Source organism: Ammodytes marinus (assembly GCF_949987685.1).
Source record: "Ammodytes marinus genome assembly, chromosome: 10".
Classification (NCBI taxonomy): domain Eukaryota; kingdom Metazoa; phylum Chordata; class Actinopteri; order Uranoscopiformes; family Ammodytidae; genus Ammodytes; species Ammodytes marinus.
Genome location: NC_137214.1, coordinates 21,900,277 through 21,961,224, shown reverse-complemented (window position 1 = coordinate 21,961,224; position 60,948 = coordinate 21,900,277). Strand labels below are relative to the sequence as shown.

The following is a 60,948-nucleotide window of genomic DNA, read 5'->3' as shown; positions in this document are numbered from 1 at the left end:
GTTTGTGCTAGCTAGAAAGTTAACTAATTTCCTTGTTCTTCATACAGTATCTCATACAGTATGTATGACAGTAGTAAACATGTGCCGCACTATAGCCTGCCCTATACCAGTCTTCTGGATACAATCTTACTGTGGCGTGAAATCAAAATTAGTTCCTTTAAAATGTAGTTGTTGACTTTTCTTTTTTCTTTTTTACTTGTTTCATACTAATTTTTTTGTTTAGATGGACATTTTTGCAGTACCTAACATGTGTTCTTACTTTGACAGGACTATCATTGGTTTTCTTGTCTGCCAGAGTCTGGATGTGACCCATCATGGTAGAAAGATGGTATGATTTTACTAAGTGCTTAAACTAGATATTGTGTATCCTAACTCTGGATGAACACTGTCAGGACATAAACAGTGGTAAATGGTTTGAACTGTGACACTTCAAAGTTTGGCTCTGATGAAGAGGACATTTATATGCGGAGGTCGAAAAGATTATGTATAAATTGTGAATAAACTTTGAAGTTCAGTTGAGTGTTATTTCACTGTTATTCTTTTTTATTTTTCATTTTAGTGCCTTTCTTAGAGCGCTAAATAGGTTATGTCACCATTGAAACGGCAGTGCAAATAGCAAGAATGATGAAATGAGAATGATATATAAATAAGGCTATATAAATTATAGTTATATATTAAAATAGTGTCCTTTGATAGTAACAAATGACATGTAACATGAGACATCTGTTCATAGTGCCTTTAACACCAGACTGCACATTCTTATGTGGTGCTGCCACTGCTGGCCAGAACCCACTCGGTTGCGTTACTGGTCAGCTATTTTCAATAGGAGATGATTATCTTCTTCCATAAGCTCCTTTCTGAGGTTTTTCTCCAGCACCAAGCAGTATGTGAATAAACAACAGCCGGAACATTTTAAATAGGCTTGTATAAGAGACACTTGAGAAGGAGTCAAAAACAGAAGCAGTGGTTCAGAGAAAACCTTGTATTGTGTTTACTTGCATATCAGAAGCCGTGTTGGAATCTATGGTTGGAATGGTGTTTTTCCAAACTTGAGTACAAGTTGTACATTACTGTATGTACTCTCCATATTTAGCTCGATGGGTAGAGCCACACACCAACATTACCAGCAGGAGCTTCGATGGTGTAATAGTGTGCATTTAAAGGGGCCAAGGAGAAAAATTAAATACAACAATACTGTCATAAGGGAAGTTCATTAGTTAAGGGCCAGCAAAGAAAATGCTAAATACCCATGCTATGTCATACATGTTTTAGTGTAACTGCTTCATATGTTTTTATTTATTAACACAACTTTTAAATGTTTCTTGTCCGTTGTTTGTCTTTCATTTTATTTTGTAATGTGGCTATTTACTAGTTTATCTTCACAGTGATAAATAAAAGCTGTATTAAATTGAATATAATACACAGAAGTAGACAGCATATGCATTTATAAGGGCAGTTACATCAGGCAAAGTGTGCTAGTCAATATGGTGCAATCAAGGCAACAGAAATACTTAGGGGGTGGAGAAGAGAATACTTAAATAAGATACAGTTATTTGTGTTTAGCAAAAGAAGGGAGTGCATTGTAAGAATTGTAATATCAAAAAAGACACAACACTTAATTTTAAATTAGTGACACAATTACTGATGGAATAAGCATGAGACCCTCTTTTAAAAACGGGATACAATGAGAAATTCATTATTGGGTGTTCAAATGTAATGTATTATGCATGAACCCTATTATTCTATTTACTTAATCAAATCGCTTCTAGATGTGTTGACTACTTGTCCTGCATTATTCACAATAGAACCCTTGTGATGTCCAGATGGGTCTGAAAAATAAAGTCACTTAAGAAATATCCTACCCGCCCAACAATGTCTAGCCTCGACCACCACGCTCACCCCTGTGGTCATACAGACATGTCTTGGTCTTTCTTAAATGGCATAGCAATCACTTACCAGGCTCCACACTAAACTTAGTCAGCCCTGTGTTAGTGACTTCCACTCACGTTTTCTTTGTGGTTTTGCTGTCTAATTGTGTTTGGAGGGAAATGATAGGTTTCCTGCACGCTTGTGAACTCCAGCTGCCTTTTTTAACAAGCAAGAACTTGAGGGCTTCAGGAGGCTCTATCCATGATGAGTATACTCTAAGACACGCCACATTTTTGAGAAATTGCGATATAGTCAAAAAACATTGAAGACTTATTGAAAACTATGATCTATAGACTATTATATTAACCCTCTGGTAATAAAAATGCATCAGACTGTTTGTTTGAATTGTTCTACAAGATGCAATTTACATTATTTTGTTTTTGTTTTGTAGATAATATTTTAATATTTTTTGCCAAGCACTTTGTACTCGTTTTATTAGATAACTCCTGGATAGAAGTGAGCATCACTGACTCAACATCACATGTGGGCCTTGGTTTCTGCTCTCCTCCTCCTTCTTTTCAAGTTTCCTGTACGAGTTTCCTCTTTGCGTGCTTGGCCAATAAATAGCAGGAGGGACCCTCAGCTCCAGCAGTGGCACTCTCCTCCTCTTACACTCAGCATCTTCTCTCAGACACAATGTGGACCCAGGCCAGCACACTGCTGCTGCTGCTCCCCTGCTGCCTCTGGTCAGCCGAGGCTCAGAGCATCTGGGATGATCCCATCACGTTCAAAACCAAGGACCAGGACCTGTGCACCATGACCATCACCGGCCACGGGGAATACACCAGGCTGAGGCTGTCCTGCCAGAGCAACAAGCGCTCCTACTGGTGCGAATACATGGGCAGACCTCAGACCTGCGGCGGCTACAACAAAAACCCTCGTCACTACTTTGTCCAGATGATGTGGGGCCTCAGAAAGCTCAAGAATGCCTGCCAGGCACCGAGGCAGATCAAACCTCACATGTGCAGGAAGGCAACCGATGACTCCCAAATGGTCTTCTCATCTGCTTCCTTCTTGCGGCCACGTCCAGAGGCTCCTCCTGGGGCGGGAGCAAGAGCAGCGGCAAGACCTGCAAGACCTCAACCTCGTCCTGAAGCTACAAGGCCTGATTCAACAAGTCAAGCTTCTACCGAAAACCTTCAAGTCCAGCCGAGAGTGAAGACCACACAAAGAACTAGTCCACAACAACCGACGGCCCCTCCTGGTGAGAGCAATGCTAAGAGGATGGCTCGGCAGCACTGCTGGAGGTCACTTCAAGGCATCTGCTCCTACGTCATTGGTTTGTTTAGGCATTAACGAGGAAGGTGAGCAAGGGGCAACTTCATTAAAAATGTTGACTCATCTAAGAGAACTGTGGTGGAAAGAGAGATTATGTGTATTTAAATCAAATTTGCCTCCAGCATTAATTTGCAAAATTCAAAGATTTACTTTTTTCTTTAACCTTCTTTTCTCTCAAAATATTTGCCTACTGATGCACATAATTTAAACCCATATATGCATTCTTCCTTCTGTTATATTCCCAGATTTTATTTCTGATGAAGAAACTGATTAAAGCGGTCTTCGGAGGGAAATCCCAGAGCAGAAGTTTGTTTCTTCTGTGGCAGAAGAACTGTAGCACTCTCATTAGGTGAAGGGACAGTACTGCTGTGATGTTCAAAGCAGGATCTCTTATCGAACCTTCCATGCTTCATCTTTCCAAATGTCACAGCTGGAAGAACTGTACTCTCCAGTGTCAAATGTGTAAGAACAAATGTTTTGCATTCACCCAGGTTCACCCAGCAGGCTATGAAACACATGTATGAAAGTAATGCTTTAACTTGTGAGAATGTTTTTGAAGCTACATTATCAATATTTGTGACCAGGACAGGAGAGATTGACTTGCATAATGTACTTGTATGTTACCTTGAGTATCACGTTGTTAGGAAAGAACAAGGTTTGTATTTTGGCCTGAAAAAAGACAATGTATTTGACAAAAAAATTAATAAATGTGAAAATGATTTTATTAAAGAAATAAACTTTCTTCTCAGTTATTCTGTGTTGATGAGCTTGGTTTTGTTGCTCCTTCTCAATGAGGAAAAAACAACAACATAAACGTTGCAAACAAGTTTAATGTTTTGAGTTCTGTTAGTTTTGATATCAAGGAAGCAGCTATTTTGAAAACAACAGCTACGCAATATTATTATTATTATTAAGTCTTGTAAAATCATTAACATCATCATACATAGCGGGAATACCTGCTATACAGAGTTATATCTTTAGATGTCGCTGTTGCTTAAGTTACTGTCAACACAACATCAAGTTCAATCAATGTGATTTTCTCCTGCAGGGAGGGGCATCTTTGGCACATGAACACATAGTCCAGCAAAGGTCTTAAAAGACTCAAGAGTTATTTGGATTTGTTTGAATGCAAATAAGTCACAAGTTGTAAAGCAGGGACTTTTTTTAGTCAGGCTAGTCTTTTTACTATCTACAAGTTTCATATCTTTGCCCTTTTTTTACAAGATTTGTTAGAAAAAATAAAAAATTACTTCACAACCAGAAATTTGACCCAACATAACTCTCAAAAATTAACCTGTCACTGGCTGACTCGTGTACAAACTTATAAACCCTCCAATCATGTGTGTGTGTGTGTGTGTGCGCGCGCGTGTGTGTGGAGGGGAGTGGAGGAGAGGAGAGGGCTGATTCTGCCGCAGCATGCCGTTCATGTAGGTAAACGTGACTGAGCTCTCAGGTGTCAGGACTAAACCGAGGTTTACTCTGAAAACTGCAGGTAAGTAAACTTATAATCTTTGCATCTGTTATGATCTATGTATCAGGGTTTGTAGTATGTGTGTTTGTGTGATGTGGCTGCTACTTACTTCAGTACTTTCTTTTTTATTACCTCAATAGTCCTACAGTAAATTAAAAGGTCATATACTATGTTGCATATCTCATTCTGTTTGGTTTAATTCTCCTAAACCCCAATTTATATGTGAGTTTTTATGAAGCTTTGTATTTTATTTGAAACCTTGTATAGGTTATATTAATTTGAATGAATCCTTTTTGCAGGGTGTGTTCTGTTGGTTTAATGGCTCTCCTCACCAATGTGGCCATCCTGCTGGTCCTGGCTTGTATTTCCCATCAGCTGATGTTGAGCAGCTGTCAGAAGAGCCCTGGACGGAGGGGACGAGGGGTGGATAGAGGGCAACACAAGGAAAGGCCTGGGCAGAAGGCGGGCCGTCAATCTAAATCTCCCCCTGCACAGCCCATTAAGGGCAAAATGGTCACCAAGGATAAGTCACGGTGCACCTGGGCTGCAACCGGTGAGGACCTCTTCATTCTCAGTGTCAACTGCAAGAAGGCGGACAGGAGCTTCAGCTGTGAGTACGTCGCCCGACCTACTGTTTGCCCCCAGTACGCTTCCGGCGCTAAACTTTACTGGAAGCAAGTGGCACGGGCCCTGAAGAAGCAGAAGAATATATGCCAGGACAGTAGTGCGTTGGTCAGAGCTGGTATGTGCAGAGGAGCTGCCAGAGACGCTCATTTCAGGCTCCGTAACACTGATGAGCCTTCCACCCCAAGGCCTGAACCCAGACCTGTCAAATCCTGTCAATCTAAGAACATGAAGCTGGCACAGGAGAACTGCAACAGCTCCTGGTCCAGTTTCTGCACATTCTTCTTCACTATGGTACAGGATTATGATTGCTGAAATAGGAAGATTGTGAGGAACTAAAATAAATGTGCCTCTCTATGCAGTAATGGTAATATTTGATTTAGTGTTGATTGGTGTTCTATACGTGCTAGCTGCTTAGTAAAAATGTGTTCATGTAGATTGCTCACCTTTAAGGTATTTCTCCAAATTGTAAACAGGGTTTCAACTCCTCAATAAATACTTTTTTCTAACTATTTGTAATGTATGTGTATGTGTTAATTAATGTTCTATCAATAATTTTGATAATTGCCCCTTATTTTCATAAGTAGGTAATGCATAATTATGTAGTAGTTACAAAAACAAAAAAACCTTTGTAGTAGGTAATGCATAACTATGTAATAGTTACTGAAAAAATAACCTATGTATTAGGTAATGCACAACTATGTAGTAGTTACTAACATTTTGTGTACCTTATTGTAAAGTGTTACCAAAACCGCAGTTTGACATCAGTTCATAACAATTCGCTATTCGCTCACAACATAACGTTTCTTTTATCAGTTTTTCATGTGTGACATTCTGTAAAAGGGCAACATTGTTACTAGTGACTGGGAATTTTGCCTATGCATCACTTCTTTACAAGAATAAATGCCTTTTTGTGTTCCAGAATGTACATGTGTTGTTATATTTGTCTTCTTCCTGTCTGGGGTTAATAAGGCACATTGTTGACGATGGTTGAATTTGGCTTCATCTGCTGTAACATAATGCCCCAGCTAAAATGCATCAAGTTCAGACTCTCAGCAGGTTGCATTCTGGGCAATGTAGGAAATCTCCTAATGGCTGATTAGGCAGACTAAGTAATGTAGCGGTACAAGATAGAGCACAGTAACAAAATAACTGCAGGAATGCAGAGGATACAGACGTTCATAGGGAGGAGTTTCCCTTCAAGGAAGATTTTTTGAATACCAGCCGTTCAAAGCACATGTCTTTGATTTGTCTGGGCAGCTTGCGAAATGTGATGCTAATTAAGAGAACGGTAGAAACAATTCCATAAATGCCTCTACGTTAACACAGACACATTTCAGAGAGTACCAAAATGACCCCCAGCTGTTCTGTGCTGCCATATCCTGCTTCCTCAGAATAGCAACTGTGTCCAGTGAAAAGACACTGAATGAATTTAGCCGTATATCCCAGAGGTATAGGGGTCACCCATGCATTGCGATAATGCAGCACACTTTGGATAAAAGCACCTAGCAAAGAATGAATGTGTCGTTAGTGTATGTTTGCTGCACTCACTGTGATTCATTCTTCTAATGGAAGCAAAGGGCTTCAGTTCCTCAAAGCAGCTCAATTAAATGCACAATCCACAGGAACATGAAAGTAATGACGCAAGTGCAGCAATTTGGGGTCATGAAGAAACAGAGACTATTAAATCCAAAGGAATTCTGGTTTTAGTTATTTGGTTTAATGGCTGTACTTTTCAGTGGAAGCTGCATGATTCACCACCTCTATTATATTTTGTCAGCAATGCACAGCTTTCCAATATATGTACATGTTAAATCTAATCTAAATAATTCTAAACCTTAAAAAAGAAAACTAATCTCTTCAAACGTTCCTAATATTGTGTGTTTTTAAATCAGTTTTGACAGCCAAGTTAAAGTACTATAACACAGTTGACCTTTCCTGTTTCCCAAGAGCTGAGGACCAACACTGTGGTCACCATGTCACCTGTGAGCCATCGCAACCATGTTGTTTTTTTCAATGGAAGAATGTTAAAGGATTGCATGATTGATTCAGATGCCTTTGTGAAATGTTTCTGGCCTCCTTGGCTGTCCATACTCCCCTGAATTCCAAACCTTACTGTAATGTAAACAATTTAAACCTACTTCATGTATTGGCCCTGAACCAGAACATTGAACCTGAGTTGTGATATGTAGAATAAGACATAATTCCTCTGGACAGTTAAAAAAAATTGTCATATTTTCCATTGTGCAGATAATTAGGCCTGGATCTGTCGGTCAGTGACTCAGTTAGGTAAAATAGCAGTCGACTGAGAAGCTGCCATTGTTGAAAAGAGTATTTGTGATAAAAACGTTTTTAGCAAAGCAGCGTCGCTGTTGGCTATTTCTTCAGGGTTTAACTCAAATAAAAACGCTTTATATCTCTTTGTAACCTATTTAATGCCTGAGCCAAAACATCCCTCCTTAGTGGACTGTGGGTTGTGTGGACTTACAGGTGGCCTGACTGCCTCTGCCTTGTGATTGGCTGAGAGACGTGGGCCTTGGTCAAACTGAAAGTAGGGAGAACACACCCTGGCACTACTGACTCTAAGGAGATTTGGCACAGCGTGTATGTGTGTGTATGTGTGAGTGTGTGTGTGTGTGTGTGTGTGTGTATGTGTGTGTAACCAGGCTTACATGCTTAAATGAAAGCCTTTGTGTGTGTGAATAAGCATTTACTTCATAAAGAGCTTTAAGTTTTGAGGAGCCAAGATTACAAAGAACTGAAGGGAATTAATGAAACACCACAATATTACATTGTTAGCCTGAAATGAGACTGATGTCAGGTAACCAATAAATCACCACCTACCAGGAGTCGGACTGCAACATAAACTGGCTTTAACTGACAAAAATCCTTAAGTCACTTTTACAACCAAACAAGGTGCACAACCTAATTAGAGAACACATTTCCATTTAATTTCTGATAAAGAGGTTATATAAGCATACTAAATGTGGACAAACATTTTACTGCTTAACCATTATTATTTTATTCAAGGCTGAAATGTGACAGTGGGGGGAGGTTACAGCACTGCTTTCTGTAATGCATGTAATTAATGAGTTAGAACTCAAAGCTGCTTGCCACATCATTCAATGCAGTCATTCTTTCAGATTAAAAACTGAGGACATATATGATGTTTGTATTACTGCACAGCTGAGATCCTATGAGTGCTGTTTGTTTTGCATGTATTTTAGTTTTGTTTATTTTATTTTCTATTTTGTTAAATTAAGGTATTATTGTTAATTCAGGAGGTTTTGTAAAAAACTTTATAAACTGACTTTGGTCCTATAACTTCCTCAATTAAGAATTACTATGAAATGTGTCCAATCAGGCATCAGCATTGAAACTAGAAAGCCTTTACTCGGTTTACCTCATTACATTTCCTGGACTGCTATAACAGCCAACAGCAGATAGTGCTACACTTCATTAAGCATCTGGATGAACACACATAAATGAAAACTTTCCAATTCTTCCCCCAAATAATTCATGTTAGTTGTTTTTCCTTTTTAGTTTGACTGTCATTGGAAGTTACTGTGTACATTGAGTGTATCGTTCCTCAACATTTACTGCTTAAAATATGTATAATGTGTGTCCCTTTTTACTGCATTGTACTTTTGGTTGAAGACTTGATTACATGATACAATTTTTGTCTATGTAGTGCTTTTATATTGGTATTTAAATTCCCCCTGTGTCTCTGTTTTGGTAAGGAAATGTTAATGGGATACACTGGATTTGTTTACAACGTTGCTGAACAGATAGCAATGAGTGCTGTACTGTCTACATACACACTCTGTGTAAATATGTACAATTATTTTTTTTTGTTGCAAAATATCAAGCCAAACAGGGGACAGGTGACAGGTGACACTACCTGTCAACTGACATGGTGACCACAGTGTTGGTCCTGAACAAAATAATACCTTGAAGGAATGACTAAGTACCAAGCGAAGGTAACATACATTTTGCGATTCATTTTGCAGGGAACAAAACCTGCGTGAAGAGCATGAGCCTCTAAGGAAAAGCATGTCAATACACGAAAATATTTTACAAATTGAACCCTTCAGGTGGTTTTTGAATACGTAACACAGTGTCTGGCAGACACATTTTATGAAAATAAGGACAGGGTTAAAAACCACAGGCAAGTCTATATATAATACAGTCAATACAATTCTCATACAAACATACAAACCTATGTCTTAAGAGAATGTAAGGATGAATTTGTGAAACAAAACTCAGATTTACATGTACAACTTTGAAAGAGTAGCAGGTAAATAAATGTGCTGTTTCTTAGTGGTGTTCTCACTTGAAGAACACCCTGTCTTGACATCTCCTGTAAAACTCATGAGAAACCGACGCAGTGTTGGCATCTCACAGTTATCACAGAGATCCAAAATTCAGATAATAGATGGGTATTTTAATGTAACCGATGCCAGCGACAGTTTGATGGGCTCATATTACTGAGCCCATCAAACCCCATTGTGAGGACAAGCACTTCGTCACACATCCAGCACCTTATTTTAAATTTGAGTTAAGATTGATCTGTTCCCAAGACATAAAATATGTATGATAATATGGGCTGAATCAAAGGGACATGAGCATGAAATAATCACTAAGGCAATAAGACCTCGAGTGGAAGATACATATTACCGAAGTCCAACAGTGAGGGGGAAAAGGGCTTTACTTTTAAAATTCAAGGCTGCAGGTGCTGAAGAACAAATAGTTAAATTAATATATTATGAGGTGGTAAGTTATAATACCCTTAGTATTACACATAGGCCTATTAATGCATTATTGCAGAGGTTTTTCATTTTGGGTACTTTTAGAAAGTTTTTGAAATAGCCCAACTTGCACCGTCATTGAATTACAAGACACTCAGATAAATGATGTTCAAAGTCAAATATTTCAATGCAAAAAGTTAGGTGGTATATACATTTCTTTAAGGCACTGTGAAAGTAAACAGTGTAAAAGTGCAAAGAAAACAGTCTGCTGATTTCAGGCTTTGCTGCCACCCTGTGGTACAACTCCAACAAAGTCAAGTTATTTGATCTAAGCATCACATTTGTATTTGTTTGACATCTGTAGGGTAGAACCAACAGATGTCTGTATATGAGTCAAATGTCTAATAGTGACCCATTACTTATTGATCGCTGACAGCTGCATTGCAAACTAAGTACGTATCGGCCGTTCATATGTAAATAATGAGAATGAGAGCTGTCAACGAGTAGTGTTTAATAATTCAGAGCCAGTATTGTATTTTCTAAGTTGCATTCAAAACATGCAGTGTCCACTGAAAACAACAGCTACCATGGCAAGTATCGTTGACAAAATATAAAGTGTTTAAAAAATTACTTAATATGGACCTACCAAAACTCATTCTGTGTAAATAATGTCCAATATTAGATAAAAACTGAATAACTTTTAAGCAAATGCACTCTAACTGATGTTCATGCAGATTATATCATCATAAGTCAAAGTGACAAGGGCGTAATTCACACTAATTAATTCATTCGCAAGCTAAAGTCAGAAAGAATCAACAACTCTGGATCAATAACCTCATTTCATGTGAAGCTCGCAGCAAAGTGGACCTTCACCATTAATTCGCTGCTGCTGCTACACTCATCATGAAGCAGCATTAATCATTGCCACCGCAGAGGTAGAATAGAGCCTTCTGGTAGTCTCCCGTTGTGTCCTCCTACAAGGGCAACAAACACATTATTATTTTATCGTATAAAAAATTCAGAAGGTTACTGTTTACTCTCTAAATCGGTGCAGAATTGATTCATCAGAAGTTCCTTCCACTTAATTTGAGCTTTAAATGGAAAGCATATACTCAGTTTCCTTAAATGTAGATACGTGTCTTTATTTCAAAATGCCTTGTTTATCGTTACCATCGTTTTGTTCTTTTCAATGATGCTTGTGTGTAACAATGTCACTTTTCGTGCATGTGAGTGATTGTTACTCTATCGGTTGGATGGTATGCCCCTTTCTTCTCCCCATGTCAGATTGTCCTTGAGCAAGACACTGAACAACGCTAAACTGAACCCTAAATTGTTTGTACTGTTGTTGACAAGTTTCTGTTGAATGAATGTGAAGTTGACTTTATGAGAGTGTATCAATGTTCCCAGGGCTCAGTGGGATATTATGTTGGGGGAAAAAGTAGGCTTACCTTTGATAAATCCACCAAAATACCACAAAAAAAAATTGTGAACACATTTCACATTTATGCTAATGCAACCAACAATAGGCTAAACATACAACTTAAAATGAAAACAGCATCTTCCCAGGAGTAAAAGCACAAGTGAAAATAATAACATGGCTCTGGCTCATTTCCTGTCACGGAAGTGAAATAGCCTACCTACATGGGATGCAGCCATTATTAATGTCATTAGTTACACACCGGTTATTGAAAAGTCAATATTCCAGCTATGAGAAAGTGGGGCACATACAAGAAATTTCATAAAATGTAAAATGAAAGCGAGTCAATGCGAAAAATACCAATTTGAAATATATATACCGTTTAAAAAGGCAGCCATTTTAAATAATAATTGCTACACTGAAATATAGATAAACTGAGAATATATTGGTTAATTTCTATATTTTACTGCATTTATTCAAAGGTTATTTCCTAATTATATATTCAATATTAATCATTTAGTAGTTCCAATGGATGATGGCAATAACTCCGCCTGAACATCTGGCCCAAGGAGAATACATTAATTCACTTCGGCTGGTGTGAAAGGAAAGGAAGCAGTCTCATTACACCGAAGAAGATATTTCAAATAAATCTCCACTCCATCACTGCAATGACGTGATTGGTGCGTAAGCTGCATAGTACACGCAGCTGGTGCTTTGAAGCATGCAGAGGGGATAGCTGAGGATGGAAGTAGGTTAGGGAATAGGTAAGGCTATTTAGGGAGTTTCATAAAAAGCTGTGAAATAAACAGAAACATTGCAAAAGGTGGTGAAATCAGGCTTTGTGTTTGAGCAGTACCTGGATAGTGGTGTAAAGAGATGCTCCATACATCTTTTTGAAGCTGTCTCTGATATCCAACATGTCTGTCTCACTCCTAGTTACCATTATCCTCATCAGGGTGTCGTCATCAGTTCCAGCACGCTAAACATGGAAAAAAATTAAACAGCTTGGGTTAACTGTCTATAAAATGACATGTTCATCCAGTGTATATCCACTTTAGTAAGGGAGGTTGTTACTTGTAAATGAGTACTTAAAAAAACACATTTGTTTTTTGGAGTTATAATGCCTAAAACACTTCAATTTTAAATTATGTATAATTTATTTTCATTCTGTGCCTATTCTTGACTTCATGCGGTTCAGATTAAGTTTTGTGGATGTATTTTTTAGAGTCACCTTCATGTCTGCACTGTCAGGAAGCATGTTTATTTGCTTTTTGCCCATTGCTCAATGAGAACATTGATTCATTTGGATCCCTTTGGACAGTGCCAGGGTAGCTGTTTCCCCCTGTTTCCAGTCTCCATGCTGAGCTAAGCTAAGCTAACTTTCACCTGGATTTAGTTTAATTCTGTATACATATCTGTACACATGGAAACGGTATCAATCATCTTATTCTCAGCCATAAAGAATAAAAGTTTCTAAACATGTTGAACCTTCAAAATTCATAACCAAACAAACAATAAAGTAACTTTGACATAAATTAATGTAGATATGATGCTTATCGTGATGAAGTCAGGTAATAGTTTTTAATAATTTGTAGAGAAAATAATATATATAATTGTGGTTTTAATTGGCCAAGGAGGCGTTTGGCTCTCTATTGTTTTTTTCCATTGTGGAATAATACCCTACAAAAACACTCTTTACCACAAGTGAAAAAAACATGTGAGGAAATAAAGAACTCCAGCGCAATACTGTTGTGCAGCGATACCTACCCTCATAGATTTATACAAGGCTTCAGCAAAAAAGACTGGGACACTCCTGGCACATTGCACTGTGAACAAAAAAAATAAGAAACAAGAGGCCCTGAAGCGGTAAATTGTATTGACATTGTTTTCTTCCTCTGTATTTCATTCTAACATGTATGCCAGAAACAAAAGCCCAGAGTTTATGATCAGTGAAATGCCATAGTGTTAAATCCAAGGTCTTACCAACAGCTAGCAATAAGTTCTCCAAATTCCCAGTGGTTTCTCCTTTAATGCTGTCCTCTATATCAGTGCCACACATCTTCTTGTAGGCGTCAAATACTGTAGGAAATGAAAGAAAATAGGGTGCATTTTAGTGTTGTCGTATCCATGCCATTCGACTATGTTTTAAACCAAGCATTGGATTTAGATGCAGGGACAATAAATCAAAGGACACTGATGAAACAGTTTAGTTTATCTTATTTTATGGTATTTTATTCTACTTAATTAACTGAATTTTAATTTGCGTGACTCTTTTTAACGTTGGTGCTGAATTTCTTTCTCACCTGTATTATCCTGTGTTTTAGTTTTGTGTTGTTTTTGAAAATGTTTGTGTTGTTTTAAAAAGCCTCTCTTACACATTTTAAGCCTTCAACCCTAACACTTCTTCTTAAACACTGGTGCTTTGTTGTGCTCTTTATATTATACAGGTATTTATTTTATTTTTTTCAAACTGGGATTCCAGGATGCACTACTATTCCCTGAGATGTTTTTACTGTTATATTTCTCAACCACAATGACACCACATGGTTTAAGTTACCTTAGTAACAATTGTTCAAACAGTAATTGACCGTCTAAATGCTATTTTTTAGGTGAAATAATCAAGTAGAATGTGAATGGATAGTGATGGTACATTGTTTGCAACCTTTGATGTTGCTCTTTTCAGCTGGCAGAAACAGCGTCCCACAGACTGCTCACCTTTCATAAGATGCTCTGCGCTCCTGTTGCCAAGAATTGTGATGAATTTCTCTTCGTCTGTGCCAAACTTGCCCTCGCCAGCAGCGTACAAGTCCTGTAGAGGCAGACACACACTTTTACTTCTCATTTCATTTATTTTTCACACACACAGCAACCTTGGGCAGACGTGATTTATCGGAACACAGAGAAAGAGCAGTGGAATTACATCGTTGATTTAGGACCTTGTACTGTGGAAAAAAATAACAAAAATAGTTCTGTTTTTCTAAACTTGTTGCTCTTGCTATTAAAACGACGTTCTGGCTTCCATGCTCCTTTCCTTTGCACTGTTACGGTATGTACTGTATATCTCATGTCGTGGTCAGATCAATAAGAATTAAATAAATAAAAAATAAATAAATACAATTTAAATTTTATGATCAATTATACATCATTTATGTATATGTAAGTTGATTACATCATTTGACTTAATGTTGATGCGATGGACATTCAGATTGAAGTAGATTAAATGAATGTTTATCATTTATGGATTGCAATTTACAGTTCGATGTAAATAAGTTGGAATGTTTATAGGATTTTATTTTTAAAGTTTGTACAGTATCCTTTAATTCATTTATCGTATCGACTAGTATTCAGCCTTGGCCTTTAGCTTTACTGCACAAATATGATCACATATTTAACATGTTGACATTTGAAAGAGCATACTCGAATTAAGAAACTTGTGATCTGTAGCGTAGGATTTCAAAACTCCCATGCCTGGCAAAAATCCTAGAATCAGTTATTAATAATCAGTTGAAAACCTTTTTATCCAGTGCTTCCATTCTGAGCCCATTTCAATCTGGTTTTAGGGCAGGTCACAGTACTGTATCTGCTGTCACTTTGGTCTTAGACAACATTGTTACAGCTATCGACAAAAAAAGCACTGTGCAGCACTTTTTGTTGATCTGTCAAAAGCCTTTGATACTTTAGATCACCATTTGCTTTTACAGAGGCTGCATGATATTGGTTTTGATTATTCTACATGTAGCTGGTTTAGGGACTATCTCTCTAATAGACAGCAGTCAGTAAAACTGGGAAGCCACCAAACTGAGTTTTTAACAGTTACAAATGGTGTTCCGCAGGGCTCAATTTTAGGTCCAGTCCTATTCACAATTTACATCAATAACATTGTTTCATCGCTACAAAACTGTCAAGCCCATTTGTATGCTGACGACACTGTACTGTAATGCATTTCTGATTCGGTCCATCAATCTGTTCAGAACCTTCAGAGCTCTTTTAACACCCTGCAGGACTGTCTAGTGGACCTCAGGCTTGTTCTTAATACAGACAAAACAAAATATATGTGTTTCTCCAGAGCAAGAACTATACATTTTAATGATCTTAATATTCATACAAATAATGGATCTCAAATTGAAAGAGTCACTGAATATAAATATCTCGGCATCTGGATAGATGAAAAAGTATCTTTTAAATTTCACATAAAAAATCTTGTCTGTCGTCTGCGACAAAAGATTGGGTATTTTTATAGGAACAAAGCCACCTTCCCGTTGTTCAGTAGGAAAAGGATTATTGAGGCAGTTTTTATGTCTGTCCTTGATTACGGTGATGTGGTTTATAGGCATGCATCTCAATCATGTCTTAAACTCCTAAACTCCGTTTTTCACTCTGCCTTAAGGTTCATTACAGGAGATGCTTATGACACTCACCATTGTCTTTTATATGAAAAGGTTGGGTGGTCCTCTCTAAAAGAGAGACGTGATGCACATTGGCATATTTTTATATATAAAGCCCTGACCGGAAAGCTGCCACTCTATTTGACAACAATGCTGCATATTTCAGATGGGCTTTATCAAACCCGCTCAACTGAAATGCTCATGTTATATGTTCCATACGCCCGGTCTGACCTTGGTAAAACTGCTTTTAGCCACAGTGCCCCTGACTCCTGGAACAGCCTACAACATCAAATTAAAATAAATACACTCATAACTGTTAACCAATTTAAAGTTATTATTTTGAATCAGCCCCACTCCACTTGTAACTGTTTTAATTTTTTTAATTAGGCTATTGTTCTGTTTTATTCAATTGATCTGAATGTTTTAATTGTTGTTGTCTCTTTGTAAGCTTGTTGTGTATTCTCATTGTATATTGTGTATCTGTCTCGACGTCATTGTAAAAGAGGGTAACCCTCAATTGATCTTTCGAGAATAAATAAAGGAAATGAAATGATTCCTCTTTCATTCGTATGAGTTCATTTCAAGACATAATGTTCATCTTGTAAACAGTGAATCCTCAAACCACACCAGTCTCAAATTGTCCTTAGGTTGCATTTTCTGATTTGACACCAGATTAAACCAAACTAATGCATTTGAGTGCGTCATAGCACAAAATAGGAGGGGGGCACCATTCTCACAGTTTATAATATCAAAAATGACCTCCTCCTCCTACAAATAAAAGGCCAACTGGCAACAAACAGTCGTTTGCCAGTATCCACAGTACACGCCAGGTTAAGATGTTTAAGGGAAAGTGCCTGTTTCAGGTAGCAGGTTTTGAGGCAACTCAGAGTTTGTTCGCTCTGAGTTAGTGGAAACTCTGGGATTTCCGTTTCAGGTAGCAGGATCAGCGGTGCACATCAGTCAGTTACTGCGGTCTAACCTGCTGGATAGGTGGTTAGATCTACCCTGAGTTTGTTACGCTGCAGCTCCGACTGAAGAAAGAAGCACTGTCACAACGCGTCCCTGTACAGTTTAAAGCAAAATCACTCCATATAAATCTCCATCGGGATGTCTTTATCATGTACTGATGATCGATCATTGATCTGATTAGTAGTCTAGTTCTCAGCCCTTGTGTCGTTCATATAGGCGGCCACCTTACACATCGTGAACATGCTATATATTCAGATTAAACCTATTTGTATTATATGTATATCATTATTTTTTTTATGAACAGGAGTTTTTTAACGTCTGTGCCACTGAACAGATTCTGTCAGGTTGAAATGTAGCCCAATTCTGCGGCTGCACGCGATCGTTACTGTTCACTTGTCTGAACCCAGATGAGCCTCGTTAAATAGCCTTATATGAATATAGAAATAATATAATAATTTAAACTGTGATCACTTGAGGACAAGGGATCTGGTAATAAATCAATCAGGCTCTACAATGGAGACTGTCACCTAATTTGTCTGACATTAATGTATTTCACTCCCAATGCACAGTATTAGCATCAGCCCTACAACTATAAACACCAAAATATTTGATTATAGGATGAAGTGAAATAGATTTTCATAACTCTAAGTCAACTCTAACCCTGGGCTATTTACATTGACCTTCACTCATTTCCTGAAGTGCTAGGGTTAGGCTAGGGTCGCTATCTCCCACTTGGAAAGTCTTACATACATGAAACTTAACCAACCTATTAGCATCAGCCCTACAACTATACACACCAAAGGATTTGATTATAGGATGAAGAGAAATAGATTGCCATAACCCTAAGGTAAACCCTTATTACTAGGCACAATCTTAATTTTATGTTTTTAACTGAAACTTGGTTAGACCAAGATAACAGCTCAGCTGTTCTCATAGAGTCCGCCCCCCCAAATTACAATTTTGTGAGTGAATCCAGAGTGCATAAAAAAGGAGGGGGGGTTGCTATTTTGTTTAATGAATCTCTACAATGCAAAAAGATGTTTTATGGAAATTTTGATTCGTTTGAGTATGTGGCTCTCCAGTTAGATTCAGCCTCTAGAGCTATTTACATCAATATCTATAGAGCTCCGAAATACTGCACAAGCTTTTTTGCTGATTTTGCTGAGCTGCTATCTGTAATCTGTATTGAATTTGACTGTTTATTAATTGTGGGAGACTTAAATATTCATATTGACAAACCCGAGGACAGATGTGCGAAAGAACTGTGCTGTGTCCTTGAAAACTTTGGATTACAACAGCATGTGGACCAGCCCACACATAACAAATGACACACTTTGGATCTTATCATTTCCAGGGGCATGAATATCTCAAAAGTGGGGGTGACTGATATGGGTCTCTCAGACCACTACTGTGTATTTTTTGAGAGTACAACTTCTGTCCACACAACTGATTAATCAAAAGTAATCAAAAAACAGTATATTACAGAAAATACCAGTGAAACATATATCCAAGCCTTTTCTTCAATACCCCGTCCCCCCTGTAACTCAGTTAATGAGCTTTTAGACAACTTTAACGACAAAATTACAAGCGTTATAGATGCTATTGCACCCACTAAAATTAAGGTTGTCTCTGGTAAGAAAAGATCTCCCTGGAGAAATGCCCCGCAGGTCAGACTAGAAAAAAGAGAGTGCCGTAAAGCAGAACGCAGGTGGCGAAAAACTAATCTCCAGGTTCATTATGACATCTTCAAAGAGAAACTTTGCACTTATAACTCAGAGCTGAAAAGTGCAAGGCAGTCTTTCTTTTCTGACATCATTACCAAAAACAACAACCATGCACGTCCCCTATTTGCTACTGTTGACGGATTAACAAACCCTCCTGTGCCAGTAGCATCTGAACATATTTCCACAAGAGCCTGCAATGAATTTGCCTCCTTTTTCACAGACAAAATTCACAAAATTAGACAAGCGGTCACCGCATCAATACCAAGTTCAATATACAGGTCCTTCTCATATAATTAGCATATTGTGATAAAGTTCAATATTTTCTGTAATGTACTGATAAACATTAAACTTTCATATATTTTAGATTCATTACACACAACTGAAGTAGTTCAAGCCTTTTATTGTTTTAATATTGATGATTTTGGCAAAAAAGTAAAGAAAAAACAAAAATCCCTATCTCAAAAAATTAGCATATTTCATCCGACCAATAAAAGAAAAGTGTTTTTAATACAAAAAAGTCAACCTTAAAATAATTATGTTCAGTTATGCACTCAATACTTGGTCGGGAATCCTTTCGCAGAAATGACTGCTTCAATGCGGCGTGGCATGGAGGCAATCAGCCTGTGGCACTGCTGAGGTGTTATGGAGGCCCAGGATGCTTCGATAGCGGCCTTAAGCTCATCACGATGGCTCTGGATGTTTCTACTCCAGACTCAGTCCACTGCTTCCGCAGGTCCCCCAAGGTCTGGAATCGGCCCTTCTCCACAATCCTCCTCAGGGTCCGGTCACCTCTTCTGGTTGTGCAGCGTTTTCTGCCACACTTTTTCCTTCCCACAGACTTCCAACTGAGGTGCCTTGATACAGCACTCTGGGAACAGCCTATTCGCTCAGAAATTTCTTTCTGTGTCTTACTCTCTTGCTTGAGGGTGTCAATGATGGCCTTCTGGACAGCAGTCAGGTCGGCAGTCTTACCCATGATTGCGGTTTTGAGTAATGAACCAGGCTGGGAGTTTTTAAAAGCCTCAGGAATCTTTTGCAGGTGTTTAGAGTTAATTAGTTGATTCAGATGATTAGGTTAAGAGCTCGTTTAGAGTACCTTTTCATGATATGCTAATTTTTTTAGATAGGAATTTGGGGTTTTCATGAGATGTATGCCAAAATCATCAGTATTAAAACAACAAAAGACCTGAAATATTTCAGTTGGTGTGCAATGAATCTAAAATATATGAAAGTTCAATTATTATCATTACATTATGGAAAATAATCAACTTTATCACAATATGCTAATTATATGAGAAGGACCTGTATGTGTTTTCCCTGTGCCCACTTAAAATCAATGCAAATAAAATGACAGAATTTTATCTGATCAACCACAAAAACCTGGAGGACATTATACAACACCTGAACTCCTCTTCCTGTTGCCTTGACATTCTGCCCACAGGCTTCTTTAAAACCGTTTTTAGCTGTATGGCCTCAGATGTTTTACAAATTGTAAACATGTCCCTTCGCACCGGTGTATTCCCACAGGCCCTGAAAACAGCAGTCATTAAGCCACTCCTAAAAAAGAACAATTTAGATACATCACTCATGAACAATTATAGGCCCATATCTAACCTTCCATTTCTAAGCAAAATCATTGAAAAAGTTGTTAATCAACAGCTAAATAACTACTTAGCAATGAATAACTGCTTTGATGTCTTCCAGTCAGGTTTTCGACAACACCACAGCACTGAGACCGCTCTGGTTAAGGTCCTCAATGACATCCACTTAAACACAGACAGTGGCAAAAGTTCTGTCTTAGTTTTACTGGATCTCAGTGCTGCTTTCGACACAGTTGACCACAACATATTACTAGATCGCCTTGCAAACTGGGTTGGACTTTCTGGAACTGTGCTAAGCTGGTTTGAATCCTACTTAAAGGACAGAGAATACTATGTGTCAATAGGCAATTTCACATCCGAGCGAACAAATATTGAATGTGGGGTTCCCCAAGGTTTCATTCTTGGGCCTCTTCTGTTTAACATCTACATGCTCCCACTAGCTCAGATTATGAATAAGAACAAATTATGCTACCACAATTATGCAGACAACACACAAATTTACATAACCATATCAACAGGTGACTATAGTCCAATTCAAACACTAAGTAAGTGCATTGAACAAATCAATGATTGGATGTGCCAACATTTTCTTCAATTAAACAATGACAAAACTGAAGTAATGGTCTTTGGTGCCAAAGATGAACAATCAAAAGTCAGTGCAGAGCTGTTATGCTAGAAACCACACACCAAGCCATAAATCTTGGTGTTGTCATAGACTCAGGCTTGAATTTCAAAAAACACATTAAATCAATTAATAAATCAGCTTATTACCACCTTAAAAACATATCAAGAATTAAAGGGCTTATGTCTCAGCAAGATTTAGAAAAACTTGTCCATGCATTTATCTTTAGTAGACTTGACTACTGTAACAGTGTCCTTGCTGGCCTTCCAAAAAAATCTATCAGACAGCTTCAGCTAATTCAGAACGCTGCTGCTCGAGTCCTCACTAGGACCAAAAAAGTGGATCACATTACCCCAGTTCTGAGGTCCTTACACTGGCTTCCTGTCACTCAAAGAATTGATTTCAAAATACTGATGTTGGTTTATAAAGCCCTAAATGGTCTAGGGCCAAAATATATTACCGATCTGCTGATACGTTATGAGCCGTCCAGAGCCCTTAGGTCGTCTGGGACAGGTCTATTTACAGTCCCTAGAATTAGGACTAAACAAGGAGAAGCAGCTTTTAGTTTTTATGCACCAAATCTCTGGAACAGACTCCCAGAGAACTTGAGGTCTGCTGCAACTCTCAGCTCTTTTAAATCAAGTCTGAAGACTTTTCTGTTTCCATTTTAACCTGTAATATTTAAATGTTATTCATTCGCTTTTAAATGTTTTATTCATTTGCTTTTCTAATGTGTATTGTGTATTTTAATATTGCCCCTGTAAAGCACTTTGAATGGCCTTGTGTCTGAATTGTGCTATATAAATAAACTTGCCTTGCCTTGCCTAAGTCAACCCTAACCCTGGGCTATTTACATTGACCTCCACTCATTTCCTGAAGTGCTAGGGTTAGGCTAGGGTCGCTATCTCCCACTAGGAACGTCTTACATACATGAAACGTGCCCCACCTATTAGCATCAGCCCTAAAACTATACACACCAAAGGATTTGATTATAGGATGAAGATAAATAGATTTTCGTAATCCTAAATCAACCCTAACCCTGGGATATTTACATTGACCTCCACTCATCTCCTGAAGTGCTAGGGTTAGGCTAGGGTCGCTATCTCCCACTAGGAAAGTCTAACATACATGAAACTTACCCCAATAGCTTGCCTACATAATACAGCGACTATAAAACACTGTCTGCAATGCTGTGCAGCGCCAGCGTAATGCTTTTGCTGATGCTGATTTGCGTAATTTAATTCTCAAAATAGGCTATTGCTTCTCATATGGAAGCGTAATGATTCTCTTGACAAAAAATGTTTGGCCCATTTTTTTCTGAATTGCTGAGGTAATTAGATCAGAGTTATGAGATAATATCCCCGTTAATTCTTCTTCATACCATTAACTCATTCATTAATATTTCTAACTTTACTGGGAGGAGCGTAGAAGTTTCTTTTTCTTTTTTTTGAGAAGTGGATAAGTGGGAGGATCATGCATTTGTTTCTCCTGTTTCCATGGTGAATCATTTTATCAGCGATCCATTGACGATGGATTTTACGCACACGCTCAACCCAGATCGAACACAGTCAGAGTTGATTGACCCAATGCCAATCCACTGTTCTGAAACTGAAAACCCAGAGTTGCTCAGAGCTCAAGATTAAACTCAGAGTTTGTTAACCCTGCTACCTGAAACAGGCCTCTGATATTGCAATTTTCTCATGATCTTGCTTTTTGCTTACTTTGGCGTCTTTCTCAATCTTCCCCTCGTCTACTCCCTCTTCTCTACTCCCCTTCGCAGCCGCACAAATAACAAGACAGACAGACAAACAAACAGAGAGACAGACAGATAGAAAGACAGGGGATACAGGTGGACAAAAAGAAAACAATAGAAGTTAGTGTTGATGGAAACACCGTGAGCTCATACTTCCTCTCTCAACCCAGGTAACCCCTGAAGATTATATTTCTGTTGGTAAACAGACATATGTCATCCCCCTCCACTTCCCCAACCCACCTCAGCCTCTCATGACTTTGTAATGACAAGACCAGAGGCCCTAACAAAAACAGGTAACATAAGTCCTTTGAGCACTTCTGTCCCCCACCCCCTACCTGGAGGAGTATCACCAGTAGTCTCTGATAGTGACCCGAGGTGTCACCGCAGATATCCTTCTCCAGTTTGGCACTGAACTCTGGAAGAAAGAGGAGAAGAAGGGCAGAAGATTGCTTACACTTCCTGCTCACAACTAATGGCTGCAATCGACCCCCAGTGGGCCGTCCGACAGCAAAGATTTGATTAGTCAGCTAAAGGGCAGAGTGGCCTTCTCTTTTGTCCAGATCAAATAAACTGGCCTCTTTGCCTGCGGCTTCCCATGACTTTGTTGTCGCATATTTTCTATTGTGGGTATTTTCCATTGTGGGTTGTTGCAATTTAAAGCCAGTGTGCCCGAAACATTTTTGCAGTGGGACAGTTGAGTTGAAAAGGTGTTAAGAGAGGTACGATATATTCAATACACCAATGACAAAGCAAGTAGATTTAAACTGTGTTAAGAAAGAATACTAATAGGTCAAAAAATCTCTTTACTTTTGTCTGGTTTCATTTTCGTATAGTGAGCAAGCATCGATATCTGCCAAAGTTAACATATGAGTCTGCTTTTTGATTCACCCTTTTCACAGCTAATGAAGTCACCTTTATTGTACACTTTCACGATGTCTTTAATCTGCTCTCCAGTCCTAGAGGCCAGGATCTCAATCAGCACTTCATCATCAGTCCCTGCGCCCTGGGAACCACAAACAGCAATGTAATTGAACTCAATAGGAGACAATACTAATCTTAGATTAGTGTGGAAGCGTGTTCTCAAAGCAATCTCATCCTTTATTTTTTTCATTATTTATAATTTCCTATCTCGTGGATTGTAAAGAGCAATACTGGTATTAGCAAGAGACAAAAGGTTACGCATTGTTAAAGGGAAGGGTTTGGAGGAAATGGATGAAGAAAATAAGATGTATAATTTGACCATACTTTGCTGAAATGAACCTTGCAGCAAATAATGTCTGACGGACCAAACAAACGGAGCAGTACGTGTGATGGGACTGTCGAGGCCAAGTCCTAAATGCTTCGCTTTCACTCTGATTGAACATTTCATTCTAACTGGTAATGCAAAAGTAAATGAGATTAAAGAATAATGAGTATAAAAAAAAACATTTGTAACCTGAGGATCCAGGCGTTTGCTAAACCTAATTTTCTCAGGCAAACTTCCTTAAGAGCCTCAAGTGTGACATAAAAAGCAGCAGAGGTAAAATGATGGTGAATTTCCGGGAATGTAATCTTATAGATCTATCCTTTATCAATATGTGATATGTTTTACCGCTGATCCATATGATAAATGATACATTTATCCGTGTGATAAATGGATACGAAGAGAAATCTAATACACCACACTGTGAGGACATGGGATGGAAAGCAAAGATAATGATAGTAATACAGGACTGCATTTCTACAGTAGCTCTTATTAAACCAGCCATAACCTGTGACCATTAATGAACTGGCCAGATGTAAGGAGAATCGGGATGACTGGAAGAAATGATGGAGGGCTCGTCTTAGGACGACCTAGAGAGATTAATGGACTTGGACTGGATACATAGAGAAAAGAAAACTTAAGTTATTTTTGAAAATGCGCTGTTTTCACATGGTAATTGGTTTCCAGGCTCTTTCTCATGTCACAACATCCGGATTTTGGCTGCAGCTATACCCAACACCTGTACTGTAAGCCTTGATTATGTTTCAGAACATTGCTGTCTGTCATTAAGTTATGTCTTTGTTCACTTTTGTCTTAAATTTAGAGCAAAAAGAAAAATAATTAAACTTATTTTTATGTTATTTTTTTACGTTTTTATTGCAGACTTTGCAGAGATCACAGCTAAGAAAAAATAAATAAATAATGCAATTATTCTTTTGTGCGTCAATTTAATTGGTTTGGGTCCTCGCCACTGTTCAAGCTGTCAGAACATAATTAGAAGCTGTACCTGTTGGGCTCTTAAACATTTTTTTTATTGTCCTCAGATCAAAAGCTGTTATCTGTTATCTTCCAATTAATTTGATGACAAACACACTGCCTGACAAAATAAAGTTGTTATGGCCAACATTCAAGCCGACTACCGTAGACACAAAGCAACTTTGAAGAAATTAAAGTCCAATGTTTACTCTGGCTTGATCTCCAACAACTGCTGCCGCCGGGAACAGGTTTGATGAGATGTGTTGAACTACAAATAGCTTCTATATGCCATGACAAGTTGAAATGAGTGCATTGAGAAAGGTCTATTTCTCCTCTTAGCGTTGTGGTATCAGACATTGGAGCATATGTGCACAAATACCATGAATAAAAGTGAATTCACTGTTTCGTCTGAGAGGTTCAACTCATTTGCATATAGAACCTGCAACCTGGATTAAGTGGATCCTCTGTGGAAGCTTTCATAATTTACCTTGAGAGCCTTGTTCAGTTGGGAAGCGTCATATGAGGTTGGCGGGGTCATCAAGGCCATGATCAGACTCTCTAACAGCCCACCAAGCTCTGATTTCAGAGAGCTGACCAGGTCCTATGATTCATGACAAGAAAAAGCAGGACAATAATAATTGAATTTGTAATGATATCGACTTTGCCTTGTTTAAATGCTTTTACAATAAATACATAGTCTATACCGTGCTCATTACTCCACTGCATAGCAAGGAAAATGGAAAACTTCATTGTTCTCAGATGTGAAAATGCAGTAAAGAAAAAAAAGATTATACTGAAAATAATACAAATAAAGGTTCCTCACGCAGGTTCCTCATGTCTAAGAAGTAAGGGTGTGAGTATTTGCACTGTTGATATTTTTACACCAAAATTGATAACAAGAAATGTAGTACATGTACTGTATAAAACCTTAAACTACCAGCTAATCAAATAGTTAATCTTTAATATAAAGATAGGTTTAACAGCTCAATGTAAAAATGTTCAATGGAATTCTTAGACTAAATTCCCATTTGTAGATCAAATGCTGTAATCTATGTCTCTTTTCATAAATGATCTGTTTACATATCAATTTGTGTTGAATGACAGTCATTTTAAATTCTTATAAAACATTTGTCAAAAGGTGCATTACATATCAGAAATGACATAGTAACTTTTAATGAAGTAGCAGAGAAATAGGAGCATGCACTCTTCAGAGATATGAATGTCACACTCTTAAGACGATATCAGCATTTCGTTCTTACTTTATAGTAGTACCGGTTATCATTTCAGATCTTATTGCAAAGGAGCAGTTCAAGGAAGTCATTACCTTTCATAAAAAGTCTCTGAAATAGTGATAAAAACAAATTGGCTCATTCGTTGGCCCATTTCAATAAAACACTGTAATATTCAGAGATGTTTCAGGAGCTACATTGTGATTATCTGATATAATCGAATAAATTGAATAAATTAAATTTCCTTCTCTGAAGTTTGCATGCTACATTTGCCATAATGTTTTTCAATGACATGCACAAAAGTTAAATTCCTACTCTCAATCCACAAGTGGCCATGAAATAACTTGAGGGTCTGATAGAACAGTAAAATGAGAGCATACAATGCCCATGCCTTCTCTCTCTCCTAGAGTCTACCTGAACCTGTGTGATCAACCCCCCTACTTTCTGTGATAGAAAGGTTTGAGAATATTGGAATATTAGAAGCCTACTTACAAATTAAAAAACTTGCTGAAAATATAAGTCCCTCAAGCTGATCCTGATCCATGATCCTTACTGAAACATGGATTCTGATGTGGCCTTGGCTGATTATATTATTTTCAGAACTGACAGGCTTGACAGAGATGGTGGTGTGACCATATATGTTATTTTATTTTATTGTATTGCTGTTTCTGTTTTACTCATAATCACCATACCCAAATGTTTTGTATTTCTTGCTCTTAATGTTGAGTGTGTTACTTGTAATTATTTTGTTGTTGGTAGTGTTTATAGATCGCAGCTGATTGTGTTTCTATTGATTGTCTGGCTGAGCTACTCTCCCGCTAATCTAATGCTGAAGTTATAGTTACGGGTGATTTTAATCTAGATTGGCTGAAGTGCCTCTGATCATAGAAAGGAGATATCTCTTATCTTAAATCTGTCACAGTTAATCACTAGTCCCACATTAACCACACCCCCCACCACCCCCCCAAATTTGAAGGATCACTAAAGATCTTCACTTATATATCTAATCTTCTCTAATAAGAGTGATAAAATATCTTCTTGTGGAGTTGTTGACTGAGTGTTATTAACCACTTTCCTATTATTTGGGTTCATGCACCCATGTACAGAGATCCTCGTATTATAATTCAGCGAAACGGAGATGAATATAAAACTTAATTGCATATTGATGACCTTGTGTGTAGACTCAACATATTTTTTTTTCAAATCTCTGCGTTATTCTTTGTTTATCATATGTTGTTTATTTATTTTATTGTGTGGTACCTTTTTCTCTTCATCGATGTTAATAATGTTATAACTGTCTAAAGGCAGTGTCATATTTTGTACGGATTGTGATGCCCACTGAGACAAATGGCTATTTGCGATATTGGGCAATATAAAATAAAACTGATCTGAACATCAGTGTCTCTTGTTTCGAGATACAGAACATTGAAATTGATTGAAATATGTTGTCATTGTCTTTAGTAGGAATACATGGGTTGAGAGCCACATACAGACTGGGGGAAAAGAAAAGTATCGAGAGGCAGAATAATGCAAAAGAAAAATAATAAAGAGATGATAGAAGAACTGATAAACTCGAGTGAATAAACGTCAGTAGATATCTCTTTGCCTTGAGCGTTGTATTGAGCATCTGTAAGGTAATGTCGGTGAGCGAGTAGGATACAGTGGCTGACATGATCTGTAACCATCCACCAATGTCATGCCTGTTGTCACCAGTTCTCTCTGTTTCATTCCCTGGGCTCACCTTACCTTTCCATAAGCTTTTTTGTACTCTGCCTTAATTTGCTGGCGTTGATCGTTGCTGCGTGCTGCCAGAAGCATGAGGATCACATCTTCATCCGTACCTACACCAGAAGTGAAATAAGCATTAAATAACGGCATGGAGAAATACTATAAAGAGCTTCAAACCAACACATGCCAGAACACATCCTATATATGGAATGTGGATAATAATAATGAATGATGATAATGGATTGGATTTATATAGCGCTTTTCAAGACACCCAAAGCGCTTTACATGGTTCCAGGTTCCACTCGTTCACACACAGTCATACCGGTGGTGGTAAACTACCATAGTAGCCACAGCTGCCCTGGGGCAGACTGACAGAAGTGAGGCTGCCATTCCGCGCCATCGGCCCCTCCGACCACCACCTCAAACATACAGCAATCATACACATTCACACGAGGCAAGGTGGGTGAAGTGTCTTGCCCAGGGACACAACAACCATGACACAGGTGGCCGGGCGGGGATCAAATCGCCAACCCTAGGATCGTTGGCCAACCCGCTTAACCACAGTCGCCCCAAAGACTAAAATCAGCTTTTAAATAATTTCTTATTTTTCATACACAAACAGCTAGTGAGGCATGATCTGATTTGCAGCCATCTTCTACCAGAAGCATGCTCTCCTTAGCAAAACCGGACTAAGCTTAACTGACAGCTGGCGAAAGACTCCTAAATGAAGAGTGGATCCCCCCACAGCACGAGATTCAAAAGGATAAGAAAGCCAATCAACTAACAATCAGAAGCCCCTGAAAGTCACCAGCACCTCAGAGAAATGGCTAAGGTTGAACAAACAGGCAGAGGAGCAGCGCGTGGTATTTCCTAAGGGGGGATCAAAATGTTAAAGGAGTCCAAATTTAATAATATCACAAAGCCCCACTGATCTGTAATGACACTTGGGGACTATAGCCATCATTGCCCCTTCTCCTCTATTGCCCATTGATTTACACTAATGACTGAAAAGGGTGAAATTTTTTGATAAGTTTTCGTGCAATTATATTAAGATTACATGAGAGAGGAAATGGGGTGTAAATTCAAACTATTGAATTATAGTAGAATATATACATTTCAAACAAAGTGATCTATTATTTGACACACCCTTTTATCATAAAAACATATTATTCATGTCTCACAAAGGCTCAATAAGTAAACAGACTGCTGACATTTAAGGATTAAATCCACATTCCCTTTTGCTTGACAAACCTGTGTTTTTCTCTCCAGAAAATACTCTCCCTGGGGACACTTGCTTGACCAACAGTGATCACATTAAATGAATGAGATGGCTGTGTGTATAAAAGCGTGTTTGGCATCATTATTTGAAATTACTGTATATTGACTTAATACTTTATGCTACAAAAATTTGGTTTTAAATCATCTTTGTTCATTTGGCAATTTCCAACTATCATAACCAATTAAGATTGTTAGTCTACTTTTATTTTCTCATATTATAGAAGCTCTGTTTGGTGCTGCTCATTACTGTGTTGTTTTTACAGAAATTACTTTGTGCTGTGACCGGTCCTTCTTATTATTAACATTTTGTGCCTCTTCTAATCAAATCAAACACACTGGGAAAGTAGAAATATCATTGTATTGCAACTGGGAAAGCTTCCCCGACAGCTGTGTCATTACTGTATTATACTGTTTTTAGAGAGTATCTTCAAAGAACATAGTAAAATGATTGCTTATTATACTGTTTTTTAAACAAACCATATTTTTGTATACTAATGACGCAAACACACATAAACAAGAGTCTGTGCAATTAAGGTTTTGTAGCTAAAATGTGCAATAAAGAGACTTTATATCAACTTTTATGTTTCTTAATGTATTATTGTTTATGTATTTTCATAGCCTAGCACAGTGCTTCTCAAATGGTGGGGCGCGCCCCCCTGGGGGGGCGCCGTGAGTTGTCAGGGGGGGCGCGGGCTGCCTTGATTTCCAACTGACAAAAAAAAAAAAAAAAAAAAATGTAAGTGCTAGCAAGTGCTATGTGTGCTTGTGTATGGTCACATCCGCGCGAAAGGCCGCGATTTGCAGTAAATAAATGTCCACATGTGTCTCCAAGTGTCTCTGTAGGTTATATAAAAAGAAATCAAGCAAGTATACTAATAATAACGTTAATGAATTATTGGTTATCGCATCACAGAAGGCCTATTGGCCTATAATAATAAAAAAACACCACCTTAACTATGTTTACAGTTTAAAAATGTTTTGAATGAAATGCAAACCTCAGTGAATCATTTGCTCTTGTTTCTCTGTCCTGAGATTCACACAGACTGAGCAGTCTTGTTTAAATGTTACAAATTGAGCTAATAAACTGAACTTTGAATGTTTTTGCTGCAGAAGTTATCTCAGCTAATTTTTGTTATCTAATTTGATAATAAGGTGATTGTATGCAGAATGCTCGTGCCAGAAACTCATACAGTGGTTTTGTACAGATAAATAAATAAATATTGGCAGGTTCTCGATAGTATTTCAATTTAGGGGGGGCGCGAAAAAATTTCTGTCCCCTAGGGGGGGCATGACAGAAAATAATTGAGAAGCACTGGCCTAGCACATTGAATTGTCTTGTGTTTGAATGGTGCTATACAAATAAACTTGCCTTGCCTATATTGTTGAGGGAGTGACTATATTGAAGTGAGAATCCAACAACTTTGATGATTTATTAAACGTTCCCTCCAGAAGGTTCACAAACTGCTGGCATCTCACAGCCATTTGCCCTCCAACTAAATGTAATGAACACCTGAAAAAAACAACTTTACACTGTGTACAGATTTTTGATAAGTTCATCTCTCCTCTATGAAATATATCATAGTCAATTACAGTGATACAAGAACACTGACCTATTCCTTTCATGGCTTTATGCAGGACCTCAGCATCGTGTTTGGCATTGAAGTTGACAAAAGGTCTAACGCTGCCTCTGTACGCCTGTGGAAAGAGAGTAGAGCACATAAATGATGAATGAATACATGTTTACCAAACATCTCATGTTTCTTTGCCTAGGTTGGACACACAGACGTTAGAAACAAGTAGGCCCCAAGTGTGTTTATAAGGAAACACTCTATGTCTCAATTTGTAAGTGTGTATGTGCCAAAGAGGCGGATGTTTCTCACTGACCATCTGGAACCAACTAAGACCAACCTGCAATGAACTGTGGCCTAATGTTTTTTTACATACATTGCTCAGTTAGATTATCTGCAAATTAATTCTCAATTGTAAAGGAAATATTCAAGAATCGCCCTAGGAGAATAAACGAGAATTTGAATAAAATCTAAGAATGTTTCATTTTTGGGGGGGTTAAAAAAAGTTTTAAAAGACAGTTAACTCTACTGCAAATGACTTGTTATTGCAGCAATTTAAGAAATATTACCACTGGCCATCAAAAGCCAGCTGTGTTAAACTGCTGAAACTCTCTGGCAAGTACTGTGCGCCTAAATCAAGCCTGGAAGCTCCTCTGTGTCGTTCACATCATTTTAAAAACGTGCTGTGTCTCACTTATAGTTTTTTGGATGGCTCTCCAGGGAAATGTCATTTGAAGAAATGGCAATAGCTGACGCAGAGCGCAGGTGGGAGAAGTGAAACTAAATTGCTCCCCTTCCTCTCAGTAAAGGTTTTCACACAGAATCTAGTCTGTGTGTGATACTTAAGAAAAGCCTCTTCTGGCAACACGAGGCCATCCCTCTAAGGCACACAGATTTCATCCTACCTGCACGCATCATGAATCTGAGTTTTATTTGGGACAATAAACCTTGTATATACGTATATCTGCAGTAAAATCTGCCTCAGAGCTGATAGCACTGCTGTTATTTCTTAATTGGACTTTTTCGAGATACAAGCTTTAAAAAAGCATTTTGAGTCCTGTCCTGTTTTTCTTTACTCTCATAGCAGCAGTCATTTGAACACACACTAATCAAGAATTGTTAAGCAGGGGGTGCCCTTAGCTCAGTTGGTAGGGCGTCCTCCCTCCCGGGCCGGGCCCAGCAGCAGACCTGTCACTCCCCTCTCTGCCCCATTTCACCTCGGTCTCTCTGCACTGTCAATAAAGCATAAAAATGCCCAAAAAAAAATATGAAAAAAAAATTAAAAAGCAAAAAATATGTCTCTTTAAGAATTGTTAAGCAGGCCGATTGAACAACATCTGTACATGTTGTTAGCAATGGTTGAATCAGTGCTAACCTCAAACAATGGCAGTCGTATGACCTTTTCAAAAAGCACAGAGTGCCATCAGAGATAATTATCTCACATCTGTCCTGTGATGAATTTGGGTAGAGACATGAAGACAAGTCCCTGTTGTTTACCGGCTCATTGTACAATATGGTACAAATGAGACCAACGTGTAAAACTGAAACCGAGTTCTTTCCATGGCTTTAACTGCTTTAATCAACTCATCCTCACCAGACAGTCTGAAGTGTCTCAACAAGCTGGGGAGGATAAAATCAAATCAAGGATATCAAATGAAGCTTCTCCTTCTCTTTACTCATGAGTGCATCTTCACAGAAAGTCCTTGAGGTGAAATGGAGATAATCTCCACATCAGGGTATATGTATGAATCTAGTCTTTCCAGTATCGAAGAAACAGAAAATTGCATGGAAAGAAAAATGGTGTCTAGGTTGGCATGCAAATCAGGTGCCGGTGCACTGCTTACAGATATTTATGATGGGTATTATTTGAGACTCATCATGCGGAGCACGTCTCAGTGTGGCATGAAAGGCACTGACCTTTCAAGAGTCAAGACACACTTCATCACACAAACACATAAATTAGTTCTGGTGCTTTGGCCATATCACAACATTCCCAATCCACACTGTTTAGTGCAAAACTCGTTTTTTTGGCACTTCTCATACATAACCTTTGCCATTTTAGGATATTTAAGTTAAAAGTAAATAAAAGAAAGAGAAACAAAGAAAGGAAACACTTACCATTTTTCCAGCCGATGGAAGACAAGTGTGATAAACTAAGAGAAAGTGGAGCAGATTAGAAAACCCTGATTTAAATAGGCAGGGTTAATATGTAATGATCTAGATTGAATTGCTCAGTAACTGTGAAAGCGTCATGACAGAGGAAATAAGTGTTCTTACCAACAGCGTGTGCCTTGTTCTTCCTCCTCACTGGTGATCCGTGGCTCAGGTAAGCTCTCTGTTTTGTGCAGGTTTATATGCCGGTTAACGCCACACAGGGGAAAGCTGACACAAGACACACTTAATAATTCATACACGGTGTTGTCTTTCACTCATTGTCGGTCAAAAGGGAGATCATGACTCTGTGACAGTTAAAAAGGCGTTAAACATTTCTCTGAAAGATTGCCCCTGTAGTTTTTCTCATATATTAAATTACAGTTTATGATACAATTGTATTCACAAAGGTTAACAATCATCATCTTAAGTTTTAGTAAAGGTTTAATTTCTGTTCTTGATAAAAGCACAGGGATAATTAACTATACGGATTAAAAATTCAAATTATGTCATTAATGTAAAAAAACAAAACATATGTGATATGTGTTTGAGCCTCACCACAGGTGGAGGCATTATAAGTAAATGTATCAATGCCGAAAATGAACTCTGAGTGTTACACAAGTATATTTGATACTATTGTTGCATTATAATGAACGCATAGTGTGTAAGTTTAATTTATCTATTCTCTTGTAGTCATTTGAGTTGAATCTAATATTTTACATACTGTTGGGAAGTTTAATCTATAAACTCATTACATGTAAATTCCTGATCCTGAACTAAGATTGCTAGTGGAGTTAAAGTACAATGTTTCCCTTCTGATATGAAATGGAATTAGAAGTAAAAAGTATTAATAAATGTAACACTTGAGTAAAGACAAATTTGAACAATAGAATGTAGACAGACATTGTTCCTTAACGCCTTGGAGCCCCATTACACTTTTTATCAAAGGTCTTGAGTTGAGTTCACTCTGTGTTTCTACTATACATGCCAACATGTTTTCTGAGACAAACTAATTCTTGATGCCTGTGCAAAGGGATCGGCAGAGTGAAGCATGGAGGTGAGCTCACATGTCATTGTGTGTTCTCGACTCGTCAAACCTTGATAAAGTGAACACTTGTGAGAAAATGAGAGTGGGAACAACATGTCTCTGGATATCCAGTTGCGGACGCTTGCCATTTTATCTCAAAGCTTCCCCAACTGACGAGAAGCCAACTTCCAGGAATTAAAGCGTTAAGCGTTATCGTAGATACAATTGCTTGATTTAAATCACCTTAAGTAGCAGTTTCTCTTGCTTCATTTGATGCTTTGCATTCATGCTTTTGCATTGCATTTCAAACCCATTTAAAATAGTTATTTATGTAATGGATTCTTGGTTTGGGATGGTTTTACTGTAACAGCTCATTAAAAATGTAATAACCATCCCTTCGTGGCAACTCGTGGTTTTTTGTACCTGCATGTCTCAGCAGTGAAAAAGACAAGTGTGTCCTTGCAGTCATTCTGAGAAAGGCTACAATTAAAGACAGACAAGGAAACTCTGTGATATTAGTCTCCAAGACCGATTCCCTCTGTCACCTATAACATTGTGCAGATACTATAAAGCATCACAAAAGCTAAGAGATGAGGGTAGAGCAGCCCATGGCTACTGTAGTCAGAGATTCTTCAGTGAGGCAATGGAAGAATTCTTGACCAGGTATTTGAAGGAAGCTGCTGATCCGTACTGTGCATAACCCACACCCCTGGGAGGAAAGAATCAAACAGGCCTACATTAAAAATGTTGCACTCTTCGGTTCAAGGAAAATGTTTCACTCCACACTTATTGTCCCCATCATGAAGAGGCACAGATCAACATCTTTTCTGCAATGGTCCCCGTGGCTTGTTTATCACTGATTGCCTGATTGCTGTTTTAAGTTGTTCACTTTATGCAAAACTATTTAATCTTTGTTAAATATTTCAGCAAATTACCTCTCATTGTCTCATTTATCCACAGCTGCTGTTAATGTAGGCTGTAACAACAGAACTCCTTGTATTTTACATGTCTTACGAAATCTGTGATTGTGCAGTAGATGTCGAAGTGAATTCTATCTGTAGTAGACAAACATGGGTTACGTGTATCAAAGTTTGATGTAGCACAAACAACCACTGAGTTACTGATTGTCAAACAGTAAGTGTTACTACCATTCTCCAACCTCCATTTAAAGTTGACTCCTTGACCTTGCATAAATTAGTAGTGGATGATAGTATTTCTACATATTCAGTCATGCACATTTAATATTTGTTAAAACAACCTTAGGTTTCACAAAGTTTTTAGAAATAAACCCTATATTTCAGAAAGCACTTTGATAATTTGAACATACCTCAAAGTGAAGATATGGCTATTTTAAACAAATTGCACTGATATGCTCATTGATGGCACTATGATTCTGTATGAATATAAGAGAAATTAATCACATTTTCTTCGAAAGCACTAAAACAACTGCAGCAGCCATCGAAAGCTTCCCAGTTATATAAGTGAGTCTGCAAACTGCTGACTGTGTCTTTCACTTCCCACTATCATCCCTGAGCTGTCAGTTCCCAAACTGAATCATTGGGAAATTTTCATGAGCAGAGCGCCACAGAGACAGCCTTGTATACAAAGCTGTGGACAGCTCAATTTGTCAGGTGCTGACAGACAGACAATAAGCTCTCTCATCAATCAAAGGGCCTCTCCAGCCACCAGCGATTGCCTCTTTTAAAAATATTCCTCTGTGCTATGGGCAGGTGTTATCCAATGCAGATGGCTCCATTTTCAAAAAATATTATAATTGACACAATCCACAAAAAACACTTCATAATATTCAGCAGTTCGGTGAGACACTGTGAAAAGGCATCTTCCTTTTCTAGGGCATCGCTCTGAGGTCAAGAACCACGTAGTTGCAAAGTGATTTAATTGTGTCTACAGTATTGTGCATCGTGGCCGCATTTTCCATCCTCATGGCCATTTTGAATCAAGGCTTCAAACTCAGGGGAGACCGAAACTGCTTTGACCAGTACAATAAATACAACTAATGAAATGAACAACCTATTGTTTGAATGCTGGATTAACCTATTCATTGTTGAAATTCATTCTTGTCCTCCTTTTGGACCCGCAACTGTGTAATATATTCAGATCCTCAATGGTTCACTGTCTTTTTTAGAGGAGCATTGAGTGACCACAGATAGCCACGCAGTGCCAGAACCCATACTACAGCTCAACGCCAGGGTTAAAAATCATTTTCCATCTCTGACATTAGACCTCATCAACCTGCAGGTCTCTTGCTGAAGGAAGCTATATTTATTAACCTGTGGCCTACAGACTTGTGCAGAGATAGCATTTTGTTTTGCTGACCGACCTTCGTTTCAAGAATACAAGAGTTTAGGTTGAGGAATTAGAATATGTTTACTTAAAGGCCTACTTCACCGGTTTGAATATGAAGGTGTATTGAATTCTGAGATCCTATGTAGTATAAATGTGCAAAAAAAATTGTAATTGGTTCATCCTAGCCTGAGAAAAGGCAGAAAGAGTGTTTTTTAACCCTATATTAATCTTACTGTGACATTACAGTAAGATAAATATAGGGTTAAAAAAAAAAACCTTACTTTGTAAATATTACTGTGATTTCTCCTACTGTGACATCACAGTAATATTTACAAAGTAATTTTTTTTTAACCCTATATTTATCTTACTGTGATGTCACAGTAAGATTAATATAGGGTTAAAAAAAACACTCTTTCTGCCTTTTCTCAGGCTAGGATGAACCGATTTTTTTTTTTTGCACATTTATACTACATAGGATCTCAGAATTCAATACACCTTCATATTCCCACCGGTGAAGTAGGCCTTTAAGAATTAGATGAAAAGATTTATACCATTATCAGGTCTGTACACTACATATCCAATACTTATCCACTGAAGCAACATGTTCATGCCTACATCCCTTGATTAATAAAACTGTGTTGAGGCATCACACACTAACAGACGCCCTCTGTCTGAACCCCATTTGTGTATTTGTGCTGCTGAATGAGCTAAATATCTGCTGGTGTGTTATTGGTGGTCCCCTCAGGGCAAGTGGCTATTGATTCCTCTCTGACCATTCAATGGAAGACAGACTGAGATACTAAGTCATACTGAGTGTCAAATAGGTCCATCTCTGCCTGTGTATTATAGCAGCCCCTTGTAAATACCGAAGGAATATCAAACAGAGTGAAAACCTGTGGGCTGTTCAAATTGATATGAGCCTTTTGCCTCAAGGGTCTTATTTACTTTTTCCCTTGACATGGACAAAGGAGTTAAGAAACCATGGAGCACACAGGTCCTCCCATCAGCACTATATGCTCAATATCCCTCCTGTAATTCTTCAAAGAGCTGAGTGGAGTGCAAATTGCTCCTGTGAATGCATTGCTTTAATCAGCATGAATCAAGATGCCGATTTAATCTTGGCTTGTTCTTCTATTCAGCCATTTAGATGTTTAGGCTCCGGCCGTGTACATTCATGCAGATGAAAATAAATAGCTGCTCAATAAGAATAACTGTACTCCTAATTATTACTAAAAGAATAGACTGTTTTTTTTATGAACGTCAACATGAACATATTTTATTGTTCTGTGGGGAACTATAAGCACTTCAGTCCATAAATCATTTTTTTAAGTGATTTTCTTACATAAATCTCCAAAGGCACATTAAAGCTTTCCCACAAAAAGGCTCAGTCCTGGCAGTGTTTTGGCAGAATTGTCCCATTTTTTCACATCACACGCTGATTCCTCTGTTCAAAGTGTCTGAAAGAGCGGGCAGGCTGCAGTGTGGATTTCCCCACAGAGTTTCTCAGCTGCTTCATGAGCATCCAGAGAAGCAGCAGCATGAGCGACAGAAGTCCGAACAGCATCCCAAAATACAAGCTCAGGTTCCAGCCCCAGCTCAGTGACAAAGGCAGCGAGGTGGACGCCACCAGAAATTTTCTGGGGGCAGGCATGGAGTAATAAGCAGCTACCCCCACCTCCTCAAAAAAAAATTTAAAATGCAAACGCTTTTTACCCACACTTGGATCTTCTCAGGGGTTAGACGAATGCTGTGCAGTAGCTGTTCAAACAGGTATCCAAATGGTTGTTAAATAATTCCCATCTGTTCGCACGGTTTAATCCTCCACAAACACGTTGTGCTGTCAAGCGACAAAGCAAACCTGTTGAGAGCTTGCATGGTCTTTGAGCTTCTCCCGAAGTGAAATGGTGGAAATCTTACAGCAACTGTGCTTTGCTTCCCCCTCTGCTGTCAGACTCCTCATACAAAGCCAGCCTCCCAATTTATCACTGGAGAGGGAGAAATGCCCTCAAGCCACTGGCTGCCTACTAAACAAAGTAAAACCTGTTTATGTTCACACAAAAGACAACTCGTTTCTTTTGGCATGTTTTATGTCCATCCATGGATACTCATGAGTTCAGTACACAATTTTCTTTAAGAGATTGTGTAAAGTATTCCCCTGCCAAGTTTATATTGAAATATTGTTTTCTAATTTCAAATGTCTTTGGGTGCTCATAATTTTTTAAATGCTAAATATCTTGTGGGAAATTCTTGCTCAGTTCAATGAAGACCAGTTTAAAGTCACCATATATGGATATAAATGACCCCATTTGATATCAGTTCAATGTTCAGCTACAACTTAGTATTTAGAGCCAACTATGCAGAAAATGTAAGGCTTGTTCGTGTGATTGTATGTTGATTCCCAGTAACAAAGATATTGAGCTTGTTTTTAAACACCAATACAAAGCTTTTAAAACCGAAGTCAAGCTTTGTTAAAGTCAGACCCATTATAGTGCAAGTTTTAAGTGTCTACACATTAACTCCTAAAACTGGTCCTATGCTGCCCCCATGAGACCAAAAACGTAAAAAGTAGTCTTACTTTAAATGAATTTTATTTACAAGAGCCATATTTTACAGTGCAGAAGATTCCTTGAAAAAGCAGTGAACTTCAAAGACAACCAATGTAATGAGACAGCTGACTCAATGACAGAAAATACATTTTAATCTGTATCTCACAAGGCCACATAGTTAAAGGTTATACCTTCAAGGTGAACTAGCAACAACTGCTTAGATGAACTCAAGCCTTGGTGAAAAAAAAAAAGAGACAGAATATAAGGTTCTGACTTGAGTAAATTCACAGGTGTAAGACTAGTAGATTCAAGCAGAGCATTGCCAGAGTGGCCTCTACATTGTGTCTGATTCAAAGTCCAACCATTAAAACTGCTTGATTTAAAACACAACTGGCGTCAGTATAAATGTGTATATAAAAAACATTAAAAACTAACATCTAGCGCTACTCCAAGAAGAGCAGGCCATTTGAAATTGTGGCACACATTAGAAAAAATTTAAAGACAAGGTACAACTCTACATGGGGAGGGGAAGGAGTCAGTTCAGCAGCAGTTTAGTTGGAGCGTCGATGAGGGAAACTTCAAAGTACCTGGAAAAGAGAAAATGCAATTTAGAACATTAATGCATAGAAGCGGTTACATTAAGTCCATGTATCAATAGTTGAAATTACATAAACGTTCTTACTTGGGGCCCTTGTACTTCTCCCGAACAGACTGCTGGGCATGCTGAGCAGCATCGAGGTAAATTTGGTGCAGATCTTGAACACATGGCATCAGCTCTTCTAGAGAGTAGCCAGTCATCTCTGTCAAGGACTTGGGCTGAGGAGACAAAGAGTCATTTTGCTTGTTTGCACACAGATGTTCTCCGTAATTGGAGGAAAACTGGACTGTTACAAGAGTGCCACACTCTTCTCCCTCCCAACTTACCCATGTACCACCACCAGTCACCGTGTGGTTGGCCAGGGTGTAGGCTGCAGCTGCTGTCTGTGATGGTAGGTACTTCAGGAAGGGATCTGAATCAACCATACTGAGCTCACCAAGGTACTGAAAGGAGAGCAAGACAATCAGCTAATTGAGAAGTTATGCTGACCAGTCCTGCACCAGGTAACTGAAAAGAGCTGTGACCTTTACATCTTTATAAATTAAGATGTATGGGCCAAAATGCAGGCAGTGAGAGGACAAATGTTTGTATTTCAAAGTTTAAAATGAGCAGAATTTATCATCCGAGTCACCATCAAGCGACAGTATTATTTTATTGTGAAAGTCATTGATGCGATCTTTGACTACTCGCGTCACTGATGCGATAGTGAGTTATTTGCTTCTACCTTGGAGTGTTTGTAGTATGGCTGCATTAAAAACAAACTAGTTGGACTTATCCAATTGTGGACAACCAGTCTTTGAAGACAACGTCAGACATTTGGAACAAGTGTGGTTTGATCAGGGACAGTGAAATGTTATCAGCGGATTTGCCACTTGTAAAAACTGCCAAAGGTTTTGCAGAGTGACTAACATTTCATGATGGGCGTTATATATTTTACAGGACCAAAGATTGTTTTGGCGAAGACCAAGACTAGGGATGGGTACTTTACCATTTTACATGTATTGAACTGGCAAAGCCACAAACAAAAAAAGCCTCACCATTGCCAGGCTCTCAACCCGTTTGTTAACCGACTGATGGAGGAAGTAGTGGGTGAGAAACTGGTTGATTGTGGGCGCAGCAAGATCAAAGGAGAGCACTTTAAGCACCAGATGCTCCATTCTTAACACTTGCTTCTTGGTGTAGGTGTCATCTGTGATGTAGACAAACTCCGTCACCTCAGGGGGGTAGATCTCCTCAAATTTCCTGCATTAGAACATTTAAATGGTCACTTTACATTAGGAGGAAACAGGCTTTCACATATACTTGTAAACGTAAAACAAATACATACGAAGCCAGGAGCATGGCAGCAGTCCCAACCAGCTGAAGCTTCCCCCTCAGTACAGACATGGAGGAGAGGAAGCGATCGATGTAGTTTACAGCCAGATAAAGCGTCTCGTTCTGGAGCTTGTACTCTTCTCCGACCTCGACCAGCCAGTCCACCAGAATGGCTCTCATGCTGTTGGTGATGTCAGGCTGCTTCTTCATGTAGCCTGCTTTAGGCCTGGTTTTTACCTGTGAAGCAACAAAGTTAAGAATCTACTTCCAGGGGAAAGCTCCTATACTGCATATACAAGTGCATTTCTAGAAGGGCCTTGTGACAGACATAACCCACAAGACATGGCTGAAAGTCAAGGCAGAGATGCAGATTTTAGTATAAAAAGGTAGAGTGGCATTTCTCACCTCCATCTCCCTCAGGTATGTGTGAATTTCAGCAGCATATTCTGGGACCTCATTTACATTGATGGATTTCTCCTCCCCATCAACCACAGACATGTCCATGGGAGAGTCTAAAAAAAAAGAAAGAAGTTAAACATTGGCTATAAATTCAGATAGTAAGTAAACATTTTGCCAAGTATTCACAACCCACCAAAGCTGACATCCATTGCTGATGGAAAGTCAATGGTAGCCAGGGGCTGCCGGAGCCGTGCCACAGTATTGCCGATGGGGAGGGGAGAATCTTCCGCTTCAGCCTTTGCTTTGACAGCTTGGACCACTGGTAGTGGCTTCTTGGTGCAGGCGACATCGAGCTCATCCACATGGATCTGGAACGCAGTCTGCTTGATGGCAGGCTTCTCCTGGCAGCTTTTACTGAAGTCTTCATTTTTACAGGACAGGGGCTGCGATGACTCCTAGAATCAGAAACATTTCAGATCTTTATCCAGGGGCAATACTTTATGCAGTAAGGCTCCGAGGCAATTTAAGACATTAAGTGTGCTTTATACACTGCAGACACCAACTACATGTTTGTCTGACAACCATGCAAAAATAAGCATGGCATAAAAAAAAGTGGTAATACTTCAGCATTTAAACAGAACAATGGTTCTGTAAAACGAATAATCTACACTCGATTTTGAGAAACCTACTCATCATGATGCCAGATAGCACTTGTGTTCGTTGTTCACTACACACACACTTAATTCTTACTGTCACCAGGGAAGGCGGGAGGAATTATCAAGTCATATAAGAGGAAACCACTTTTAAAATAACACAATATACATTGTTACGTTGAAGTCAAGCCGTTGAACACAGCAGGGAATAAATAAAGTGGGGCACTTATGATGAGAAAATGGCGGAAAACCTCGGCAACAGATCAGAAATAGCTACGGCTAAATGTATATCCATCTGCACGTTGGTGCATGTAAAACCTTGTAATGAAGCCCGACGTGTGTAATGTTAATTGGCGACGTGATTAATGAAATTAGTTGCATAGGAAACGTACAAAGGCAGGCAGCCCATCTAGCTAACACTGGCTGGAGCCATGTAGCATGGTGACAAGGACCCACCTGTTTGCTGCCGCGCTGGGTCTGGGCTTTGCTCCGCTGGTTATTCTGCAATGCTCCCAGGACAGTCCTGCTGGATGCTTGTTTCGGTGGAAGATTTTCTTGGTTTTCGCTTGCACCAGCTCGGGATTTTAGCGAGCCCCTCAGTCTTGACAGCATATTTTCTTGGTTGTGATGCTCACTAGCCGCGCTTCCTTGGCCACCGTTAGCTCCTGACATGTTTCCCTCAAGATACAACAAATTCCAACCTCTCCCCGTCCACTCAGCTTAAAAACTATAGCTGGTGTGGGTCTTGTACATGAACAATAGATCAAAAAGCTGGGTATAGTTTCAAAAGGATCGCGTATGGACAATTAAGTCGAGGCTAGCATTAGCTGCTACCTATCTGGAGAAGTTTAAATGCTCGTTCAGTCAAAACTAAACTGTTGAGATGGCAACGACACTTGGAACTGCAGCGTTAAGAGAACAAAGCAGTCAATGCAAAACACGCAGGTAGCAGAACAATTTCTACAGCAGGTGAATCGTGTTCCTATGTCGCCATTGTTGTAACTTCCGATATTACTACTAACCTGCACACAAACTGCTTTGCCTCACTCAGTCCATTTACCCAGGGTCCTGTAGAGATGTTGCTTTCTCTCAGTTCAAGTAGCCCGCGAGGATTGAAACGAACCAATCACAGGCCGTACAGGCAGTGACGTATTTGGAGTACGGTAGCTGGTAGAGTACAATGTTCGTTTAATTACAAATTTAAAACCGGTTTGACACATTTGAACGTAGAAGTCGATCATAGACGTTTTTCATTAGCGGCGACTTCGGAATAATCTTCACCAATGCAGACGAATGAATGAAATCATTAGCCTCTACACAATATAGATTATTTGCATGGAAACGTTGTGAATTGGTTATGGTTATTTGATACATATCATGATGGCCAAAAGAGCCAAACACACATTTTCATCTTTTGCCAGCGGTGGATGATGATTTCAATCGTTTACTTTAGTAAAAGTAGACACAGCACAACATACAAATACTATATTACAAAAGTGTTTAAGTCAAAATGTTACTTAATTGAAAATAAATGTTATCAGGAAAGTACATTTTAAGGTGTTTGGTGTATTATAGATCATGATTCATGATGGCCCTTGTCAGACAGTGACTTATTATTTTATATTAGACGTATAGCCTATTATGGGATGATACTGATGACTAATATTTAGGCATTTTAATGTTTGAGTTGTTTTAAGTGGGTTCATTTTAAACACTTCATTTACTGTTTGATGGTTTAATCTATAGGCTTATCATATTTTACAAGATTAATGTTTATACCAGTCTTATGAATATATTTTTACAAAATATAGTGGGGAAAAAGTATAAAAGGGGCATACAATGGAAATACTATAAATTAAGTACAAGTAGACTACCTCAAAAAAGTACTTTAACGTAACAAGGGGAATTACTTATTTTGCCCCAGTCTATTGCTGTAATGCAGTGAGAGTGCCATGTGTTGATACCTTGCCGTGGTGGGGAGGCTTGCGCGCATCAGTGACCCCTGAGAGCTATACCGACTGGGGCTAAGCCCCTGGCAGGTTTTACCATGCCGGGCAGGTCTCGGGGTAGAGGCCAGACGAAATTCAGCACCTGGCCCTCCAGGTTGGGGGTTGGGCGTGGGGCTAACAACCCCACCCTGTAAAAAAAAAGTTATGTTACGGAAACCGATACAAATGTAAATACCAATGTTAATAGCCCTGATGTGGATTTGAGCCAGATATCTGGCAGTATGACCATTACTGATGAAAGCCGTCAACCGGAAGTCAGAAGTGCGAATGATAATCTACTCGGGCCAAAGAGCAAGATCCGGCTAGGCACATGGAATGTCCGCACTATGTACGAAACATCTAAAGCCGCTCAAGTTCTCAGTGAGATGGAGAGATACCAACTGGACATTCTTGGGATCAGTGAATGCCGCTGGACGGGTGCTGGAAAGCAAGTGACAAGTGGAGGATCAGTTATTCTCTACTCAGGGCATTCAGAACGTCACGAACGCGGTGTTGCCATCATAGTCTCAAAAACAAAAGTTAAAACTTTGCTTGAATGGGAACCAATCAGTGATAGGCTCATCAGAGCCCGCTTCAACTCGAAACACTCTAAACTCACCATCTTACAGTGTTATGCACCAACAAATGAAGCTGAGCAAGAGGGCAAAGATGGCTGGTATGAAGAGCTACAAGCCGCAGTCTCAAAAGTCCCACAACACGATACGCTACTGATCATGGGAGATATGAATGCCAAGGTTGGCGCTGACAATAGCAACTTTGAAAGAGCTATGGGGAAGCATGGCTGCGGGGTGATGAATGATAACGGCAGGCGCTTCGCAGACTTCTGCTTAGAAAACAACTGCGTAATAGGGGGTACCATCTTCCCACATAAAAACATCCACAAGCTTACATGGAACTCGCCTGATGGCCGCACATCAAATCAAATCGATCACATTGCAATAAACGGGAAATGGCGCAGATCTCTACAAAATGTGAGAGTTTGTCGTGATGCAGATGTGTACAGTGATCACCATCTGGTTATAGCAATCATCAAGCTAAAACTACGCAAAATTAAAGAGGAAAGCATGCAAAGGAAACACCTTGACATTGCCAAACTGAAATGCCCAAAGACCAAAAAAGACTTTGTGGTAGAATTGAAAAACCGCTTTGCTGCCTTAGCTGATACCAACGAAGACCCTGACATGGAGACAAGGTGGGAGACGATAAAGAACACCTATGTTGAGACATCAAAAAGTATCCTAGGCTATAGAAAGAAACAGAATAAGGAGTGGTTAACACCGGGAACGTGGAAGAAAATAGTAGAGAGGAAAGAGCTCAAGGCCAAAATGCTGAGCACCAAATCACCTAGATTAATACAACAGGCCCAGGCTGCGTACAAGAACAAAGATCGTGACGTGAAGAGAAGTGCCAGGAGGGATAAAAGATCCTTTGTAGAGGAGCTTGCGAAAGAAGCTGAACATGCTGCTACCAGGGGGGATTTAGGAGTTGTCTACAGGATAACCAAACAGCTCTGTGGCAAGAAAAACAGTCACTCTGCCCCTGTAAAAGATCTTAATGGGAACAGCCTCACCATAGAAACCGAACAAGCAACGCGATGGGTACAACATTTCCAACAAGTCCTCAATAGACCGGAACCGGATGACTCCGCAAATCCACCAGCAGCAGATGTTGTCCTGGACATTGACACCAGTCCACCAAGTAAAGATGAAGTCAGACGTGCAATCGCAGCCTTGAATAATAGAAAGGCGTGTGGAATTGACAGAATCCATGCAGAAATGCTAATGGCCGATGTTGAAACTTCAACAAAGGTTCTTACAAACTTCTTCCATTCCATCTGGGACAAGGACACTATCCCGGACGACTGGGTCAAAGGGCTCATTGTAAAGCTCCCAAAGAAGGGTAATCTTCAAGACTGTGACAACTGGCGAGGCATCACACTCCTATCCGTACCATCAAAGGTATTCTGTAGAATTCTCCTAAACAGAATTAGCCCAAGTATTGACACCAAACTCAGAGAAGAGCAAGCCGGATTCAGAAGAGGTAGAGGATGCATAGACCAGATATTTGCCCTTAGAAACATCATCGAGCAGTGTTTAGAATGGAACAACCCCCTTTACATCAATTTTGTCGACTTCAGGAAGGCCTTCGACAGCCTCCATCGTGACACTCTATGGAAGATCCTAAGGTTCTACGGAGTCCCTCCTAAGATGGTCACCTTAATAGAGTTGTTCTACCAGCACTTTGAATGCAGTGTTATTCTTGATGGAAAGCTGTCTGAGTGGTTCCCTGTGAAGTCTGGCGTACGACAGGGCTGCATCCTCTCACCTATGCTTTTTCTACTTACCATTGATTGGATAATGCGTAAAACCACAGCAGACAAGCCAAGAGGTATCCAATGGACTATGTACTCCCAGTTAGAAGACCTAGACTTTGCAGATGATCTAGCTGTTCTGTCCTCCAATCATAACCATCTGCAGGAGAAGACTGAAAGACTGCATAACTTTGCAAAGCAGACAGGCTTAAATATCAACACCTCCAAAACTCAAATCATGTATATCAACCCAACTACAGAAACACCCATCACAGCAGACGGCACACCACTTGAGAGGGTAGACAAATTTACCTACCTGGGAAGTCTTGTGAGCACTGATAATGCAGCTAGCAAAGACATCGACGCACGTCTTGGAAAAGCTCGTAGCGCTTTTGCCATACTTCGGCCTATCTGGAAGTCCAAGCAATACAGCCTACAGACTAAGATCCGACTGTATAACAGCAACGTAAAGGCAGTACTGTTATATGGCTCGGAGTGCTGGCGAGTTGTTCAAAGCGACATGATAAAGCTTAATGTCTTTCACAACAACTGTCTGAGAAGAATTTGCCGCATTTTCTGGCCAGTGAAAATCTCCAACCAAGACCTATATAGACAAACCGGAGGAAACAGCGTGGTGGACGACATCAAACGTCGACGTCTGAAATGGCTTGGACATGTTCTAAGAATGGACAGTCAGCGTATCCCCAAGGTTGCCTTGAGATGGACACCAACAGGAAAGAGAACGCGTGGAAGGCCAAAAACCACTTGGAGGAGAACGATTACAGCTGAGCTGGCTGAAATGAACCTTACCTGGGGCGAGGCACAACATGTTGCCAAAGACCGAAACAAATGGAGACACATTGTATCGGCCTTATTTCCCATGGGGGAAGAAGAGGCATAAGTAAGTAAGTAAGTAAGTGAGAGTGCCGCATCAAATTACCTGTAATACTCTGAGGTCTTAAATTCAAAGAGCACATACATATAATAAAGAGAAGAGGTATGTTAATTGATGTTTTCACTACCATTTACTAATCAAGTGGTTGCAGACATTACTGATGAAGACTTTAGCATACTGTGTGGAAAATTCAACATTTGTCACATACATCTCATGGTATCATCATACAACAGAAAGCCTCCTTCTAGAATATAGAATATTCTTAGTAGCATGTCTTCATTATATTTTCCATCAGCCATCTTAGAAATAAAAACGTCAGCACAGTCACAACAAAGTTTACATTTTTATTTAAAGAGGGGTAACTCAGTTCTATGGTATATAATAAACCAAATGTAGCTAGCTGCTAACAAAGATAGGAACCCGAACTCTCCATGCAAACTTGTAGTGGTTTATTCATAACTAACTGTGTTTTTAGATGTTATCAAAATAGAATTAATATCGAAATATTGTACATCATAGTTAGGACAAACAGTATCTAAATGACCGTATGCCATTGGCACTGCTAGTAACTATCATGAAACACAACTTCTGTATTTACAATACAAAATTAGCACAAATAACAAGTCAAGACAAATAAATAAGTATCATCTGATCTACATGATATTATACCTCATTGAAAAAGTTTAACAGAGAATTTAAGTCATAATTATCGAGTATCTCCAGCAATGAAGAAACCTTGGTTTTCACATTCTGGCCTTTGAACTTGAATTTGTCGATGAAGAGGTCTGTGATCATTCCTACAGGGGAAAAAAAATAAACTAAGTAATAGAAAGTACCGACATTCAACACGCTCTACTTCATAATGTAAGGCTCATATAGTAGGGTTTGATTTCCCCGACCGTAATCTGCTCACAGTTGTCAGTCTTAGCATTGAATTGACAAATGTAAAAAAAGAAAAAAAGAAGCAAATCATACACTAAAAGGAGGAAGTGATATCTATTAAATTGTGTCCTGATAGGAGTGTGAGTAACATGCAATGCAAATGCCTCACCATAAAGCCTTTCGAGGTGCGCTGGCTGTTTTTTGTACTCCTCCAGGAGATTGGTAGACTCATCCAAGATGTTGCGATACTCTGGGATGAGGAATTCCGCATTTCCCTCATGAACCTGAAGCTCCTACCAATCAGAGAAAAAGTGCGGTGAAGGTAAGTTAAAAAATAAACCCTTAAGAGAATGGGTGAGAACTTGTTGGTTCAAACAAAGGTGGGCTTGTGGACATACAAAGCGAGAGAAATTAAACAGCTTTAGAGTTGATGACAAATGTAACCAATACTTACTTTAAGTGCATCAATAAGCTGAACTTTTCTAGCCAACAACAACTGGTACTCCAACTTTGGATGTATCATCTTCAAAGTGTGGATCACAGAGTCATCATTGATATCTGGAAGATTAACAAACAAATAAAAGGATTAAAAGGATTCAAATTGCTACAGATTATACTGTTGGCAAATCATACAACTCCCACCATATGAGTTGTTCAGGTTGATTTTCCTCTTTGTAGCTTCTTTAGAAAGAACATCACTCAGAATGGAGATTGTAGAGATGTTGTCTGACCTGAAGTGACCCTCCCCTTTGCTAAAATGACAAATTCAGAAGAATATAAAACCTGTTTGAGTACAAGAAGATTATAACACTAATCCCCCCAAAAAATATATTTACATGAATTGAGTAAATTACATAAAAAACATAGATAAAATATTTCAAGGCGGCATCAGACAGGATGATGAGAATGTGTAACCCCTTGTCAGTTTTTCACAATCTCTACAGATACAGTATACACTGTATAAACAATCCTAGAATAGAAGTAACTAGTATTTACCAGTAAGTGGCCTCAAGCTGCGTCCCGAGAAAAGTGTTATGGAAAAAGAAAGTGATGCTCTCTCCTGCTGGTGTTTTCTCAGGAACCTCTGGCAAACAGAAGACCACCCAGGAGTGGATCTCAGCAAAACTGAACTGTCCAACCAGACTGAGCCTGTTCATGGGCCTGTGTGACAGACCGAGACAAAACAGCAAACAAACAAAAAACACATGAGGCTGAGTCCTCGTCCCAGTTGACCTGAGTTCCAATCCAGCGTTGGGTAGTTCTCTGCAAGTCATCCCTTTATAGCCCATTTAATCTCTGTCTCTCCAAACTGTCTAATAAAGCAAAAATGCCTTTTATGTCATTGCAGTGAATTGAGAAAGCCTGGTTTTAGGAATCATCGCTCACAAAACCTTTGCCTTGGAGTTATGAAAAACACAGGAAATAAATCAATAATTTGATAACTGAATTCAAACTCCAATTCACATGTATAGAATCTTATTAATCTATTCTGGACAATCCCAGTTTTCAGATAGGATCCAGTTCAAATGTCATTAGATTTTTCAGTTGAAGTCATTACCTGTCCTGGTCAATGCTGTGTGTCCGCTGGTGGAGGGACAGAGGTTTGATCTGGTACTGGCGGACCTGGCATGTCTTGGGTTGCAGTCTGGGAGTAATGTAAGCCTGCAGGGTCCCATACTGTCCCTCGATGGACCTCACCTAGGACAACAGTTATTATGGATGAAATAGGTCGCTGTTTTGATAATAAAACAGCTACAGTATCAGACAGAAATGTTTTCTCCTTTTGAGTCATATGCTGGGTCCTTTCTGTGACACCAAAGCCTGCATAACCCAAACAAACGTAATGTAGCCTGTAATGAAAGAAGTATGAGTAACACAATGCCACACCATGTAGTGCAGAATGAATTTTGATGCTAGTGTTACCTTGAGCTCGAGTCTGGTAGTGTTAGCCTGACATCTGTAGGTGGCCAGGAGGAAGTTCCCATTAGGCTGCTGGAAACAGAATAGAAGAGTCAGGCCTCTGGCAGCAGCAGGTTTGGGACTTTATTAGTACAATTATGTCTTTGTTCTTTGTGTAAAGATTTCACAGAGCTCACCTCTGAATCACATTCACTGAAACTGACAACAGCTGAGTTCTTATCCACATCCAGCAGGTCTATGGGGACGTCACTCTGCATAAGAGAATCATCTTTAACTTACAATTTGCATGTTTATGTCTGCAGCATGCGAACAGGTGTATAATATAGTCATCATTAGCAGAGTCTGTGGGCACCAGAGGTTGTAACCACATGGATTTATTAATGAGCAGACCTGGAGGAGGAGATTATCGATGGCAGTCTGCACCTCAAGCGTGAGGCTGTAGCTGGCATCGTCCTGGCAGAGAGTGAACTTATCATTGACGCTGAAGACGGGCACAGCAGACACGGCCGTGCTGGACTGGGACGTCTGCTGGTATTGCTCGCGGCCCTGCAGGACTTTTACCTGCAGCTGCTCCAGCTCTGCCCTGGAAAGGAACAATATGATTGACTGAAGAATGGATTTGTTTTGAAATCATGCTACCTTCATGAAGTAAGTCAACACATGAAAAAGGCACAAGAACCGCATTCTAGTAATGTAGGATGAGATATAAAAGCATATTTTTGGCCGATACCTGAGTGCCTCCACTTTGGACATGGTCTCCTTACTCATCCTGACCTCTTCTCCGTGGCCCGCCTCAGCCTTCTGGGGCTCAGTGGTCAGACCAGTCACCCAACCTGAAAGAGGTTATGAGTAAGAAGTAATTAGTACATGTGATCTCTTTCGGCTTCTTCACACTGTTGGGGTTTTAACACATACTATGTCAGATGGTTAAAGAACCTACTGTGGTTCACTCATCAAGAATGAAGAAATGTAGAAGTTTGACAGGCAAGACAATAGAAAAGTTTTCTTGTTAAAAAGAACGTTTTGAACATGATCCAACCTGTGTAAGTAGCAGTCAAGATTTCATCATACGACTCCTTCCCCACACAACCTCCCTGAATGGAAGTCACGCTCTCTGACAACACCTGAAGTCAGAAGAGACAGAAAACTTTGAAATGTAAGCTTTTATTTCTTTTTAATTTTCAGAGACGCTTACTTGAATATTTACTAAAATTAAGCTGAATATGATCAATTCTCAATCAATCAATATAATTCACAAAAGAAAAAGAAAATATATCAAAATCTGTGTCAAAAAAATTAAAACATATTCAGTTGTTGTTTATTACTACATTTGAAGTGAATTGGGATGGGATGGATAGATATATAGCTATTAAATTACCCATATTTGATGAGTTGTGTGATTCATAAACTCACATGCTCAAAGCGTAATGTGGGCTCATTAGTGTTGTCGAAACCATACACCTCAACTGTTCCATCGTCTCTGCCAACCAGCACGTCATTTACTCCGTCCCCAATAATGTCATACATGTCAACACACAGGATACCTGACAGGAGACAGAAAAGCTTAAATCTATCGATGGAGCTTCCTGAAATTGTGACATATTGATTCCTGCAAACAACCAATATACAATGCAATATTGTTATCTTGACAAAACAATTCAAATAAAGAAGATGGAATGTTTCTTGTCATGGTTTCACCAAGTTAATATGTATATGCTGTGGAAAATGACTGGTATTAAACTAACATATCAGTGAAAGATGTGAAACCCTAGTATAGTCACACAAACAACATACCTCCTTTCTTTTTGTCATTGTCGATTTCCCACTTGGCTGCAGCTGATTGCTCACCAATCTGAACCAATCCTATTTTGCCATCTGTAGTTCCATAGAGGATTTCCTCTCCTATGGACAAATCATTTACGTTGTGTTATGTAACTTATGAAGCAGATTTAAGTTTTGTTGCTTTAGTACACAGCACGAAGGACAGGTTAACTTGCCTCCATCTTTGTTGTACAGTTCCAAGACAGATGGTGGGCCAGGCACTTCAATGCCATATCCAAGCTCGGATCCCTACAAGAATGAAAAATGAATTATGGATCTCATCTGATTGTTTAAGGTAGAACACATTTCTGAGTCAAAATTAGAACAGTAAATGTAATCTTGCTCTACCTGCAAGACTCTGAGAACCCGATCTTGGCAAGCTAGGACCGGGACGAGGCGAGTCAGATTTTCTGAGGACAAACATGCGATATCATTGATTTTGTCTCCAGAGAGGTAGTAGTCTTGGTCCTTGCAGTCAAAGTAGTGGTTGTAGATGTAACTGGCACACACAAAAAGGTCAGAGCCTGAGACATGCCTGCAAAAAAAGACAAACGACACCGCTCAAGACAGTGAAAAGCACATAGTTCAGGATTCAATCAAGCAAGTCAGTCGAAAATGGTTCCTACATGGCGTTTATGCTCTCAGTGAGGTTGGCTTCAAACGTGAGGAACTGTTTGCCTTTCTTGGTGAATCCTCGGACCTGGGAACCAGAGCATACAAAGATCTTCTCCTGTGGAGTTCCAACAGCTCCGCCAAGGTCCATTCTGGCTACTTTCTGACCCGGAAGTGTTTTAAACACAGGCTGCAACAGAGAGACCCGTTTCTCTAAGTTAGAAACTGAACTTCAACACATTGAGATTGAACTGGCTGTACGATAAGGAAAGACACATCTTAACAAGGTGACGCACCACCGCTTCTCCTTTCTTCATCCCAAAACACGTCAGTATACCATCATGGTCAGCGATAGCAACCTGAAACAAAGACACATTAACCTAGAACATATGGTTGTAGTATGAAACAATTTAAGTTACGGAAAATACACTGTAACAAACTCTTACAAATGTAGGTTAAAAGGTGAGCCACAGGCTTTTTTTTCTGACATATGAAAAATACCTTTTGGGTTGCCTTTTTTCCCAATGCTGGAAGCAGCCTCATAGTTTTCTGGGATGTCACACCAACCTGTTAGGACGATACAGAGTTTATTTTTTATTATTACAAACATTGACCTATGATTAAAATTGTTTGAGTTAGACGAGACACGATGATATTACAGTAAATGTTTAAAATCCAATGTCAGAATAATATACTTCTAAAGGGCAACATAAACCAGCGACAGTAGTTAGTGTTACCTGGATATAATCGACTCTATTGAGGTGGATCTCCATCTTCTTTCTCCAATGGGTATCTCAGAGGTAATACAAGTTTGGTCCAAATCTTCCAGGTAGCGTATCCGCTGGTAACACTGTAGGGCTCATTTGTTGCAGGCCACGTTATATACTAAGGCCATTTATAACTCGAAGTAGGCGACGACGATAAAGGTTGGGCGAGAATAGGATTAACTACATAAAGCAAGGAGATAAGCTCGACGTGCTAACGTAAGCTAGGAGGCAAATTGGCTAAACGACTTCTTGGTATGCGCGTCTACTTTGGTGAACAGATATCATCTTTAACAAAACCCACTGAGCGACCTCCAAACACATGTATAAGGCTCTATAAATGTTGGTCTTAACTCTTTTTTATAACGCAAATATATATAGGCGGAAACATTTTATGCTACACTTGAGAACCAAATGAACGACGCAGTACCCGTTTCCAATGGCAACGCTGCAGCCGTAACAAGCTGAAACGCCATTGGCTTGCATTGTATATTCACACATTGACGCCTCGTCGTGATTGGTTAACTTGCAATAGGCACCAACTGACTCAGCTCTAAAGCTGTGTAGTGTTGGTTTTCCAATGTAATACACCAAATATATTCACTCAAGAACCACTTTATCAGGTACTCAAACTCAGGTGCACAATCTAACGCAAGCAAACAAAACACAATGATCATCATTATGATGTCTAATGTTGGCACACAAATAGTAAATAGCAAGAATTAATTAGATTGTACAGGTATATGTTATACAGTAGCCCCCCGAGTATCCCTATATGCATCCATATCATGCGATTAATAATACAACAGAAAAAACAACGAACGTTAAAAATGTGAACGAGTTGAATTATAATTATACTATTGTCGTAAAAGACTAGACTATGTTGTTTAAAATAGCTTTTCAGAATAGAAATATATACATTTCATATCTATGGGTTGCAGAAACTGTGTAAATCTGTTTATGAAGCCAAGATCCACTCGAGTAATTCAAACAAATGAGCACAAACCACATGACTGTTATTTAATATTTTATTGGTTTAATTAAGAGATCATTTTATTCTGTTCATAGAAATGTGGTTTGTCTGTAGGCAAATAAACACCTTAAACATGGCAAGGGAAAACAATCAGAGCATGCATTAGGCATGGAATCTACATTGCAACAAATGACAGAACCAAATTGAAAAGAGTGAAATCAAACTGAGAAACAAGGTCAGGATGCATTCCGGAGCATGACATGCTTTGTGTGACTCTTTTCAAATATGAATCCTACAGCAAAATGTCTGGTACCTTCAAATATTCTATAAAATGCAGCAGATATCTTGTTTCTCAATTCAACACCCATTTTGACATCATAGCTACACATATTTTGCATGTTGTTAAAAGAGCGAGTTGATGGCATTGATAGAATACATTTAAAGTTAGGCATTTAGACAAATCAGAGCATCACTCAAATGCTTTGTACATACAAAAGAAACTGGACAAGATAGAAACTGCAAACAAACCCCTTCCTCCATCCATCCAAGCACAACATGATTATTAAAAAAACAAAGAACATTTTTAATTATGAATAAGTACATTTTAATTTAAATTACTAATCTCTGAATGTTAATATTTCATCATAGAATAAGCAGTTTTCATGAATAAATAACAACATAAAAGGAAAGAAATAACAGCCGATACAAAGAGAACACACAGCTGATGTCTACCGTGCTCCACCTCAGTGAACATAACAAAGTGAGGAGTGTCCACTGCTTCAATGAGGTCACATTAAGAAGATGGAAAAAGATTTCAGTGCATTACTGGCTGCTCTTCAACTGTGCTCAAGTATACAGAGAAGTTGGAGCACAGACTGCGAAGTTGACATTCAAAAAACAGTTCCTTCTGTTGATGGCAATGTCTGTCCCCTTCATAGTTTAAGTCACCCTAAGTGTTGGAAAACAACAAAATATTAAGATAACATCTTTTACGGAGAGATATCAAACCCCTGTGGGGGCGAGACGGCTGACGAAGGCGATACTGCTGTGGCACATCTTCCTGAAGAAGACGGGGACCGCAGGCTTCATGATGAAGTGCTCCAGAAGAATTCGCAGCTCTGTGAACAAGGTGCTGTGGCACAAACATATTTGTTTAATACTCAGTTTAGAAAGCCCAGTTAAGTCTTTTTTCCCCACCTCAGATTATAGTACTTTCGAATCAACAACGTTAGTACGTTTGTTAATTTCTGATCAAATGACTGTGCATAGAAACATCAAGGAACAGTTTTATAATTTTATAAGGAAGACATTTTTCATTTAGTTATACTTTAGAAACCTATGTAGGACAGTTTTACATTAAAACATAATTGTATCTTTGTCTTGCAGTAAAATAAAAAAAAATAAAAAAAATAATTATAATTTACATTACCAACTGTGCTTTGCGACAAAAGCGTATTATATCATATCTTACCGGCAGTATGGGTTTCTTCTGGATGTGTAGCGGAGAGTGAGGAATCGGTAGTAAATGAAAGGCAGCAGCAAGCTCCCCTGGCCACTGTCAGAAAGAAATTATATGGCATAATATAATTAGTGAAAGCTGACATTACAGTTGTACAATTTTAAAAGTTTAAAACACAAAAACATTAATAACTGTTGGTTCAGCACGTTCAAAGTGTTGTAAATATCAATCTTAATTCTAGTTACATTCAAAAGAAACATGTGTATAATCTATTGCAATCCACAATCTGGCCTCATTGTAGCTTTGTAGGATGCCTTAAAAATGTGTTTATGGAAATAATGCATGTTATCCACTACTGAATAACAGAGTAGAGATAAGCTGGTTTATGAAATTAATTTCATGACAGATTTACAGAATTGGAAATCCCTTTTCTTAAGGGAATTTCAAAGTGGTGGAATACACAGAACAATGGTTGATTTTGGCGATAATATATTATCTCCAGAGTATTTTTGGCAATGTAAGATTTTATAAACTCTTTGTTGCATAAGCAACAAAATCAGTTCTTACACCAAAGTGTCATTGATCCAGGCACACAAATTGGTATATAATGTAATCAAATTCCAATTCCATTCCAATAAATAAAATAATAAAACAGAAGTAAACAAACACTTTTGACTATCACGTGTGCTCACCTGAAAAGCATGAAAGCGGTGGCTGGCATCAAGAAGATTTCATTGCAGGCGATGAACTTCAGTATGTTCTGCTGATTGGCTGTTAGTTTGTCCAGGAGGTTTCTGACGAACATCAGGCTGCTGGCGCCCACAGACTGCAGAGACACATTTAAACAAATCATTAGCTGACAACAGAGCTGCAGCCATGGTTTCAGCGGGACACAGACATGATATGAAATTATGATAAACAGAATTAAAAAGGTAAAGTAAATTATCAGGCTGAATTTGTATTTTAGTGGCTGGTTGATTGAGTAGATAATTAAAACACTTTGTCTGGAGATCATTTTGCACCCGGGGATTAAACGATACCCAGTAAAAGACTTTCTGTCATACATATTTGACCAACAGCATTCAAGTCACAACTGGGGAGTGTTGCCTTATTATTTTACTCACATCAAGGACCTTCTTTGTGTAGGTTGTTGCATGAAGCACGGAGAAGAGGAAGACTGGAAAGATGCTCACTGGACACAAGTGTTAAGGTTCAACATGAAAAATCACTGAATAAACTTCCCACAATATTTTTGGCAGTTATTGGGGACGCATTATGAGAAGTAGTTATATGTTTATAATTCAAACCAAAAGGGTTTGGATGTGCATAATACACCCATGTTTATCAAGAGAGACAGGACCAAAACCACATATAACCCATCTTTGGAAAAAATATCACCACAACAAGAAAGAAGGAAACTAGAGAGAAAAGTAGCTTATAGCGTATGAAAAAAAATCACCGCTGAGTGAAATACAACTCGAAAACACGACAAACCACAACAGATAAGCATTGTTAGCCAGGCGGAACCAGCCTGATTTTGAGAGCTTCACACTTGTTTCTCTCTGGCAGATCCGTCTAGACTTTCTCCAATCTCTGTGGTACTGTCAGAAAAGGAACGGGCAATCAGGGCCGTGTACTGATTGCTTTTCCTTCCGTAATCGGAAGGCAGTCCCTGAGTGGTTCAAGTGGTCGCCAATCTAACCTCCTATCAGACCAGGTCCTCCCCATTTTCATTCTGTTGTTGAAAGGCAGCCCCTGATTGGTTCATGTAGTCGTTGACGTCAACATGGATCGAAAAATGTGAAGCTTGTGAGATACCGCTGGTCTCAGGTGGCTAGATTAACGACTACATGAACTAGGGATGCACCGAATATTCGGCCACCGAAAAAGTTCGGCCGAAAATGGCAAAATAAGTAATTTTCGTTTTCGGCCCGAAACAGTTAAAAAGCGGAACAACATTACCGAAAATTGGCGAACTAAATGACACTAAGGAAATATGTTTTTAAAAGAGCTGCGTGCTTGTAAACCAGGAAATGGCAGTAAAGAGACGTAACCGTGTATGCGAGTCCACGTCTCTAGGCCTTTCACACCAAAAAGAACCATGAGCCAGCTCCAGGCTGGTGCTGGGGTCAGTTCAAAACTGGTTACAGCCTTATCCCAGTTATGAACCGGTTGGTTTCACATCGACCGGAGACAGCCATGGAGCCGGCAAGAGAGCAACGTCATGACGTCACTGTAAACGTGTGTGTACGTCGCCGCTGCTCTTGTGGCTAACGCTAAAGCTACCGCTAGCTTTAAGCACAACAACAGCGGCGAATACGTCTTATTTTTACAGGTGTTGGCTCTCGCTTTGCTTTCCTAACCAAACAGGACCCATACAGCGTATTCTCGCTGGTCAATTTGATCGCTACGTTCGGTAATTATGTTATGTTTACGTCTCGTAGTAGCGGTGTTTTTAAATATGGCGGGCATGAGGTTTGTGTTGGTCTGGTTGGTCAGGATAATCCCTCCCCCAGCGTAAGCGGTTCTTATCTCAAACCCTGCTCAATCCTGGTGTTTGAGTTGAACCGGTTTTTACAGCCCGGAGCAGGCTCTCTGGCGGTGTGAAACCAAAACACCGTCTCTAGCTCCGAACTAGCCCGGAACTAGCGCTGATTTTGCGGCGGTGTGAAAGGCCTATTTGTGAGCGCGCAGCAGGAGCAGTTTGGAGCGTGCATGAAAATGTCAGAGTCCAGTGTGGGAGAATTTTTTCAAACTGGATGAAACACGGCGCAGACAGTGCAATGCTTAATGCAGCATAAAGTTAAAACGCTCGGCCAAGACTGATGTTTAATCACCATAGAAACACAAAAGCCTTGCGCGAGCGAAGCAGCGATTCACCCGGTGAAACTCTGACAGTGTGACAGTTGGTAAAGGTGTCACTCAAAGTGACACCTCGCCGGTGAGGGCCGCCGCGCAAAAAAAACTTTAGTTTGACATCTAAAATGATAACCGGAGATATCCTGTCCGTTAGCGCTGTTGGGGGAAAAGGCTCCTACGGTCTGATTGCATTTCTCGAGCCTGAATACACAGAGCCAAGTCGGCAAACTGACAGCGCGACTACCGTACTTTTCGGCCTACAAGCCGCGACTTTTTCCCCGTTTTTCGACCCTGTTATTACACAGCACAGTATATATTCTGTAGCTACTGGGGATGGGCGTTAGTAATCGAGTACTCGAGTACTCCTCGTTTCAAATGATCTCGATTGGTGGATGAGGAAAATAGTTTTTTTGTTTTTTTTAGTATTTGTAGCCTTTAGGCCGGCCGGCGGGCCGCCCCTATTTTAAAATGTTATATACGTGTACAAAACGGCACAAAACGGATATAAAGTTTAACAAAATTAAATATTTTGATCCAAGTTAAATAAACTAAGCGTTGTGTCAAACAGAAACCGCAAATAACTGCCACCTCCGTGCAGCGCAGCCAGTGTGTGGTCTCCACAGCACCGCGGAGCTGAATGCGGTGCTGGAAAACTTGGAAAATCACGTAAAGAAGCCATGCTGACTTCGGGCACATTCGAGCAAACGACATTTAAGAAGCCTTTATTATGGAATATAGGATTGAGATTCAAAAGCCGACGGTGTAACGTTCCGTTAACGAGGAATTAGTCGCGGTAATTAGTCACGGACAGGAGTGATCATTACGCGGTTGGATATACTAGCCTACTACTTCTACTGCTTTGGTGAGTTATTTAGCCTATCTATGTGTTTAAATTGTAGGACAATAATTGTATTGTATTTGCTGCCCTTCTTATTTTAAATGTCTATTTTGAATGTTAGCCAACTACAGCCCATGCTTTTTTTCTCTCTCTTTTTTCTCTCTCCACCGCAGACCTACTCGATCGGTTTAAATTGTGGCCCGCTTATTTAATTACTTTCAGTTAGGAAAATGTGTTTTAAACTTGTGGAAAATAAATCCTTAATATCATATGGCAACTGTGACTTTTTGACATAAGCATTGAGCGCTTTATTGCGGTCAACCGTTGTTCTGTAGACAGATGCGTTGCGTCCTAAAAATAGAAAAAAGTTTAACGAGGAATCATTGATCCTCGAGGAATGCAAGCGATCACACGAGTAGCGAAAACACTCGTGCCCATCCCTAATAGCTACTATTGCACAAGATGGTAACACTTACGTACGTTATGCAAATATGCAACTTGTTTGTTGAAATGTGGGAGCTTCCTCAAGCAGCCATCTCTTTCCCGACAATCCCCTCTGTGCACAAACTCTTACATATGGTAATTAAACATTATAACACCTGCGGTTTATTGTCCAGTGCGGCATATAGTACGGAAAGTACGGTAAATATATGTCCAGCAAGCCGCCTCCCCCCGTTAGTTTCTGTCTACAGACGAAAAGGTTACAATCACCTCCTAAGAATGGACATCGTTTAAAGCCTCTCATTGTTATGATCAGGGCTTTGAAGCAAATTCTGAAGTCTGAACATTATGGTGGCAGCTGTGGTGCAGTTTTTTTTAGAGCAACTCAACCTGCACTGCAAAAAATGAAGAAAGGCAATAAGTCAATCTTTTTGTAGATTCATCCTCATATAAGTCAAGGTAAAAATCAGTGAGAGGTTCACAAATTAATTCCTAGTAAAATATTAATTTTACTCTTAGATTTGAAGGTTTTACTGTTTAATTATTTATTTAGGGTTGCTTTTTAGTTGTAGGGTATGTTTGAGGAGAACATTTGGGAGTTCATGTATGCAATGTTGAAATAATTGACTAAATAATAAACAAAACTGCAAAAGCCTCTTTCGGTATTCGGTTTCGGCCTTTCGGCCAACTGTTTAATTTTATTCGGTTTCGGCCAAGAATTTTCATTTCGGTGCATCCCTAACATGAACTAAGCAGAAGCTGCCTTCCATTATAAGGGACAAAAGTAAGGTCAAAACGCAGGCTCTGATTGGCTAGGTCATTTTTTGGCAGAACTCCTCCCGACGGAGAGAAAGTACAGACTGATCTGCGGATGAGAGAACAAATGTAAAGCTCGCAAGATCAGGCTGGTCTCAACAGGCTAAAGCATTGTAGCTGCAGTACCCGATATACATTTTTATTAATTTGCCCTGCATTTAAGGTAAAAGGATACTTGTGATGGGGTGGGAGTTGACCAGGATGAGTGAGTAGAGAAGGTAATGGCAGCTATCCTCCTGAAGAGCCTGGGCCAGGAACGCTCTGCTTAGCTGAAAGCGTGGAAGCCTTTGGTGCAAGCGGAGGGCACTGGTGAGGGCGTTGGCTAACAGGGCTCGCTGATAGAAGTTAGCTGCTGCATAGGGTCTGAAATACACAAGTAGGCACAAATGTTCTCATGTCTGTTAGGGCTGGGAAAACAGAGAATAGGGTTGGAGCAGTGTGTTGCTGTCAGTCTGTCACAGAGTAAACTCACCCCAAAATTGGTAGAATAAACATTACAGAGCAGTAGACGGTGAACAGTCGGGAAAGCCACATTGCAGTTTCCAGCTTGTTGCTCATTAAGAATTGCTGTGTGAAAAAGAAAACATTAATTACAGTCAGCAGTTTTAGGTAATAAGTCTTATGCTGGGCTTACACTAGAGGACTTTTATAAGACTTTGAAAAGACTGAAGACTGAAACCCTCCTACATCTAAAGACAATCAACTCACACCTGAAGACAACTAGTCATTAGTTACAGAGTCAGATTTTGAAAAGACAGGGGGTCTCATATTGCAAGACTGCAACTACACTGTGTTCCAAATTATTATGCAA

At 39.3% G+C, this 60,948-nt stretch overlaps 6 protein-coding genes across 6 annotated transcripts in view; 2 read left to right on the top strand and 4 right to left on the bottom strand.

Moving 5' to 3' along the window:
- Positions 1–2,507: 2,507 nt before the first annotated feature.
- Positions 2,508–3,953, top strand: fgfbp2a (fibroblast growth factor binding protein 2a). Its single transcript, XM_080035316.1, has 2 exons — positions 2,508–3,233; positions 3,453–3,953. The coding sequence occupies exon 1, from the start codon at positions 2,566–2,568 to the stop codon at positions 3,223–3,225; it is 660 nt and encodes a 219-aa protein (XP_079891442.1). The 5' UTR covers positions 2,508–2,565; the 3' UTR covers positions 3,226–3,233; positions 3,453–3,953.
- Positions 3,954–4,570: 617 nt separating this feature from the next.
- Positions 4,571–5,811, top strand: fgfbp1a (fibroblast growth factor binding protein 1a). The gene is made up of 2 exons (XM_080035854.1): positions 4,571–4,699; positions 4,978–5,811. The coding sequence occupies exon 2, from the start codon at positions 4,997–4,999 to the stop codon at positions 5,615–5,617; it is 621 nt and encodes a 206-aa protein (XP_079891980.1). The 5' UTR covers positions 4,571–4,699; positions 4,978–4,996; the 3' UTR covers positions 5,618–5,811.
- A 5,141-nt stretch (positions 5,812–10,952) lies between these two features.
- On the bottom strand, positions 10,953–30,664 carry anxa5a (annexin A5a). Its single transcript, XM_080035271.1, has 11 exons — positions 30,585–30,664; positions 27,715–27,809; positions 25,227–25,340; positions 23,434–23,524; positions 22,857–22,936; positions 22,490–22,540; positions 14,183–14,276; positions 13,451–13,546; positions 13,235–13,293; positions 12,324–12,446; positions 10,953–11,024 (listed from the first exon to the last, which is right to left on the bottom strand). The coding sequence occupies exons 1-11, from the start codon at positions 30,595–30,597 to the stop codon at positions 10,965–10,967; spliced, it is 876 nt and encodes a 291-aa protein (XP_079891397.1). The 5' UTR covers positions 30,598–30,664; the 3' UTR covers positions 10,953–10,964.
- A 7,979-nt stretch (positions 30,665–38,643) lies between these two features.
- Positions 38,644–42,580, bottom strand: ccna2 (cyclin A2). Its single transcript, XM_080035306.1, has 8 exons — positions 41,994–42,580; positions 41,078–41,339; positions 40,891–40,997; positions 40,499–40,722; positions 40,209–40,413; positions 39,498–39,614; positions 39,256–39,389; positions 38,644–39,160 (listed from the first exon to the last, which is right to left on the bottom strand). Exons 1-8 carry the CDS (start codon positions 42,207–42,209, stop codon positions 39,109–39,111), a joined length of 1,317 nt encoding a protein of 438 aa, XP_079891432.1. The 5' UTR covers positions 42,210–42,580; the 3' UTR covers positions 38,644–39,108.
- Positions 42,581–47,124: 4,544 nt separating this feature from the next.
- Positions 47,125–53,029, bottom strand: bbs7 (Bardet-Biedl syndrome 7). Its single transcript, XM_080035877.1, is given in 19 exon segments — positions 47,125–47,549; positions 47,804–47,927; positions 48,089–48,192; positions 48,277–48,386; positions 48,631–48,795; positions 49,193–49,332; positions 49,558–49,626; positions 49,731–49,805; positions 49,945–50,137; positions 50,285–50,387; positions 50,594–50,678; positions 50,968–51,098; positions 51,349–51,454; positions 51,529–51,624; positions 51,724–51,910; positions 52,002–52,177; positions 52,284–52,346; positions 52,489–52,554; positions 52,725–53,029. Coding segments are annotated over 19 exon segments (2,163 nt in total). The 5' UTR covers positions 52,761–53,029; the 3' UTR covers positions 47,125–47,415.
- Positions 53,030–53,765: 736 nt separating this feature from the next.
- The window catches only part of tmem33 (transmembrane protein 33), a 9,399-nt gene continuing 2,216 nt past the window's right edge, over positions 53,766–60,948 (bottom strand). Inside the window, exons 3-8 of the mRNA XM_080035167.1 lie at positions 60,610–60,704; positions 60,313–60,500; positions 56,308–56,375; positions 55,876–56,009; positions 55,196–55,279; positions 53,766–54,856 (exon numbers count right to left, since the gene is read on the bottom strand). Coding sequence (XP_079891293.1) covers positions 54,727–54,856; positions 55,196–55,279; positions 55,876–56,009; positions 56,308–56,375; positions 60,313–60,500; positions 60,610–60,704 — 699 coding nt within the window. The 3' untranslated portion in view covers positions 53,766–54,726. The remainder of the gene's footprint in view (positions 54,857–55,195; positions 55,280–55,875; positions 56,010–56,307; positions 56,376–60,312; positions 60,501–60,609; positions 60,705–60,948) is intronic.

What these genes read in the sequence shown, in the direction of transcription:
- ccna2 (XM_080035306.1), bottom strand. Translation starts at nt 42,209, where the DNA reads ATGTCAGGAGCTAACGGTGGCCAAGGAAGCGCGGCTAGTGAGCATCAC. An exon ending in GGGTTGAGAGCCTGGCAATG is followed by an intron (nt 39,615 to 40,208) that starts GTGAGGCTTTTT and finishes CTCTCCTTTCAG; the next exon opens with TACCTTGGTGAGCTCAGTAT. An exon ending in GAGAAGTACAAGGGCCCCAA is followed by an intron (nt 39,161 to 39,255) that starts GTAAGAACGTTT and finishes TCTCTTTTCCAG; the next exon opens with GTACTTTGAAGTTTCCCTCA.
- fgfbp2a (XM_080035316.1), top strand. Translation starts at nt 2,566, where the DNA reads ATGTGGACCCAGGCCAGCACACTGCTGCTGCTGCTCCCCTGCTGCCTC.
- fgfbp1a (XM_080035854.1), top strand. Translation starts at nt 4,997, where the DNA reads ATGGCTCTCCTCACCAATGTGGCCATCCTGCTGGTCCTGGCTTGTATT.
- anxa5a (XM_080035271.1), bottom strand. An exon ending in ACAAAAAAGCTTATGGAAAG is followed by an intron (nt 25,341 to 27,714) that starts GTAAGGTGAGCC and finishes CATGAATCATAG; the next exon opens with GACCTGGTCAGCTCTCTGAA. An exon ending in CTCTTTACACCACTATCCAG is followed by an intron (nt 11,025 to 12,323) that starts GTACTGCTCAAA and finishes TTGCCCTTGTAG; the next exon opens with GAGGACACAACGGGAGACTA.